Source organism: Thalia democratica, chromosome 2 (genome assembly GCF_965202585.1).
Source record: "Thalia democratica chromosome 2, ktThaDemo2.hap1.1, whole genome shotgun sequence".
In the NCBI taxonomy this organism is placed as follows: Eukaryota; Metazoa; Chordata; class Thaliacea; order Salpida; family Salpidae; genus Thalia; species Thalia democratica.
This window is the reverse complement of record NC_139166.1, coordinates 5,508,203-5,580,291: the sequence shown is the minus strand read 5'-3', so window position 1 is coordinate 5,580,291 and position 72,089 is coordinate 5,508,203. Positions and strand designations below refer to the sequence as shown.

The 72,089-nt window shown below is 26.7% G+C and overlaps 4 protein-coding genes across 5 annotated transcripts; 1 reads left to right on the top strand and 3 right to left on the bottom strand.

Annotated features, from left to right (window-relative positions):
• Positions 1-25,026: 25,026 nt before the first annotated feature.
• LOC145829260 (uncharacterized) lies at positions 25,027-37,927 on the bottom strand. 2 transcript variants are annotated; one of them, XM_082937007.1, is made up of 8 exons: positions 37,809-37,927; positions 36,747-36,851; positions 36,252-36,412; positions 35,017-35,725; positions 32,841-32,894; positions 32,273-32,363; positions 26,083-26,173; positions 25,027-25,728 (listed from the first exon to the last, which is right to left on the bottom strand). In XM_082937007.1, the coding sequence occupies exons 1-8, from the start codon at positions 37,897-37,899 to the stop codon at positions 25,705-25,707; spliced, it is 1,326 nt and encodes a 441-aa protein (XP_082793133.1). In that variant the 5' UTR covers positions 37,900-37,927; the 3' UTR covers positions 25,027-25,704. The 2 variants fall into 2 exon arrangements, with proteins under 2 accessions (XP_082793133.1, XP_082793134.1); XM_082937008.1 differs by having other exon boundaries at positions 35,017-35,722.
• LOC145829261 (uncharacterized) lies at positions 37,925-40,760 on the bottom strand. Its single transcript, XM_082937009.1, has 3 exons — positions 40,262-40,760; positions 39,172-39,273; positions 37,925-38,702 (listed from the first exon to the last, which is right to left on the bottom strand). Exons 1-3 carry the CDS (start codon positions 40,350-40,352, stop codon positions 38,533-38,535), a joined length of 363 nt encoding a protein of 120 aa, XP_082793135.1. The 5' UTR covers positions 40,353-40,760; the 3' UTR covers positions 37,925-38,532.
• Positions 40,754-42,064, bottom strand: LOC145829262 (uncharacterized). Its single transcript, XM_082937010.1, has 3 exons — positions 41,949-42,064; positions 41,420-41,518; positions 40,754-41,090 (listed from the first exon to the last, which is right to left on the bottom strand). The coding sequence occupies exons 1-3, from the start codon at positions 42,037-42,039 to the stop codon at positions 40,933-40,935; spliced, it is 348 nt and encodes a 115-aa protein (XP_082793136.1). The 5' UTR covers positions 42,040-42,064; the 3' UTR covers positions 40,754-40,932.
• An 18,217-nt stretch (positions 42,065-60,281) lies between these two features.
• LOC145849584 (pulmonary surfactant-associated protein D-like) lies at positions 60,282-62,864 on the top strand. The gene is made up of 4 exons (XM_082954547.1): positions 60,282-60,411; positions 61,277-61,400; positions 62,133-62,243; positions 62,705-62,864. The coding sequence occupies exons 1-4, from the start codon at positions 60,282-60,284 to the stop codon at positions 62,862-62,864; spliced, it is 525 nt and encodes a 174-aa protein (XP_082810673.1).
• The last annotated feature ends 9,225 nt before the right edge of the window (positions 62,865-72,089 follow it).

Here is a 72,089-nt window from a genome sequence, read left to right as displayed (position 1 = left end):
TTGATATAAAAAAGTGCTGTTGTATTAAGGAGTTAGTTTGTCCCGAATTGCCGATATTTAATATATTAGCTGCCTATTAAAATCATCAGTAAACCACAATATTTAAAATGAGCTATTATCAATTTTGTTTATCAAAATAACTAATTATTATATTACTCCCCAGTGTTATTATAAAAATCTGCTTGAAGAACTTAAGTATAGGTTAGTTGACTAAGGTGACATGGCAGTTCTAAAAAAAAATTAAAGGGCCAAAACAAAAAAAGTATTATATATTTAAAACAATATATATGTTGGTATTTTTAATATCTAGGAGCTATTTTTTTCTTTTTGTAAAATAATAATAATTTTCTATACAAATTTTAATAAATTACTTTAAGATTAAAAATAATTATTTAAAAAATAAAAATTTAAACCATCTGCATTTAAAAACAGACATTTCGGCATAATATATTTGTTTCGTAAATTAAAAGATTTGAACTATATACTGTCTACATCAGTTTGTGACTAATTTAGAATCTATTAATATCTTCTCATAAAGTCACAAATTCACTATCATAATTTTTTCTATCTCACTTGCAACTTATTAAGATAAGGTATAGATTCACTATATGCAGGAAAGATCTGTTTTAAATACACGTTTATGAACTTATACCTCAAACATTATTGTTATTTTTATGTTTCGAGCAAACTTTTCAACGGTATTCGTTAGAATGTTTACTTAGTATAATATCTTATTCTAAACATCTTAAAAATGTTTTATAAGTATACTTATAACTTTAACGCCATGGTTATAGTTCTCAAAAATAAAAATTGACTAAGTCTAGCTGGTTTTTGTTTGTTTTTTTTTTATCAAAAATTTGTAGCTCAGTGTTCCCCTAAAAAACTTAAAAGACAATTTAAAAGTTAATTCTTTCTGAAAACTATAATAGGAAAAAGTCATACAACAAAAAACACAAGATTGATAAAAATATATATTATGACAACTATGGTTTAAGCAACATAACATGTGTAAACATTTATATTTAACTTATGAATTTAAACAGTATACTTTCTTTAACAAAAACATTGGCGAAAGTCTACAGAAACGAAGCCTGTATTTTATATGCCGTGAGACAAGCTCAAGTTTAGATCATATCAATTCGATCATCAGACCACAAGCTTTCGGTAGACTGAGACCGGTTTCGTCCTGATTAGGACTCTTCAACTAGTCAGTCACAACCAAAAAACTGGCGGTCTTCCATCTGCAAACGGTTTATATAGGCAAGCAACGAAGACGAAATCGGTTTCTGTCTACCGAAAGCTTGTGGTCTGATGATCGAATTGGTATGATCAACCCTAGTATTCTTTTTTTATTACACTTATACATATTTCTGTGTTTTAACGGGTTAACACACTTCAGATTAAGAAACTTTTACACAAGAGGTTAACCTACTTTGAAACTTTTACTAAATTGTTCAATCCACAAGTTGTTACTTTTAAAGTCCATCCACGCCAAAAAATGCATTTTTAAAAGAGAATAGCATAGTTCATTTCAATTTTATTGTTTTTAACTTTTTAATTGTAACCGTTTTTGTTCTAAAATAATAGGGTTTAAGGAATTTTATCTTCACAGTTTCCTAAATTTTAAATGTTTTATAAGCAATTGACTTTGGCTTGTACGGTAGAGTGATTTGTTATCTTCTAAAGCAGTTGTTTCTGAAGTTTTTATAGCTCTATACACGAAAAATCATTAATGGCTGTTGTTTAGTCTACAAAAAATTTCTAGAAAATTTTAGTTACTGTAAACAAACATTGATTTTAATATTTTTGTAAGAAACATATATCTAACTAAATTTCAACTAATTTAAAGACTAATAAGTAGTAATATTACTTGAGCACATAAAATTTATGATTTTTGTGTACTTTAATTTGTTCGCTCGTATGTCTAGAATACAATTTAAGTAACTAAAATAAATGTCTTACTATTCAATGACAAAAAAATATAAAAAATAATAAAAATATAAAATAAATTAAAAAAATTTCAACCCGTAAAAAATGTCTTCGTGCAAAACCCCTCATGCACAATTGACGCCATGCAAAAGTGTCTTTTTGCATATTTGACACCTACTCAAAATATGATATCGTCTTCTCAGTTTAACGATTATTGTTGAAACTTAGTTAGCTTTTAGTTTGAAACTATATTTTTGAAATGCTTCAAAAAAAAAAACAAAGATTCAAGTTTATCTCAAACACTATAACAAACAAACAATTTGATGTAAAAAGCTTTAACTTCAATTTAAAAAGCTGAAAAAGAAAAACTGTAACATAATATTCAATCTTAACAAAAGTATCAGTTTTTTTATTTAATACGGATCTAAAAAAACATTAATGTAACTTCTCTTCATACATATACAGGTACGAATCAAAATTAGTAGCATTTAAGTCTTTTTTTCCTGTTTTATGATACTATGATTTTATAGAAAATATTAAGCAATTTAAAGGTTGAAAATTTTTAAAACTTAGAAATAATTGTATTGTATTTGTCGTAGTTATAATATAATCAAACTATGAAACACATTAAAAAAAGCCCCAAAATTAAAAATATAAATGTAAAATATTGTATAGCTTATTTAAAAATAGGTATAAAAAAATTGCTTTTAGAAGACAAAATAAATTTATTTTTCTATAAGCTTAAGCTAGTTAAAAATAATTTGAAAACAAAGTTTTAAAGAACAAAATAACTAATGAATGCATAAACTAAAAAGTTTATACTTTATAAATTGTAAAAGAAAATAAATTGAATACCAAACAATCTACATGCTCAGTTTAATTTGAAAAAAATTATTTTGAACAATTTAAGTATTTGTAAGTTTAAAAAAACAATATTCAAAAATCTATACGGTTCTAAAAACTATAAACTTCCGGTCTAAAGAGAAAATTGTATCAATTTAGAAAAAAAATACTTCTGTTAGAACTAACATATTACAAAACAAAATTAAAATTACCAAACATTTTTTAGATTTTTATTTAAAAAACTACAAGCTACAATAACAGTATTTTCCGAACTAAAACATTACACCTCCTTATTTATAAAACTATTAATTCTGTAAGAAGTTAACAAATGCTAACTAGTTTTTCAGAATTATAAAAGTAATTAAAGCAAAACTTCTCTTTTATGATTTATTGATTTTTTTCACAGCAAACTATTTATTCTGTGGACTTTTATCTTTATTTGCAATAGTACATTGGAAAACTTTATAAATGTAAACTTAGTCTGTAAACTGAATCTACAACTAAAATTAAGTCTCAAACTTAACAAACATTATGATTCTTTTTGTATAAAAAATGGAAAAAGAAAGATAACATTTTTGTGAAACTTCTACTTTGCTCTTTTTACTCGTCTAAAAATCTGAAAAGCAGAAAACAGAACTTTTTATTTCAAAATTTTACATTTTATTCTGGTATAAAAAGAATATGTGCTAGATAAAAAAACACTTTATTAGAAAAAAAAAGATCACTGTACCAAAAACACAGGTTTTAAGAAAGCAATAAATAGTTGTTTTGAAATAAATCTACAACTAAACTACAACTAAAGTTTAAATCTTGCTATATAGTTTTTAAATAAAAAATCCTTTTTTTTTTGGTTTAAAAAACTAAAACAAATACTTGGTTTTCAAATAGAACTTTTGCAAAAATGTTTTCAATTATTTCCCTTATTCTTATTCTCCATTCGTCGTCTTATCGTATTCTTCTCCTTCCACTGCGGTCTCTTCCACTTGTGTCCTGGTCGTGTACTCCTCCCCTGTCTCTGCAACTTCTTCTTTCTTCGCCTTCTTGTCGTCCTTCCGCCTGGCCAGCTGCTCTTCCAGCTCCAATCCCGCCTTCGCGTCCCTTTCCGCGCCTGAAAGGTTGAAAACAAGTAGACAAAAGTAATACTCTATACCAGGGTTTCTCAAATTGTTTTCAAATGGCTTACTTAAAGAAATTGAAAAAGCTATGCTCCCCTTTAACAAGATTACTCAAAAAACTACCATTAAAAACACATAAGACCTTTTTTGCTCTTAATCTGCTACTCAAGAATATCTAGTGTAAGTTTCTAAACTACCATAAAAAACACTTGAAACCTTTTTTTATTTTTATTTATTTTTTGCTCTTTATCAACAAGTATCCAGTATATTAACAAGTATATCCAGAATATCTAGTGTAAGTTTTAAATTATGACCTCATGGACCCCTGTGGCTCCTTAACTGTTCATGGCCCACTTTGGGAAACACTGCTCTATGAAGTACTTTTTTATAGCACTTAAAACCCTGAAAAGCTATATGAGCCTCTTTTCAAAAAAGCTAAATTGAAATGGATCTTAAAAAAACTAAAGCTTAAGTCTAATCTGTGTACATTAAATAATCAATGCATATATATCATATATACATCTTAATATTTTTTTTAGTTATTATTTGAGCCCGCTATGGAGGCCATAATTCCTAACTCCAAACCTTTATTTATTCAAGACATGCTTAATTATTCTCAGAAAATAAGCTCGTAGCCTTTTATGAATAAATGCTATGAAAAAATTGTTTTCGGGCTACTAAACTTTGATAGTCTGTAAAAAATATCTTTTGAAAAGCAAAGTTTTAATATTTTTTTTCAGCTTTATCAAACTCGAGTTACTCATTTGTGTAAGAATGTTTTGAAAAAATAATCATTAAAAATGTAAAGATGTCCGTAGTTTATGCTTTGCAGGCAGTATTTTGCTGAGCCCTGTCTAAGAAATATACAATAAAATTCAACCTAATAACAAACTTTCAGCAATCTATTACTTATTCAAGTGTGTAAACTACAAATAAAAACATCTATTTCTAAAATTAATAAAACTTACCTTTTTTAATTCTTCTGATCAGTTTGCAGGAAAATGTTATTGACATCACCTAAAAATTATTAATCAAATTTATTTTATTACTTACATGAAAAATTTAAGGGCATAGGGAGGTAAAGATTTTACAACAGTCAACATTGGCTCTTTTAATAAAGCTTAAAATATAAACTTTAACTCAGTTTTTATAGAATACAAGAAAAAAGCTTTAGAGATGTAGTCGTTTTTCTAAAAACTTTCCTATAAAAATCTTGGCTCACTTTTTTTTATTGTCATATCAACCAATTTTAAAATTTCTATAATTTTTTTTTAATTTTTCAAGCTAATGAACTCAAATTTTCAGGAAATGTTAGTTGCATCACAAAAGAATCTATTGTAACAATTTAAAAATAAAATTATGACTAAACGAAGAAAAAATATCAATATAGGTAGTTTTTTAAAAAATTCAGGTCGGTAGTGCTCGACAAGTTAAATTGGAGCTAAATATTTATTACATTAAATTGCTGTAAAAACTTAAAAAACAAATGATTTAAAACTGTAGGATGAATTAGTTTTTAATGAAATAATCTTTTTTTGCCTTTAAATCTTGGTTTTCCCCTACATAAACTATAGAGCTCTCCGACTTTGTACCCTCAAATTTCAGAAACTAAATTTAACTAGAAAGTAAAAGACAGCTTCTAGCTAAGTGAAAGATCTTTAAAACAAAACCAAGATTTAAAAAAAGTGATTGTCTCCCTATGCCTTTGATTGGTAAATAAGGTTCAGTAACTATTATTAGGTTTTTAGTTCATTTAGAGTTAAGCGATTAAATTTTCAAAGGGCACACTTTATTATAATGCATTTTATTTCTTTATAAACCTTTTGTAACAATAAATAAATAAAAAAACTGTAAAAATAAAAAATAACGATCTTTTTAAAAATAACAAAACTGTTAGTTTGTAAAAAATTCATTACTAAAGTTCTTTATGCTGTACAGTAAATATATTGGTATATACAAATAAAACTAACAATTTGTAAAAAAATTCGTTGCTAAAGTTTTTTTTGCTGTAGGGTAAATATAGTGTTAGAAATAAAACAAACTTGTAAAAACATCATCACTAGCGTGGTATAAGCAGCAGGATAGATGAATTGGTAGAAATATCTCCTACACCCTTCATATTTGTATACTTTCGAAAATGTCCATGACCTTCCTGAAACAATAAATTCAACTCTCAAGTTCAAATATTTTGTTTGTTATTTCTTGTGTCGGTTAAGAGATTATTTTTGTGTTTTTATTTTGCGTATCTACCTTCGCTTTTATAGTTTTTATTTTATACTTGAACTTTTCACAAAAAGTTTTATCTTATGTATTATTCAGTTTTTTATTTTAAATTATTTCTATATATATCTAATATCTGACGGTTCGCATAAGGATTAATCCAAGTGTTTTTTTTATTTTGATTTTATTTGTTATGTTTTTTACCTAAAGGTTCGCAAAAGGCTTTTAACAAAATTTTATTTCTTTTTTATTTATAACATTTTTCAATTCGCGAAGCATCGCAATAAGTTTTTTCAATTTTTTACTTTTATATTACATTTTCCAATGCCTGTAGATCTGCAAAAATTTTCATCCAATGTATTATTCAGTTTTAAACTTATATTTTTTATTTTTACTACCTGAAGCTTTGCAAAAAGTTTCATCCGATGTATTATTCAGTTTTTAATTTATTTTTTAATTTATTTTTACTACCTGAAGATTTGCAAAAAATTTCATCCAATTTTTTATTTGTTTTTAATTTATATATATATTTTTTAACTTTACTACCTCAAGCTTTGCAATAACTTTTATCCGATGTATTATTCAGTTTTTAATTTATTTTTTTATTTATTTTTACTACCTGAAGATTTGCAAAAAATTTCATCCAATTTTTTATTTGTTTTTAATTTATATATATATTTTTTAACTTTACTACCTCAAGCTTTGCAATAACTTTTATCCGATGTATTATTCAGTTTTTAATTTATTTTTTTATTTATTTTTACTACCTGAATGTTGGCAAAAAGTTTCATCCAATTTTTTATTTGTTTGTCTCTCCCAATCTTTGGGTTCGTCCCAGCCACAGCATTTGTGCTAAAAAATAAAAAAAATCAACTAATAAAAAGAAATCAATTAGTGACATAAGTAAACACTTTAACTGTTAGGAAAAATAATATGTAGTGTAAAAAAGTAGTAAAAATATTCGATGTAAACTTCGATGCCAAAAAGACATTTTATTAGATTAAACAATATAAACTCTGAAAATAGATACTTTTTCAATAAAATGAACTACAGTAAATAAAAAACAATACAAATAATGGCATCAGTAAACGTTTAAATTGTTAGAAAAACCGTATGTAGTATAAAATAATTGTAAAAATATTCAATTTGATTTTGGATGCTAAAAAATGTTTTTTCAAATAAAACAACATAAACTATAAAAAAGGATTTTTTTTAAATAAAAGAAAATACAGTAAATTAAATAAATAAGTTTAACAATGACATTATAAAACAATTTTAAGCTTGTAATAAAAAAAACTGTAAAAAAATAGTAAAGTATTCAATGCCACTTTTTAGCTCTGGAAATACTTAATCATGTAAATATAAAACTCTATTTTCAGCTCTCGACTTAAGTAATTCCGTTTTATTGATAAAATATCGTTTTCAGTTAGATCGTATATTCACAGTGGACTAAAACTAATAATATTTAGTAAAAAAAGTTTTCAAACTGAGTTGTATAAAGTTTAGTTAAATTTGTTTTTATAAAGTAAAATTTACAACGACTTCTTGTTACTTATCTGATGAATTTTATTAATTTAAAAACAAATTAAAAAATACTAGATAAAATTGAGGTAGACACTGCCATAGAGATTAGCAAACCTTATTTAATTTGTTATTAATATTTAACAGACAATTTTCTTATCATTTTTATTTATATATTTATTTACTAGTCAAACTGCTTATAATAATGCGTAGAGTTACTATAAAAATTGATCTATTAAAATAAATTTGCTAAGTTCATTATTCTCAAACAAATAGGTTTGAAGGAACTTTTTTTTCTTAAATAGAAAAAAAACAAAACAACTTAAAACAACAGCAAGTATAAACTTATTCTTTCAAGAAATTATTTTACAAACTAAGTTTCGGTCAAAGACCTCGTCAGTGCTTAAAAAAACCTTAAACAACTTATTTGTAAAAAAAATTCTTAAAAGAATAAATTCACTATTTCTCCACCATCAGTTGAGATCTCCTTATTTGTTTTCTTAAAACAAAATAACTTATAATAACAGCAAGTATCTATTTAGCTAAGTTTATTATTCTCAACCAAATAGGTTTGAAATCCTTTTTTTTTTTAAATAGAAAAAAAAACATATAATAACAGCAAGCATCTAACATCGTCCTGGTATTTTTGCCAGGCTTTGGTGAGCTGATAGGACTGGGATTTTTCGTTTCTGTCCGCGTTGTTGTAGAACTTCATCGTACCGAGCACTAGTTCGTCGAACGAGGGTTGGTTTATGAAGAATAGCATGGCACCACCGGTTTCAATGCAGAACACAACTATTACCAAGGCAACGTACTGGAAATATAAGTAAAACTTTTACTAATGTTACAAGAAAATATCATTAGTTTCAATGCAAAAAACTACTAATACCGAGGCAAAATACTGGTAAAAATAATTTTAACTTAAAAAGTTTTTTTTTTTTGAAGAAGTATTATAACTTGATTTCAAATAAATACTAAATTGTTTTATTAAAATAAATACTATTTAGTTTAAAAGTTTTAATACACTGTTGTTTTATGAAGAACTACATTGTTCTATACAGAACACTGCTAATACCAAGGTTATACACTGTATATATTAAAAAATAAAAATATTAGTTTTATATGAAAGTATTATTAGCTTCAATGCATAATACCACTAATAAGAGTGCAACATACTGAAAATATAAATAAAACTTTTGATAAATATTGTTTTTATATGACAGTATTACTAGTTTCTATGCATAGTAATATTTATTCGACTGCAACATACTTTAGATTAATATTAATGAGTTTGTTGTGTAATGTAACTTGTATTTGTATTGTTTACTTAAATTTAACATATATTTCTGCTGTACTTACTATTAGTATTACTAATTTCAATGCATAATACTACTAATACGAGGGCTACGACTGGAAGGTATCATATAAATTTATTACATACTGCTGCTAAAATTGAAGTTTGTACTGCTATGTAGAATTGCTTAAATCTTTAATTTACAAGAAAACCATGCTGAACTATGAAAGAAAACTGTACAAACTAACAACGCTTTTATTGATACATCATAATGTTCAACTAACAGAATAACATCTCCATTTATATTTTAAATTTTATTACATTAATAAAAATTAACATAAAACTTAGTATAAAAGAGTTCTCTTTTTTGTTTCTCCAACGCTCTCTAGCACCGATATGAACCCAGTATATGCAGTTACGTTTAATTATTTTGGATTAGCCCCATAACCTTTGACCCATAACTCCAAAAACTTACAATTCTTAACATCAACATTTAAATCTACCCGTATTTCAAAATTAGAGCAAACTTAAAAGTCAAGTTACAAAACACTCGAAACTGGTAACTTTGAAATGTACAGAACTTTAATAATTAATAGACACATCTCTAAAAACACTACTTAATATACAAGTAAATTAAATATAACTAACATAATAAAGCTCTCTCTTTTGTTTTTCCAACGCGGCGTAGAAACCAACAACGCTGCCGAGCACCAAACAGAACCCGGCTCCGATGAAGATCTTGAGAGCGTTGCCCAACGTCAGGTCCTTCTCGTCCGGATTTTCGAGGTTCAGCGATAACAGTGTGAAGAAGTTCAATGCGTTTTGAGCACGGAATCCCAAAGCGAGCATGGCAGCTCCTCCGACCTGGTAATTATATGTTTATAAAAAAACATGTGTAAATATGTTTATTTAGTTATTTAATTTTTCAACAACAGTTTAATACAGCCGTTTCGAGGTATATCTATCTCATATATTCATGAGTAAAGATAAATTTTATTAATCATGTTTCACATAAATTTAGAATTTAAAAAGTTTGTAAGTATTATGACGAAGTAAAATGAAGGTTTTTGTGCAGTAAGCTAAGTTTGAAAAACAAAACTGTTGTTTGTTATATACTTAAATAAATATCTAGTGATAGTAATGTGAAAAAGTTGAGCTCGGAATCCCATAACGAGCATGGCAGCTCCTTCGACCTGGTAATTATATATTAATCAATATGTGAAGTAATTTTTATAGCATGAACTTGTTCAAAGAGAAAACGCTTAAAGAGTGACTTTTCTATTAGTGATTAGCATCTGCAAAAATGTAATACTTTTCCAATATATCAGTTAAACCATATTATTCTAATATCATTGTTTTAATGCAAAATAAAATAAAAAATTGAACAACTGCCTTATGGAAAAAGATTTTTCAATTTCTTCAATAAACCCTACGAGAATTTTGGAGAAATGGTAAATTTATCTAATAATAAAAAGATTGTCACAAAAAACTATGAGAAGCTGTTTAACTGGGGGTAAGTGTCAAATATATACGAAGGGATACTATTGCACAAATTGAATTTTTTCTTTTTGTTTTTTTTTCTATCACTGTTACCCTTACCTTTGGTCGGTAACGTTTTTTTCTTGATAGTATATTTTTTGTTTTTATATAGTTCTTCTTATTATCAATCATTTTTTTTACTTTTACTGTTACCCCTAACCCTTACCCTTAGTCGGTAATTTTTTTAAACACTTTTTTACTCTCGTGCTAAAATGATTCTTTGTGCAAAAGTGTGTTCGTGCATATTTAACCCCGTTTAAATGAGTTCAGCCCTAAAGCACTCTTAATAATTAGACTACCAATGGTTTTAAATAACATTTAAAAAATCTATCAAAAAAAAAACAGTATATTACCTGTAAAAAAGTATAAAACGTTATATAAAAATAGATTTTAAAAATATAAATAAAAGTACTTAAAATTTGATTAACAACTTACTTTTCAATAATTTTTTTTACCACTTTAAATTTTTACAAAGTAACTGAACTAAACAGACTTTTAGAAAATTTTGAAAACAACTGTATACTAACTAACTCATACAAAAACATTTACAACTCGATATTCTACTTTTACAGTAGATAAGTATTTAATTCATCTAAACTTTTCATAACTATTATACATGATCAAACTCTAAACTCACAAAAAATGTAAAGCAAAATAGCTGGAGTAGATATTTGGTAATCTTTACACCCATACTTCAGTTTTCGTTCAAATCAATACCACTTATTTGAAAAGATTAACTTTCTAAAAGTTTACTACAACAAATTACAAATCTGCTTTCATAGAAAATCAAGCCAAATATCACTACTAAAATTCACTCATTAAACTGTGAATGAAAAATTTTATTCTAACTTTTCTCTAGTAATGTAAAAACTACGAACCATAGATATATGATTATAAATAAACTGGAAAAAGTCAATAAAATTAAGTAGTTAACAAAAACACTTTTATATCTAAAATTGTACAAATAAATTGAAAAAAAAACAGTAAAAAATTTTAAATTCTTAAAAGATTGGATTCTGATAACTATCACTTATATGAATAGATATAATAGTTAAAAGTTTACTTAGGTAAATTACAAAAATTATATTCTAGAAAACCAAGCTAAAAAAATTACTTAAATATATTTAAATACAACTAAATAAAAGTTTTAAAGATTTTTTTAAAGATGTATTTAATCAAGTAAATACTTATAGCAACATGTTTACAAATAAAAATTGAAAAAAAAATAAAAATCTGAATTTAAAGCAAAAGCTGTCTAATCTTTAATGATTGTCTAAATAAAGACCTAAATACCACTGTTAAAGTCTTAGAATAAACAAATAAAAATAAAATAAATTCTCTGAACTAATTTCTAATGCTGTATATTCATTTTTATAATTCATGAAAAAATACTTGTTTTTTTTTTTTTGACTTAAATAATTTAACAAAGAATAGTACTATTTAAAAAAAAAAATAAAAAAAAACAAGTTGACTTCAATCAAATAACGACTTCTTTGTGGTTTAAAAAGATAAAACAGGCAAGCTAAATAACTCAATTACTATGTTTTGTTTTTTACTACCATAGTGATTCCAACATTATTAGTTCAAACGCGGTGGTTTAATCTAATGTATCTTAACCCACCAAACCAAGTTTATACACTTGCAATATATTCAGCTACAGAAAGCCTTAAGATCTATCATAAAGTGTATATTTCAAGTATCTTCTTCGTTAGTAGTGTAATTTTTAGTGGTAGTTTCTTCACTTTTAGTGGTTGTTGTGTTTTTATTTATTGTTGTTTTATTAGTTTCTTGAGTAGGTGCTTCTTCCTTGGATGCGTGTGAAAACTGTACTTCTTCTAAATCTCCTTGTGCTAGAAATAAATAAAATATTGTTTGACCTGTTTATATTTTAGTCTACAAAGTAGCTAAAGTTATTATAGGAGTTTTTGTGAAAACTCTACTTATTCTAAATTTCCTTGTGCTAGAAATTAAAAAAAATTATACGTGTACATTTGTTTTACTTATAAACTTAAGTTTTTATAAGTATTCATTATTGGGTGAAAACTCAACTTCTTCTAAACCTCCTTGCGTTATTATAGAATAAGACTCTTTTTAGATGCTCAATAAAAGTGTCTTATAATTTTGCTTGAAATAGCTTGACGGTAAAGTATAGAAGATGTAGATTATTTAAATATAAACAACTGTTAGTAATGATTAGATTGTTCTTTTAATACCAGTTAAATGTACTAACTTCAGTCAACAAAAGTTCAGCATAGAAAAGTTATAAAAAGCGCATAAGTTTATAAATCATCAGTAGCAAAACTCTAAAGAAATTTTATTTAAAAAAAAGGTATTGAAACTTTTAGTATGATTGTGACTAGAAAATAATTTTAAAGCTATAAAATTTAAACATTTGTATTCAGAGTTAAAACGGCTACATAAAAAAAAACAAATTTATCTTTTTGCAAGTGGTAGAGGTTATGTTTTACTGTAATCTAGCAGTAAATTTATGTCACATAAATACATCAAAATAACCGAATTTTCGTATGTAAACCTAAGCAATTAATATACAATTACAAACTAACTTCTTGTTAGTCTCCTTATGACTTGACAGGCAAAAGTAAGTGATGTAACCTAGAAAAAATGTTAAATTATCAAAAGTATTTAGAACAACACACTTTTTATGTTTGCATTTCTTGATGTAAGTTTTCTTAAATTTCCAGGTTTTTTTTTCAAAAAACAAGAAACTCCACCGTAAAACTTTCTTTAAATCGTTTTAAATTATTCACAATGTGTTTGTGTAATAATTGGCCATATGTTAAATAAAGTTCAGCTAAAAATTATAAGGTTGCATTTTTTGCATTCCATACATTTTGCTTTCAGGTGGTTTCAGAAAATCAGTTGGTGCCATAGTGAAAGTTTCTTTAAATCATCTAAAAATTTGCATAGAGTGCTTTCATGATATTTTTAAAACAATAAAAAAACTTCAGCCAGAAACTCAAAAGTAGTTGTAAAAATAAGAACTGTAATACACATATATATATCACATATAAAAATAATAAAAATAACTCTAAATTTAACAACAGTAATACAATGACAACATGGGATATCCATATGTGTTTTTAATACATATCAAATATAGATTTTTTTATAAAACTAAATATCTATATATATATCATACAAAGAATAACAAAATACCTCCAAAGCAAGGACTAGTAATACCACGACAACACTTGGATACCCGTATGTGTTTTTAATAGAAATCAAACACCCATCATATTCATATTTCTTCCAAACAAGTTTAACAAGAGGCGTGGTTGTGGTCGTCTCACAGTAATTGTCGATTGATTTTTTTGTGATGTCCAGCCATTCTTGTGGTTCGTTCACTCCACAGCAGTAATTCTGTTTTATTGTTGTTGTGTTTAAAAAAGGCTATAATTTTTTTTTTACTTCATGTCAAATGTTATAGTTGTACCAATATTTTTTTGCATCAATTCACCATTGTTTTTTAAGGTAATTTTATATTAAATATCTTAAAGAGCACAAAAATTAAAAATCATACATTCAATGCAATAGTTATACTTTTAACATATGTTTATATGTAACTAAATAAAATCAAAGATGTAGCATAGCAATTGAAAAAACAAAAATTCTATAAAATATCAAACCTCTTTCTGAAGTACGTTCCATGCAATAGTGATTCTTTGAACATCTTCATTAGCATTGCCAGCTTCTACCTGTGTGTTACTGTGATAAATCATTGATTGGTACAGGACATCTTCTATATCTGGCCATTTTATGAAAAAGTAAGATATTGACAGCATTTCAACTATGATTGCCACTAGTATCAGTACGTAAAACTGTAAAAAATTAAAACAATTTTAAAAACATTTCAATTTTCCTTAAAAACTTTAAAACAACTTAAAAACTATCTGTAAAAATATTCATGTCACTATACTACCAAAAAGAAGTATAAATAAACAAAAATAAAATCATTGGGATTAATAAACAAACTATAAACCGCAACTAAAAATCAACCAGAAGTCTGAAGAAGAATGTAATACTAAACTTTAAGATCTAAGTTACTGATTGTAGTTAATTAGTGACTAGGATATTGTAATATTTTTTTACAGACAATAAATTACAATAACAAGTTGTAGACAACAACCAAAACTTAAATTTTAAATACCATATTTACAAATGTTTCATGAACATAAATTAAAGGATGAATCATCACTGAAAAAGTTATGCTTTTAAAAATTTTCTAAGAACAAAAATACAATGCTAGCTTTAACTTATCCTTGGTAAAATAATTACTACAAAAATTTCAACTGTTACACTCATGAAAAAACAAACTTTATGTAAATAAAATTATACATACCATAGTAAGCATCCATTGTTTTTTGAACATTGAACCGAGGTAGCCCATCAAACTGAGAAATATCAGGATGGCACCGCTTACAATAAAGTAGTAAGTGAAATTCAGCAAGCCAGGATTTTGCAGAGCCAAAGCTTCAATTTTATCAAACGAGTGGCGAAGTCTGATGCCCAGTGCTAGAATTGAACATCCTGATACCTGAAATGTTTGATTTTTGTTGAGCATGTTTCAAAAGTTAATATAATATAATCATATGACAGTTTTATAATGATAAAACATTATATGAACATGAACAGTTTGAAGACAATCTGATTTGTGTAAAAGTAAAATTTAATAAAACAACTATTTATTGGAAACATTTTAATAAAATAATGATTAATTGAAAAATTATAAATACTAGTATAGGGACTTAATTAAATTTATTTTTTCATTAAAAATCATAAAATTCTTAAATATTTGGTTTTATAACAACCTGGGAATAAGCAAAGTTTATAATGAAAAATTTAACACACAAGAACTCTTTATGTTTTACAAAATCATAAGTATAACCCAGATACCTAAAAATATTTATTGAAAACTATTTAAAAAGCAAAAACATAATATAACAGAATTTACACATTGAAGAAGTCAAAAAAACTTTTAGGTATGTTAATTTAGTTAAAGTTAACAGAAAATATAGACATTTAAACTTAATAATTCAAAGTTTAACATTAAGGCCATAGGGGGGGGGGTAGGCTATGTTTTTTACAAGTTGATCTTATTTTATAGAGTTTTTACTAAGCTTCAAGTTGCTTTTTACCGTTTTTAAAAATTCGAATTAGTTTTTGAGATATGACCGGCCAAAGTCGGGCGGCATATTAGGTTCCTTATGGGGAAGGAAAAACTAAAACGGCGAAAAAAGACTAATGCATTCAAAATCTATCTCCTCCTTCATTTTTTAAGCAATCTTCTTCAAACTTTTACAGTCTATTCTTTATACAATAACAAAAAAACATTATTTGTGACTTTAAAAAAATTCAAGTAAAAATACCTTTCTTTTGAAAAAAAATTTTTTTTTTGATAAAAAATCACTTTTTTTTTTTTTTTTGTCATAAAATTTTTATTTTTTAAAATTATTAAAATTCACAAATAACGTTTTTTTCTCATAATCTAAGGAACATTTCCTGAAAATTTGAAGAAGATTGCTTGAAAAATGAAGGAGAAGATAGATTTTAAAGCCCGTTTTTAAAAACTCGAGAAAAACGGCTTTAAAGTTACCCTTTATATACCCTTTATTAAGACAACCCTTTATATAACCGGTCATAAAAAAAAAAGTTACTTAATATTTTTAAAATCTAAAAAAAGAATCTGAAAGATTATGAAATTTACTATAATATAAGTCTATATGTTGTTTTTGGTCAAAAAATGACTTCTACCCCCCCTCCCCTATGGCCTTAATAAGATAAAATAACAGAACCTCATTTAAATAAAGAAGCAGTAACTTGCTATATACTAATAATTTTACACACTTTAAAAAATACAAATAAATCTATACAGCTCACATCAACAATTATAAAGTTCTTAATTTTGGAATACAGTATGAAATACCTAAAAATATATACTTAATTAAGCAATTAGCTTTAGAAAAACTCACAAAGAAAACAAAACAGAACATCATCAGTAGGTTCTTGGTGACCTCTAAATTGCATAATCCAACAGGCATTTTTATTTCTTATATACAAAAAATAAAACCTAGAATTAAATAAATCAACTTATATTCAAGTAACCAACATAAGTTTAAGGCAGGGATAGGTAGAAAATTGATGGTTTTGGGTTAAATTTGGAAAAAAAAAATTGCAATTTTGTTACTACAGTCAGCTTTTATTATCAATTTTTTTCTTAGAAAGTGTAAGTTTCAAATTTTCTTTAATATTACCTTACACTTTTTTACTCTTCACATTAAACCATAGAATATATAATGTAAGTTTCAAAAGTTTTGCTTTGCTAGCCAAACTTACATTCTTCAGGTTATACCTTTAGTTTTGCTGACCCATGGTTAAAAGCATACATTTTTGAAAATTTTATTAAGTACAAATGAGTAAAAGTTATAACAATGATAATCAACTTTCAATTTTTTTAAACTTTTATAACAATTAATTGAACTTGCTTCTACTTCTTTGGTTGTTTTTTTAACTAAAAAACATGAGGCAGACAAAATTTTGCTTAGATGACCATAGTTTTCCAATCCCTGATGATATTTGTTTTATAAAACTAGTTTTGACAACTAACTGGATTGTTATGAATGTGTTGATAAAAATTATAAAACAAGTTACAAGTTGATGCAGATTTGATATTAACCCAAATAGATTTACATTTTTCTGATTTTTCCATTTGCATAACATAAGTTTTTCAAAAATGTTAATTTGTTACTCAAAACCCAGGCAAGATTTAGCCTGAAATCATCTAAGCATTTAGGCTCTTTATTTATCCAGTGTCTTAGAGAATCCTAAAAACTTAGAAAAATAGATTTAAATGGAAGTGTTAGAAACCTTTACAATGCATAAACTTTTTACTGTATACATGTTATTAAATTTGCTACATGTTGTGCTTAATACATTATTTAAATTAACCTGGTAAAATAATGACTTAGTAAAATGTTTTTATTGCATTTATATAAACATTATACTAAACTAAATTCCTTCTAAAATATGCTAATAATCAGACATCAGGGGTTATTCATTAAAAGGGTTTATGGGTTTTATGTTTTTAGATAATTTAAATTAAGTTTAAAAGTACAAATTAAAAGTATAGTTTATGCAAGTTGTTAGATTCACTTTTATAAAAAAAACTACCAATGAATAAAGAAAAGTAAGTACATATATATCTATCTTAAAAAGGATAGATTATCTCATTAAACTTCTAGTGAATTAATTCTTCATTTTATTTGTACCTTTTGTTAATAGATAGTTTTTGAATTAATTAATAAATTTTTATGAATATCAAGGGAATGATTTTAAAAAGATTCTGTACAAGCCTGCATTCACAGTACCATGGTAATGTATTTGTAAGATGTTTTCAAAACATAAACAAAAATAATTAGAAACAGTATACAACAAAAAGCTTACTAACACCAATATAAAGTATAAACGTATGGACGGACGTCTTAAAATAGCTGCTTTTGACAACTCCTTAAAAAACTTTACTTCATAAAAATGTCAGGAAAATATAATTAAATAAATAATTTAATTTAAAGAAAGAAACATAGTGATTATAAAATAAGTAAATAACTTTTATAACTAATAAAATATTTTAGTATACAAAGGTTTTTATTTTGTTACTAAGTTTGTATTATTACTTATACTTAAAAGTATTCATCAATTATCTAGAAACTAAACCTAAAAACAGTAAAACAAATACTTAAATTTATGTTTTTAGTATTTTTTATAATAAGAATCGTTTTAACAAAAACTAAAAATGTGAATACTAAAAACAAAAATTTTTAAATAAAAAAAGATTAATATTTTTTTTTGTGTATAAATTTTTGAATAATAAAGTTTCGTAACATAACTTAACAACTTATAGATAAATTTGGAAAATAAGTTCACAACAAGTTTAAATCTTTTAACCATATGAAAATGACGATCTTTATTATAAACTAGTAGTTCATCGACTCTCGTCTGACTATTGTTAATAATGTAACATAACGTTGTAGCTTTGAACTTGGATTAAATGTACTGCTTAAATTGTTTATATTGCAGTTTACTTCTATATGAACCTCAAATTTTTTAGTGAGCCTTGTATTTTTATTTGTATATTAATTTAAACTTTGTAAACCTTGCGAAAGTCAAACTTTATTAAACAAACATTTTCTGAACTTTAACGATGATTAAGGTGTTCTTAAAATTAGGTCAGATTAAGAAAATTAAGTACGATAGGTATTTAAAAGCTGTTATTTATAACATTAGTATAGTTCGATTCGAGACTGTACAGAACACGAATTTATTTTTGATAAGACCTAAACCAACCACACTAACGATTCGATTAAAAAAAATAACTGTCTTGTTTCAAAGTAAAACCAAAAAAATATATCTAGTTCATTGACAAAATCAGTAAAACTGTTACAACCTTGAAAAATTGTTAATTAAATCAATATAAATAAAATTTTAAGCCCACTATCAAACATTCTTAAGGATAAATGCTAATTTTTTTTTATTCAATTACTTTTTTAAACTTTTGATTTTTACATAAAAAGTAACGTTGTTGTGTAAAACTGCCAATATCTAAAAACAAAGAACGAAAGTTTAATTCAGCTTGTTGTTTTTATCAAAATTTTCTGTACCTAGTTAAGCAAGTTGTATTGTTGTTATTATTCACGGTTACACTTTTTTAAACTTACTGTTTTAATACTAGACGTTATCTTTGCTAATTTTTAGCTTGCGTAAAACTGTATTTGCACCCTAAAGTATAGTTTGAAATGTTTAAAAGGTAAACATTTTTTAGACTGAAGCGAAAAGTTAATTAGTAAAATCTTTAAATTTACAATGAAAATGTAAAAAGGCATGACAACATGCTAATATCACGAAGAGTTTATGTTTACTTTTAATTAACAATGAAAATGAGCTTAATATTGAAATACGTCGTACACTTTACAACATAAAAATAAACAACACAAAGGTTAACAATAATATATATGGTCATTAGACGTAAGCTACGTGTAAAACGGAACACATCGGTCATCAAGCTTTGTATTATATAGCAAAGAATTATTTTCTAAGTAAAAAAAAAAACGAATTAAATTAATTAATTTAAAAACTATACTTCATTTTTTAGAAATAAAGAACTATTTGAAATTTCAGTATAGCTTGTTTTAACTAATTTCGTCACACATGATTAGTCTTTCTTTGTAGATTACTGCTTAATTTTTATTATTGACTTTTTAGAACTGCTTTGATAGAGATATGGTTATCCGTTTCACCATTTAATTGCCCTTGACAAGACGATGAAAGGTATCAGTGGTGTCTGAAAGGTTCTTTTTGCACCAGATCCTAGGGCCAAATATTTTTAGCGTCTTTTTTTTTGTTCAATAAACTATAGTAATTATAGCAAACACGTATTGAATGTATACTAAAAGATAAAAATTTATGGAAGTTAATTGCTTTTAAGTATGTATGATCAGAAAACGACTACCAAGTACGAGTTACTGTTAAGAATGTGAAACAAAAAGAAGTTTACGAGAATTAAGAAAAGTCAATGTAAAAAGTAAAACATTAAGTTTTGAGTTTTACAAATACACCTTTAAGACTATTGAAAAGTTTTAAAAAAATTTAAAAAGGAACTGCAGAATAATTTTGAATTACCAGTTTTTGTGTTACAGAAAGTAAACGACGCTTTACTCGATGTTTAAAAAGATTTTTACCAAAAACAAAACATAAGTAAGGTGTTTATTTTAACTATACTGAGTTGTTAAAAATATTTTCAAACTAAAAGAGTTCATATTCTAATTGATGCAATTAAAAAATAAAATTTGTTATGAATTTTAGTTTTGTAGTAAACTATTAAAAGATAAAGTTAAACTATAAGCTAAAAGCTTAGCTTTACTAACAACATTAATTAAAAATATTTAAAAGGGAAATAATATTTTATAGTATACTAAAACTGTTTTAATCTATTTTGGTAGCTTATATTTTAAAAGGAAGTTATATTAGCAATAAACGTAGAAAAAGAAGTAATCTAAATATAGAATATAAATAACCACAAATAGTTCTAAAAATACACTATTTGTAGAGTAAAACTTTTTAAAGTTAAATAGACTAAAATTACAAAATTATTTAAAAACAGTTAGTGCGAAGAGTTTTTTATGAGTGCAAAGTTATCTAAAATCTATTAAGCAAACATAACTAGTTTTGAATCTAACATTTTAGCTATACTTTTAAGCGGGATTAAAAACTAAAAAGCATAGTATTCAGAAACTCTTTATAACATAAACGAAGATTAAAAAGAAACTTTTTTAAAAGTATACGGAATTTTAAAAAGTTTCATGTACTAAAATAAAAAAATAGTTTACATAAAATACTTGAAATGCAGCCTACAATTCATTAAGCTTAATTACCAAAAAATAATAATGAAAACACTGAGAAAAAACAGAGTATGTTTGAAACTAGTTTTAGGAACATATATACATATATACAAAATACAGACATATATACATGTTCCTAAAATTACGAATACTTAATAACGTGTTTATACAAACTAAACTACCTTCTATAGAGCTAACTTGAAGGGTTTTTAGGTATTTTGTCGAGAAAATTCGAATTTAGATAAAACAGAACATATGTTCTTTAAAAACAACTAAATAAATAAAAAACTCTTTTTAATCATCAGCTGTAGGTCACATAATTACGTCACAATGTTTTTGTTTTTTCTATAAGTTTTTTATTAAAGTTTAGCAATATGCGATTCGTTTCAAACGCACATCTAATGATTAAAAACTTTTTTTTTATAAAAAAATATGTTCTGTTCTTTTAAACTCGAATTTTCTCTATAAAATATATATACGTACATAAAGAAAATAAAGTTTAAAAAGCGGATTTCATTTACTGAAAATTTGTAAAATTTTTTGTATTTTGAATAACTTTTGCATCTTCGTTTACCAAAGTGCTTTTTATTTTAAGTTGAACCAGCTGAATATTAAAAACATTTTTTTTTTGTTTATGAAACATTTGTCTAAAACTTTAAAACTCGCATTTTCCTAACAAAAGCAATTAGAATTATTGTAGTTAACTATTATTAATCAAACCAGTCCGTATTATAAGAAATACATTAAGCTTATTTATTTACTAAATATTTATGTGATTTAAGGCAAATTTAAAGCATTATGAATTTTTTAATGAAGCAAAACTTATCACGTACAGCTTAAGTTTAGATAAGTTTATCATGATTTATCAAAAAGTAAAAAAGGGCGTAGGATATATTTTGACGGGTATTTTCAATACTGTCTTTAGCTATTATATGTGAGCAAGCATATATTTGGAAAAAAAAATACTTGTATATCGTTTCAAAATGTCAGTTTTAATGAACTTCTAACAAAAGTTTTAATTAAGCCTAACATAACTTTGCTTAAAACGCAGAATACTTCTGATTTTTTTTTGGAATTGGAAAGTATTTAAATTTTTTTACTTTTTGGTCTAATTTACCAGGACTAGAAGCAGTTGTTAAAGCAAAATCAAATACTTACAAGACTTTTGATACTTTAGTGTTTGAAAAAACTAAATTGTTGCAAATAAAATATTTTTCAAATTTTAGTCAAAGTTTTTAATAGTATTTTTAGTCTGAATTTAGCATTTAAAAGCTGTAACCTTTATACAGAACTTTGTATAAGTTAAAGTATTTCTAAGATGAATTAATGTTTAAACTTTTTAAGCTTTACAAAAATATTTCAACAAAAATACAAACAAGTGGAAATAGTTTAAATCTAGCAATTATATTTATAATTTTTAAATATTCAGCAGGTTATTTCATTTTTGTGCTCTACTACATTTTAATGCAAAGCAAAAGTAAAAACTAATTTTATAAAAACTACTTTTTAAACTTGAATTAGAACAAAATTACAAACTAGTAGATAAACTTACCAATAATTTTTAGAGAAAATTCAAAAAATCTGTCTTGAGAGTTTAATCGTATTAATATATATATATATATATATATATATATTAATCAAAGATGATAAAACTTGAACTTTTTCAAATTGTCAACACTGTCAGTCCGTGTTCAAGACAAACAGTTAATTTTATACTCAGTTAAAAAATGGTTAGTTCATTTTAAACAGCTGCTCTTAACTATTGTACGACACATCAGAGTAAATTTTAAGTAAGAAAAATCCAATTTGCAATATGAAGCTAGCTTTAAGCAAATAAAGTCTCTGTTTTTTTTAAATTTTCAATAAAAAACAGAGAGTTTGTTGATCTGCTGTGAATTCTGCAAAGCTGTGTAAGAAAGGAACAATATATTTCAAAAAGCCTTTTTAAAACTTAATTTAGACTAAAATCAAAATAATTTCTTTTAACCACCGTACAGCAGTTCAGAGTTTATGTAGAAAATATGCACCTTTAAATAAAAAGGATTTTATATTTACTAATGTGAAGATAGATTTAGCCAAAATTAGTCACTGGTTTTTTAAAGTTGGTAAAAAAGAGCGGGATTTATTTGAAATTTCTGAGAATAAAGTCGTGTGAGGGCGTTTCAATTACAGGAAGTCAAATTGTCACGTTTGAAAAAAAAAGCGGCAAAATACAAATTTCCTTTGCATTGAAATTCAGCCGGTGTTTTAGAATTGATGATTTCATACTTTAAAACTTCAAGGTTTAAGAAATACATAACAGTTACTTTTTAGATTTTAACTTTGTACGCAGTGGAAACAAACGCAAAATACAAATTTCCTTTGCATTCAGCCGGTGTTTGAAATTGTAATTTTAGTTAGTTGATGATTTTATATTGAAAACTTTAATGCTTAAAAGAATACAAATGTTGTTTCTCAGATTTCAACTCTGTACGCAGCATCATTTCAAGCTTCTTTTGCATAGAAATTAAGCCGGTGGTTGACTCAGACTGGATATTTATTGTTTTATGTATTAAAATTTCAACGGTAAAAAATACAATTGCTGATGCTTGACTTCAACTTTGCGTGAAGTGAACTGATGAATTTCAAATACGTTAACAATAAAGTGTTTCAGCTTGAGTTTGCTGAAATTACTGCATTTCTAATTTGCAAGTTTAAATACTAAAAAGAATAAAAATAAAACATATTTTAATGAACTTTTAACATTTTTTGATATAAATGTACGTTTTTACTCTACTCGTTAAAACTTAACAAGCAAAACCGGTCAAGATAAATTTTTAACCATTAACTCAACAAAACCTTAAATAACTAATTAACAAACAATTAAAAAAAACTCCTACTAGCTTAAGTACACTCTAAAAATTACTCGACAGTTTATACCGGGCAGAATTAGTATAAACTGTTTAAAATTTAAAGCGTCAATATTTTAGTAGCTTAGGTGCTGATATTGTCAGTTTTTAACAAATTAAACTTATGGACTGGACACTTTTGACGTGTAAAGTTATCACGACCCAATATTGTTTAAAAAAGTTTTGACAAGAATTATTTTTTATTTGAAATGTCTCTTAGTAATGAATATTTTATTTACATTGTTATAAAATCAAGTTTACTTATACTAATAAACACAAAATAACAATTTTTAGAACACATAACTTACTTTGAGTTTACCTTATATACAATTAATGCCAAACATTTCAATATTTAAATGTTCCAGAAACTTATCTTAAATAAGAAAGTAAAAGACTATGTTTAAGTGTTCAACACTAAGTTACATATTTAAAACTAACTTCTTTCTTTGTTATGATAGTTAAGTTTTTTTAGAATTCAAGTTTTCCACAAACTAGGAAATAAAAAACGAGGTTATAGTCATAGACTAGGTATTAGTTGCACTGAATTATGTTCTTAAAATTTACTTCCTTTTAAAGTATGAAAGAAAGTTCATTTAACATTTAAGTTTACTTTGAAAAAGGAAAGTAATAACTAGGTTAAAGTTTTAGCTTTTAGCAGCAAATGACTAACTTGATACACAAAGTTTGTGATATAAAAGATGGAAGTTTCAACATTTAAGTTTTTTAGAAAAGCTGAATACACCAGTGTGACTTCCTTAACTTTAGTTGCAACTTCATGATAAATAAAATTTAAACAACCAGCTAACTTTGTGAAATAAAATCACGTTTATTGAAATAAAGTTATTTCATACTGCACGAATTTTACAATACGTTATTAAACAAGAAATTTTTAAACTTCAATAGTTTTTTTCAAGTTGGATATTTTTTCTTCTACTTTTTATATTGTCTGTGAAGTAGATCATGTTTTAAATACGAAAAAGTAGTAAGCTACTAGGTAAGTTAAATATATACATTGGAGTATTTTCTTAAATGTTTTAAATTAAACAAAACTTTTTATTAACAGTTTTGAGTATTATTTTCATCAATAGTATTAAAAATGTTTATAGATTATTTTCTCAATCTAGTAGTAGCTATGCAGAAACTTACTTTACTTTAACAAACTGAAATATGTGCATCATATTTTTTAAAAGTTTTATTTTATCTAAATACCATTCACAATGAACTAAAACCTTTAAGTTATAAAAAAAGAAGCTTTTTAAGCTCGACATAAATTGAAAAATTAGACAGAAAAACGAAATTATTTAAATATTTTTAAACATAAACTGTATTGGTTAACATACATTAAAAAAGAGAAAACTAAAAAGTTTGTGTAATCTGTTTATGTAAATAAAAAATAGTCTTGTTAGAGATTTGAAGTTTATCAACAAAAACACAAAGTCTTGGTGCATATTTACTTTTGATTATAGTTAGTTGTAACCAGTTCATTATTAAGTTAGTTTTAAATACTTTAATTATAAAAATTAACATAAACAAACTATGTAGATTTTAACTTATATACGACATTATGGAAGGTGTTTACTTATGAGATAGGCAATTGTTTAAGAAGTTGACTAAAGTAAATTTTATTTTTATATTTTTACAAACAAATTACCAAAAACTTAAAACGGATTATGCTAATGAGAAACGTTTTAAAGCTCAACAAGGAAGCTTCACAGAAAGGAACAAAAACAAAAACATATAATCAGCAAAACGGTTAGAAGGGTAGAAGCCTAATCAGGGGAGTTGTAAAAGCATCTCTTAATAGCAGCGCGGGTATAAATTATTAAAAGTTCAAACGTTGTTACGACGTCGCACCGGTTTATGACGTCAGAAATACTTGTTCGGAATGCTACGGTGTTTTGGTGGCGGTGACGTCATCGTCTCACGGCCGTTTTGTGACGTCATTATGCCACGTTGTCCACTGAAGTCTGTTGAAAAAAAGATCATTATGCATACAAAATAATCAAAAAATCAAAACAAAGTAGAAAGTGTAACAGCAGAACTTTCGGTACAAAAATGTCACTTCAACTTTAGAATTAAGGTTGTAACTTTTAGAGTTTAATTTAGGACACAACCTCAAGTTTGAAAGTTGCTGTTTGATAACTGCTTTTGTCTCAAATTTATAACTTTACCTAACTTTACAGAATAAATAGTTGTTTTTGGGTGGAAAACTTATCTACAGTGTTTTTTAAATATTTATTGAATGTTTCTAAAAAACTAAAATTTTTCATAAATTTTTCTTCTACATATACAACACTCATTAAATGTTTTTATTTACTTACAATTTTTTCATGGCTGTTCGCTTTGACGCCGTCCAAATCAATTTTCAGACCTTTTTCTTCCCTGCCGGCCAAATACTCGTCACGGTGAAGTCTGTAAGGTGTAATAAAAACATAAATAAAAACATACTTTATTATATGTGCTAATTATGTTAGCAATACAGTTAGAAGTGGTTATGAAATGCCTGCCAAATATTCATTGTAGTGAAGTCTGTTAAGTTTATAATATTTACAAATTGAAGATATGTTCTTAATCATAACTGCTTTTTACTTTAGCAGTAAAGCCAAAAAGACTTGTGTATGTTTTTTTACAGCTGTATTAGGTTTTAATAGTAGTAAAACTGATAAATAGTAAAACTGATTTTTATTATTTGTGATAAAAAGTTTTATTAAAAAGTAACAATCACACTTTAAATAAGTAAATTGAAATGTTAAGTCTAGTGTAACAAAACAATAACTGTAACATTTATTTTTGTAATGGTGTGTTTTGTTGAACAACATTTGAAGATTAATGTGCTTCACAGAGCATATTTGAAATTTTTAGCTGATAGGTTTTATAAATCCTTTGTTATCTACAAAATAAATAACTAAGTTGTTAAGTTATAATTTATGCATTAAATTGATTTTTAAACAAAAAGTTATAGCAACAGAAAACAGCTTTTTGTAGAAACAGAGGATTTATAAAAATCTATCAGCTAAAAATTTTAAATATGCTCTGTTCAAATGATAAACTTTAGTCACAAAACTTTTATATGTCTTTGCTTTAGTTTTTTATATTTTATTCAATTTTTTGTCTATGGTTTTTATATTTAACTTTATAAGTTATCAATCGAAAAAATATTACTAAAACTTGAATAAAGTGCTTAAATAAAGCTTTTACTTTGAAAATATACAATTTCTAAAAATAAACTTAACTAGCAAATAACAATAACAAAGTTGTTCAAACTCATATTAAGCAATATATTGTTTAACAACAATATCAGTTTAAACATTTTTCACAATCAATGTTAATTCAATTTTATTATTCCTTTGAAAATATTTTCATTTTAATCTGAATTTTGCAACAATGAGGAATTAGATCAAAGCTTTATTGTTTAAATTCTAAATCAGTCTATTTTTAACTGTACTAATGCACAAAATAGTATTAGATACTAGTCGTTTAATTTATAACTTGCTTAATTTATTAACTGTTTATACATTAAATAAATAAACTTAAAATTTAATTTAAACTGTTTTATAAATGCTGAAAGTAGTTAAGTTTAAAAAAAAAGTGTTTTTTAAAAACAAAAAGTTTATGTTTTGGTAATTTAAAACTACTTATAATACAAAACCAAAATATGTGCATATATATGTTTTAATAAATAACAGAAAAAGAATTGGCTAGAAACTGTTAAGTGCAAATTGTTGAGACTTTTTTATCAATTTTTTATTTTATTTTTCTTAACATAGTCAAATTGTTAATAAGTAACATAATGTGTTATTTAATTTGAATTTATTTTTTTAACTTTTAACTGTTACACTTTAATCAAAATAGCGTTTGACCTCAGCAGCTACAACTTTTTATCTATTTTTGTGCGGAATTTTTTAAACATATTTAGATAAAACATATGTAAACTGTATATTTTGTTCTTGAAAACAAACGTACGATAATTCAACTTAAATTATTCAAGCCATATGGAAAATTTAGCTTTAACATCGGTAATGCGTTTTAAGCTGATGAGAATTGTCTAAAATATAATTAAAAATAGTATGTTTATTGCTTAAAATTACTAGTTTTAGATAGCATGTACTAATTTTTTATTTGTCACGTCTCATTTGTCTGAAATTTTCATAAATTGTTCTAAACTAAGTAATTTTTTGAGAAAAATTAAAGTTTTTGGAAATTTTCATTAAGTTCAATTAGTTGAAATCCGGCAACTAATATTTCGTTGTTAAGTTTTTTATCTATTTTTACTAAACTGATAAAATATAATATAAACTACAAAGATTGAAAACTTTATCTGCTTTTTTAACGTACAGTCGGTTGTTAACAGCCTATTTTGATTATCATTAACAAAAAAACAGAAACAAAGCTCATAAAAACTATAGTTATCAAAAGATATATTATATATACAATTTTATATAAATTTTGTATAGTTTTTTATTGACTTTTTAAAAACTTCTTAAAGTATAAATAAACAAACATTTTTTGATAATTGCAAAGTTTACAGAAAATCTTTGTCGATATTGTGTAAGAATAAAATCAAACTAAAAAAACTCTTTTTAAACAAAACAATAAAATCATTTGTTCAAAAATTTCTTTATGCAGGAGAAATACAAAGTTATCAAACAGATTTTTAAAAAGATTTATGTAATTGTTTTTAATCTTTTTTTTTTAATTATAATAAAATGAAACATTATAAATTTTAACAGTTGCAAAATTTACAGGAAACTTTGTTGGAAGCTTTTTTGATATTGTTTATTTGAAAAAAAACTCTTACATAAGAAAATGATTTAAGTCATTTGTTTGAAAATTTCGTTATACTAGGAACCAGGAAATATTACTAATCCAAAAGATATAATAAATATTACTATTTCAAAAGATATACGTTTGCGGTTGAAACAAAGAAATATTTCGCAATATGAGTAATATTTTGAAATTTGTGGTTATTGTTATTTGAAACTTTTGTAATTTTTTTTCTAACTTTGTAGTCATGTATAATTCTTAACGTGTTTGTTTTTTTACGTGTTATTGTTTTATGTTGTATGATTCTAATATGTGAACTCTTTTTATTTAATCTTCTCTGTAGATGATGAATATTAGTTTTATTTTTAAAATGAAAACTATAATAAAAACACAGTTGTTTTGTTTATAAAACTTTTAAACTGCTTTCTCCTATAAACTTTTAAAATGTAATTTGTAAGCTAATGAAGTAAAACTTTTTTTTTTCTATAAATTTTACAAGACTGTTCCAAAATAATTTAAAACTTTATTTGATAATCCGTTGATCAAAATAAATTACGAGATTGTACATTTTTCGTTTAAAACATCTATGATCTTTTTAAATCACACTAAATTTTATTCATGACATAAAAATCCTCATGTTGACAGTATTATTGCATTTGAAAATAAAACCTAGATGAAAAACTGATCCCAGAGCATACTAGTAATAATTTCATAATAGTTACAAAATATTTTATTCAACCATGTTGTGTTTAATTTTTCCAACGTTTTTTAAGCCAAATATAATCACTGAAACCTTGTATGCGAAAAACAATTCCTATTACAAGATATGACGTCAAATAGTTTTAGTGAGAAAACTTTTTAAAATTAGTTCATAATAAAAATTTAACTTAAACGAAGTCTATTGTCACGAAAAATGACGTAGAAGCCTCTCCTTAAAACATCACAAACTCCTCACAAATGTATTCAGACTACCAACACCAGGGGCGTCGCGTGGGGTGTTGCACTGCCGCAACTGCACCACCTTGAAATTTTGTAAAAAAAAAAGTATCTGTAGCGTTTTCGTTATTTTTTAGAACGAAATCTCTTTAAAAACTTCAATTTTGAAAACGACCATTTTGCCCACTTCACTGCCGCAAACTCTTAGCTGACTGCCGCAAATGAACTCAAAAAAGCAAAATTTCTTCAAGAATTACCGCAAAATCAATATCTTGCGGTAAGTAAACTAAATTTAAAATTCCCTAAAACAGGACATGCTTAAGTATCATCTACAAGCTATTGTAAACATGAAATAAAAACAAAGCTAAGCTACTGCAAAGGATTAAACTTGAGTTTATGTACCCACATGATTTTTTAAATTTAACAGATCACTTCTATTAAAACTGGACAATAAAAGAACAAAACTTGTCATGAATGAAATATTTAAAGAAAAAAAAGATAAGAACCTTAAATCACTAAAGTCTAAGAAATTCGACTTTTTATTTTAATTTGCATACATAAACTTAATTATAACTGATTATTGTTATCATAAAATTAATAAAATATTTAATTAAATTATTTTTAAATGTAAAATTTAAGTTCTGAAAAAAAAAAAGTTTAATATAAACTTCTAGTTCACTCTTACAGAAAAATAATTTAGATTTATATTAAATGAAAATTAGTATTATTGAAACAGTCACATATTTAAATAAAGTAAATAGCCTTAACTTAGAAACTTAGAGTAGTTTAACATTTTAGGAAAATTTAGTCTACTTTATATGACTTTTGGTTTAATTTTTTCATAAACAAAGCAAAAGTTTTAGATAAAATTGTTGAAACATGGTTGCCTTGCCTCATAATCAGGATACCTTAGAAATGTTAAAAACTCAAGATGACCCAAGATAAATTAAAACAGACCAAATTATAAAAATATGAAGGCTGACTAAAGCAGTTTTAGTTTTTACTCTGAAAATAACAAGCTTATTTAAAATTAAAAAATAAGTGTTTTACCCCTATGGCCACATGAAAACTAACTAACCAATTTTTTACTGCTATAAGGGTTACTTGTTTAAAAATTATCTTTAAAATTCTTTAAAAATTCAAAAGCCTCACCAACTAAACTTTAAAAGTTGAGCTCCTGAGAAAAATACTGTCATCAAAATGAAAAACATATTAAAATTAAATAAAGAAAAGATACCTTTAAAAACTTTTGAATTTTAAACCTCCAAAAAAAGACATTAAAATTAGAAAAAAAGTTAATAAAAATCTTAATGTTTGTAAAAAAAAAGTGCAAAATAGTGAGGGGTAAGGGGGGGGGAAGGTTTATAGGCACTTTCTTACATGTTGTTGTTATTTTAACTTTTTCAAAAAGCTAATAGTTACTCTTTAATAAACTTGAAATTTCCAATTAAACTTTTAGTTACAACCGGTCAAAGCCAGAGAGTACAATGATTTATTATACAAGGAGCAAATCAAAACAGCAAAAGAATACAATTTTACTAAAAACCTATATTCTCCATCATTCTTAAAGCAATTTTTATCAAACTTTTTCATCCTAAGTTTTATAAAATTTGTTTACTTTTGTTAAAAAGAAATTTAAATTTTTAAGTATCAATATATATTTTTATATATACAAAAAAAAACTTTTTTTTCTTAGTGTTTCAAATATCTATTTCAGCAATTTGTTTTTTTTATAAAAGAAACATCTAAAGATTTTGAGACAAACTTATAAAAAAAAAATATGGTTTTAGTGATTTGATTTATTTGTTGTTTGAGTTTATATTATATTAATAAGGATTCTTTTGTACCTCTGACTGTGAGTTACCATATCTCAAAAGTTAATATGAATTTTTTATATTTTTTTAAAAGATGAGTTGTAGTAAAATTAAAACTTTATAAAATAATTTCTAACAAATAATTCTAAAGTAGATGTTAAGGGCATAAAAGAGGGGGGGGTAAAACACTTTTTTTAAGCGCTGATTTAGTTTGTGCCTCCCATAAGGAACCTTTTATTGCCTTTGACCAGCTATATCTAAAAAAGTATATTGAATTTTTAAAATCTGTAAAAAGCATCTTGTAGCTTTGTAAAAACTACATAAAATAAGATCAAATTGTGAAGAAAGTGTTTCTTTTTTTGTAGTGAAGAAATTTTTTTTTGTTTGTAGACTTTTTAATTTCCTTGCCAAGTCTGATAAGACATTTATTTTTTTGTTAAGTTAAATATTAATGAAATAACCATTCTTAGTATGATGTTTAATCAAATATTTTTTAAATAAAGTTGAGGCAAAATAAAAAAAAACTATTAAAGTTGCTGTATTTTCATTATAATAACAATTTGTTTTGTCTAAATTCTTTCTACTGTTAGTTTTAACTTTAAAGCCTTCTTAAAAATCAATACTCATAAGTAAGCTAAAATTTTTTGAGTCTTTTAAATTAATTAATTTATTTTTAATATTCTTATATTTGCTTTAATTTTCAAAGTATTTACTTTTTTTTTAAGTTGTTTTCTTAAATAATTTTTTTTTTGAAGAAATAAATGTTTTATTTTTTAACAAAATTTCCCAAGTTACATTAGCAATTTAATGTAATTGTTCTAGAAAAAAGTCTTTATTTAAGATAAAAAAAGAGTTTTAAAGTTAGGGATTTTTTTTTAAATTCTGCACCACCTAAAAAAATACCACGCGACGCCACTGACCAACACTATGGTTTCTTACTTAAAAGAAATCTTAACTGTTATATGACATAACAAATAAAGTATGACGTCACAATTACCTCTTTTTGACGATGATTCCGGTGATGACGACTCCAGTCAGCAGGAAGACGACGCAAATAATGATGGTTATTTTGAACACGTTGCTGACACCTAAAAATGAAATAGCTTTATTTAATATATAATATAAAATATAAGCAAACAATGATGGTTATCTTAAACACATTGCTGACACTTTGAAAAATAATTTAAAGTTTATGTTATAAGACATAAAACATAGGTAATCGTTTAGAAATTGCTTATTCCTTGAAAAAGTAACATATATTTAAACATGTTTATTAAACTTAATATAAGATAAAAACGAGCATCAATGATTATTTTAAGCACTTTGATTACTCCTTGAAAAATAAAAGTGTTATAATAAAAGATGTTGCACAAAACAATGATGATAACTTTGAATACGTTGCTAAAACCTTGAAAAATAGTAATAAAAATGACTAAAGTTGTATGTTTTAAAATTAACAAATAATTCTATAACCTAATATTAAATAAAAATTAAAATATTTTAAGTAATTTTAATAAACAATACATTAAATTACTAACTTCACCAAGTAAAAACTTAATACTTACCTTGACCATCCTTTTTGTTTCCTTTATTTTCGCCTTCTACAATTGTTGGATCTTCTGCAAAACAGTAAAAACAACAAATAAAAATAACAGGTTAAACTTTTGTACACAACTATAAGTTTATAGTATACTACAAGTAAAAACTCATGGCAAGGTATTTTAGTAAAAACTCATATTTTGGTAAGAAGGCAAGTTCTTAAATTATCATAGAACATGTGTGTAATTAAACTTAAGCTGTTTAACTGTGGTTTTTGAACTTCAAGTCAAGCTCACAAATATTTTTTAGATTTAACTTGTTTTCACAACAGTACTAATTAAGTTATGCACGAAGTTAGATTAAAAAACAAAAAAGTTTCAATCTAAGCAGTCAGTATAGTTGTTATAAAACTAAGTAAATAGTTCTACTATTTGTGAAATTTGTTTATTTTTATAAAAACATATAAATAGTTTAATAATCTTCGTACTTAAAACTATTTAAAAGCAATCTAAATTTTATACACTCATTAAATATAGGTGTGCTAAATGAATATTTTATTAACGACCCAGTTTCGGTGACATAAAAGCTGCGACCTTTTAAGTAGAATAAAATATTAAACTGCCTTGAAAAGGTCGCAATTTTTTTGTCACCGAAACCGGGTCGTAAATAAAATATTTAATTAGCACACCTCTATTTAAATAAGCTCTTTACATTTTAGTATACTTAGCAATATTTTTTAATTAAGACAAATAACTATATATTAATTACATAAATAGTAACTAGTAATGGAAAAGCTCTGTTTGAGCAATAGCTACTTTAAAACGCATTAACAAGACGTTAAACTGTGTCCATGTGGTGTACGACTCGATAACCGACAAAGGTTTATCGTACACCAGTTCCTTAAAGCAATATTTTTTAACGCTTTTTATGCGGTTTAATCTATATTGCTAAAGTATAACATAAGTTTAATTAATTTTTTTTTTGAGTACACGTTGTTTGATTCAAGACAAAAGATAAAACAGAACAACTAAAATATTAAAATTTAAAAAGCATACTGTTTGGTTACTAAACTAAAACTAATTAAAACTAAAATATGTATAAGGTTTATTTAAACTACAAAGTTCGACATCTGCCTACTCAGTTTTTTTTCAATACAAAAAAGCTGACTCACTCAAAAGAACAAAGAAGCAAAAGGAAATTACTGTCATGAAGGTTTAAGTCATGCAGAAAAGTTGCAGATAGATAAATCGAAGTATTGCTAAAAGTGTCTTTTAGTTATAATGTTCTGTCCATAATTTCAATACTTGTTCGTTTATTGTTTATAACCTATTTTAAACTTTTGAATCGTTTGAAGTTTGTTTGATAAGTTGCTGTCATGAAGCTCTGAGTCTTGAAAAAAGTTGCATGTAGATAAATTAAAGTTTTACAGAAAGTTTTTTGAGATTTATTAGAAAATATTCTGCCTTCTGTTAATGGATGCTCTTAACTCATCAGATTTGTAAAACATAAAAAAATAAGTGCTTAAACTGGCTCATGGTATTAAAGACATGTTTTAAATTTAAACATGTTAACAAAGCTGTCTCAAAGTTACAAGTATTGTAAAATCTTGTAGTAGCTAGATGAACAAAAGTCTTGCAAAAAGTATTTAGCCTTTTAAAAATTGGTGCATTTTTACAGATTTTAAATATCTAAATAAATAAGTACATCAATTGGCACAGAGTGTTGAGATTATAAACTTTTAAAACCTTAAAAAATTCCAGAAAAATGTTTAAAAGAAAGTTGCTTGTCGTGATGCAAAAAGTTGCAACAGATAACTATTTTATGCATAAACTAAATACTTGTTTGTTTATTGTTGTATCTTGTTTAACTTTTTTTTTCCATTTTGTATCTTTTTAAAAACTTATATTTTGTTTTTATTTGTTTAAAATGTAAGTGTCACTAAGTTTAAAAAACATTAACTTTAAGTTGCTATAGTGATTGCTGCTTTTGTATAAGGCTAAATTGTTGTTTATGTTTTTTTTAGTTTATTTTCTCTTTTGTGTCTTGTCAAATACTTTTTAGTTATTGCTACTTAAGCTGTATTAAAGCTCGAAGTAAAACAAATAAACATATAGTAAATGTTTCAGCATCAGCATAGTACAATAAACAAAGTTAAATTAAATCAAATAAAAAAATCAAGTTTAAAAATTGATAAAAACAAACCTTCTTCAACTTCAACTACTTCCTTTCCTTCATCCGCCTTATCATCGTTGGTGTTGTCCGTCACTTTTGTCTCTTTGGTCGCCTCTTCTTCAGTTACACCTTCTTCAGTTGCAACCACCGGCGTGTCTGTTGTTGCCCTTTCTGTCTCCTCCGGTTGTCCTGCTCCGCTCGCGGTTACCTCCACGCAGTCGTCCTCGTCGTCGCAGTCGCTGGTCGCCGTGGTGACAGGAGGGTTTTGGGGGGCTTTTTTGGGTTCAGTTGTAGCTTCTCCAGGGGTTTGAGCGGTGACTTCTGGTTCTTCCGGGGTCTCAACTTTTGTTTCCTTTGCCGGGGTCTCGACGATACCAGGGTCTTGTTTTGTTTCTTTTTTGGTTTTATCTTTTTCTGTTGCTGATTGTTTAGCAGGCTCAGTAGTTTCAATTTTGGGGTTTTCCGCCGTTTTTGCTTCCTTATTTTCAATGGTTGCTTTCGGTTGTTCGGTTGCAGCTTCTGCGGTTGCCACTTCTGTGGTTTTGTCGTTTCCAGCTTCTTCGCTGACCTTGTCTTCATTTTCTGCTACGTCTTCTGGTTTATCGTCGTGAGCCGGCTCCACGCTGTTTGCAACTTCATCCGGTTTGTCTTCGGTTGTCTCTGAGATCTCGTCAGTTTTTTCAGTTGTTGTTGCAGCCGGGATCGGTTCAGTTGCGGTGTTTTTAGGGAGTGTGTCCTGCTAAATTTTTAAGTTGTTTACAGTTACAAACATAAGTGAACATCGATTAAAGCTTAAGGTACAGTTTTGTATACTTGCAAACGTCTTAATACTTGTAACAGATCAACTGAAACTTTTTTTTTAATCTAGCGTTAAAAGTACAAATAAAAGAAGCTTAAAATGCAATAAACATTATAGGTCAAGCTTTCTTGAACTCATTGTCATAGCCTCCCTCCAAGCAAAAACTAAAAGTAGTCGGTCCAAACCAGTTTATTAACGTTTTACTTTTTCGCTTACTTTAGCTATTAATCACCCACTTTGATAAAACCTGAACTATGTTGAATCCCTAAAAAGCTCTACACGAAGAATCTTTAGTTGCAAAACACTAGATGTGGTATACACGTGTAAAAACTTATTAATCCAATAGTTTTTTAAAATGTAAGCTTAAAAAGGTTTGTGCAAATAGATTTATAAAATGAATTAATTTAAAGAAAACAGCAAAAAATAACTTCCAAAACCAAAAAAAAATTAGTTTTATTAAAAAAACCTCCGTAGTTTCAGTCTCCTTTTCATCAGCCCCCTCATTGTCCTTGGCAACCTCAGTACTTTCTTTGGCAACCGGGGTCGTCGCGTTTTCCTTGGCAAGGTCATCCAAACAGGGCCCGCAGTAATTCCAAGATCTTCCAGTACTGCACCACAGGTATTCACCTGAATTTATTGATGATAATACAAAACTATGAAAACAATAAAACTGAATCTTCGCCGTATTAATTGTTTCAGTTATGTTTAAATCATAAAAATCTGGAAAAATAAAAACGTTAAATGGCACAAAATATTGGATATTTATATATATTTTTTTTATTGAATACATTCTAGCTCTGAAGGATTTGCATTAAACAGTTGTAGGTAATTCGAAGAGTAGTTGGGTTTTTATGAAATAAATATTGCAGGTTGTACATAAAGCTTTGTCATTTTTCAATAAAAAAAAAAAAACAGTTCCTAATAATAAGTAAATATACACAAGTATTTACAAGTTATTTACCTTTATAATTATCGCATCCATCGTTGTATTCTTCACCAGCATACTCGAAAGGAGTGCATGGGGTGTTGGTCAGCTCCGTCCTTGCCATGTTGTTGGACACGCAGCCTGAAAAATTATCGGTTTAGGGAAATTCCCTGGAATGAAAGTATTGGAAAAATTTTGTGGACAAGTAAAGATGAGAAGATGATTTAAAACAAAAATATTGATGAGAGCTAGAAAAAGTTTGTTTTCATCGTGAAACACAATGCTATTCTAAGATTATTTTTTTGAATAGAGTTAGTCTAATAAAGGCTTAAGTAATTTGTCTGAACAAAAAAAAATTATTGATATTTTTGGTCTTAGTTGAGGTTTTCTATTTTTGACAAGTAGAATTCTTTAAATAAGTTTGATATTTAGTTTAGGTCACCGCTTCCCAAATTAATCCACGAAATCATCCCCTTGGCATAAGTTTAAAAAATAATTGTTTCCATTATTAGATTGCATTTAAACTTTCACCCCTTACTGGCATCCTCCATTTTATAAAACCCCGGTTTAGGTAACTACCCTTAAATAGGTTGTACTAGAAACTTTTTGTACGTCAATTGTACTTGAAAATGTAACTAACTTTAAAAATTTAAATTATTCAGCTTTTTTATTAACATTCAGGTAAATTATATAAATTGAATACGTCAGTAAGTTATACTTTCTGTGTTTACTGTTTCTTAAAGCTAACTGATTTATTCTTTGCTTTGTTGCCGTTTAAGATTTTCATGACGTCATAAAGATTTTTCAAAGGAACTAGTCTTTATTGTGGTAGTTTAATCACAAAATGTTTTTATAACAAAAGTTGCTTGTCACATTTAGTTTTAGTCACTATGGATGCTAAAACATTATCTGACAAAAAACTACCAAATAAGTTTAGTTTTTTTCAGTAAAACTTCACAAAAAAGAATCTTTTAATTCTCAACAAATAAAAAGCATTACTAATATAAACTTATATAAGTAAAAAACAAATACAACGACTAAATATAATACAGTATATGCTTGTATTTAAAATGTAAGTTTCAAAACAACAAAACTAACCTCTTTTTATTTTGGGCAAATCAGACGAACTGGCAACTGATAATGTGGCAACCAACAAAATGAAAAATAAAAACAAACTTCCAAAATTCATATTTCTAATTTAAAAGTTCTGAAAAAACATATTTCAAGGTTGTGGTGATATGATTGTGTGTTTTGAAATGATTTTGTTGAAATACAATCAAGTATGATTTTTTACGAAAAAAACTATAATCTGTTGTTGAAGTTTTAAATTAAAACCTTATTTTTTGCAGTTGGATTACTTACATTACAGTCTCAGACTTTAGAAAATAAAAAATTATTACAAACAAGGCAAGGTTCATAAAAAAACTTTTTCAACTTTAGCTAAATCAGTGTGGCATGTGAAAAGAATAAAATTGACATTGTCTTTAGTAAAGTATCCAAAGCATCGTTACAATTTCTATCAGAGTCTAGTCTTATTTCTCAAACTTTATATTTTACGATATTTTAACTTTGACAAATTTTGTTTCCGAAAAAACTTTGTATTAAGTACAAAAAAATCTCAAAAGTATAAATTTAAAAAGTTTTCAAAAGTTTGAAAAAAAGAGACCTACACAAAATCAAACAAATGAAAAGTGACATTAAATTGACTAAAAAAATGTTTAGATTAAGTCTAAAGGCTGTAAAAATGAATAATGAAACACAAAATCATGATTTTTATAAGTGTTAATAAGAAACAGAAGAAATGTTTTTCAGCAACAGCAGTTCAGTGTTGATAATCGAACTCAGAGTCGAAATCTGCTTCAACTTCAGGTCGATCAGTGACGTCATCATTCGTTCCCTTGGTAACAGGGTCACTAGTTTCCTTAGCAACGTCATCCAAACAGGGGCCGCAGTAAGTCCAAGAACTTCCGGTACTGCACCACAGGAAGTTACCTGAATTTATTATTGTTAATCAGTACATATATATATATATATAGAAAATAAGGTGATTTTTTAAGCTTAATCACTTTCTACAGAGCCTACTTGAAGGGTTTTTAAATAATTTATTAGGAAAATGCGATTTTAAAAATTCCAGAACATATGTTTCATAGAGACAACAAAGATTGCCTTTAATTTTCAGCTGGTTCAATTTAAAATAAAAAGCGGTTTGGTAAACAGAGATGCAAAATTTATACAAAAAAACAAAAAAAAAGACGTAAAATTGAATATATATATGTAGTTAATATTATAAATAAGTACCGTAATAAGTGTTTTAATTATTTCAAAAATATTTAGCCTTCTTCCAATCGATGCCATCCCTTTCCCGGGTCTTAAAAATAAGCATTAATTGGTACAGGATAATAAAATAAATAAAACCTATTTATACTAGTTAATATATACTTACAAGCAGTCGTTTACTTACCATCATAATCATCGCATCCGTCGTTGTATTCTACACCAGCGTACTTGAAAGGCGTGCACGGGGTGTTGCTCAGCTCCGTTCTTGCCCTGTTGGACGTGCAGCCTGAAAAATGTATTGGTTTAGGGGAATCCCAGCAGTATTTTTTCTTCAATTTTTATAATCTAAAGGTCAGGCGCTTTGTTAGTTGATCAACAGCTCATAAACTTCCTGTGAATGTACGACCTGCAGTTATCAAAAGAGCATAGTTTTTCGGAATGTCTAATTCGTTTTTGTGGTATGAAGGGACCTGTTAAAACATCTCTGTATAGGGAAATACCCAGATTTCAAACTTGTGACTGGGTAACGGAGATCGATCTCGGCTGGTCTAAAGTTGTCTTAAAATAGTTGGTATTAAAACTTGTCAATTCTGAGAATTAGTTTGGGTCAGGGTTTCTAATAAATAGCGGTATGGCCCACCGAGGGCTATATTTGGCTGTTAAGGAGCAAATACTTGTAAGTGAGCGAAAATTTAAATAAATAATTAAGTTGTAAAAGGACGTTTACTTAAAAAAGTTATTTTTAGTTTGCAATTATAAAATGAGCTAGATTTACATACATCGTTGAATTGGGGACATCATTTCATGATTATAAAAATGTAACCTAAACTTAAGTATTAGGTTTACATTAATACTTTTTCGTAAAAACAATGTTTTAAATTTTTTGCCATTGAATCAAAAACATATTCAAGTAGTTGTTATTTTTCAGTTTTTATACTTTTAATATTTCTTCTTTATACTAACCCTTAACTCAATAGGTTTGTCACTAAATTTTAAGTTTGTGTAGATTTAGTTTACTGCTGAAACTATTTTATTTATTTTACTTATGATGTCATAAATAGTTTTAAAAGAAGTTAAATTTTCTGTGGTTCTTGAACCAAAAAAACTTAAAATCAAAGTAAATTTAGTAATTATGTGGTGTATTATTAATTTTTGTAAAACAATAACTGAAAATAAGCGAAGTAAAGTATTTATAAATTGTAGAAAGTTATAAATTAACAATAAATATCAAATGGAAACATAAATTAAATAGGTGTAAAGACAGTTTAACAAACCTCTTTTTATCTTAGGCAAATCAGAAGAACTAGCAACTGATACTGTGGCAACCAACAAGACGAAAAATAAAAACAAACTTCCAAAATTCATGTTTATAATTTAAAAGTTCTGAAAAACATATTTGAAGGTTGTCGTGATATGATTGGAACATATACAATGATTTAAAAAAATGTTATGAAGTATGAATACATAAATGAGGGTATATGAAATAAGTACATCAGCGCTTGCTTAAATTTTAAGTTAAAGCTTTTATTATTTTCAGTTTAGTTATACTACAGTCTCAAAAGTTTCTGGAAGTTACTAACAAAGTAAGCTTATATAAGAGACTTATTTAAAGCTCATCTAAAGTTCAGCGTGAAATGACAAAAAAAATTAAATGACATTTACTTTAGTAAAATTTTATTTTAACTTTTTTTGTTTATTACAAAAGATTGTTTTAATTTCGATTATTTTAGATGACTTTAGTTAACTTTAATTGACTTGTTATACTAAATAAATAAAGATCTAAATTAAACTTATTTTTTAAACATATTTTGAACTCGAGAAATTTCCAGACATTTACACATAAAAATCACAACAAGAAGGAAAAAATGTATAAAATTTATAATGATGGATGGTCAAACATAAAATCATGACTTTTTGAGTGTTTAAAAAATTTTCCAGCCTCAGTTCAGTTATGGTAATCAAATTCCGCGTCAAATTCAGGTTGCTTGGCAACGTCGTCACTCGCTTCCTTGGCAACGGGCTCAGCAGTGATGACGTCATCCAAACAGGGCCCGCAGTACGACCAGGCGGTCCTCCCTTCCACCACGCACCAAAGATAACTTCCTGATTAGTTATGACGTCAACTAATGAACGAGATATATTAATAAAACTAGCTGAGGGTTAAATAAATCAAAAGTTTTGTAATAAAAGGGTTCTATTCATACATATGAAAGTTTAAAAAGCCTAAGAAAACCAAAACATGCATTGGGACAGGATTTATATATATATATAAAGCTGTATAAAACTGTTGTTTATTATGTAATTAAATAAATGTTTAGCTCTAATTTAGCCTGCCGAGCACTATTCACCAAAAATTAAAAAAAAATATTAGTGTATATATATTTATTTAATTATTAATCTTTTAGCTAATAAAAAAATAATTGTAAATTCACCATATTCCGCACACCCGTCTTTGTATTCTGTTCCTCTATAAACGAAAGGAGTGCATGGAGTGTTTGTCAGCTTTGTCCTGTCATAATTCGTTGTGCACCCTGAAAATTAATTTTAGTAACTATAAATGTTTTTGAGTTTAAAAAGATCAGGTTTGATATAGTAAGCCAGGCATGGAAAAATCCCTATTGGACTACTGCTTTGATTCGACCCACTACTACAGATTCTTTAATTCTTCGCACAGTTGTTTACAAAAGTTGAAGTATAAATTTTTGCGATGTGCGGCATAAAAAAAAGACTTAATAGGGGAATTCCCTAAGAAGTATGCTTGTAACAAGCTTTTAACAAAAATAAAACTTGAAAAAATGTGATGGTTTATAAAGTTTAAATGAAATGTAAACTAACTAAAGCGTTTGAAAAATGCATTTTTTCAAAACTAACAAAAATATTTTGTGAAGAACTAATAAAAAGTGTACAAAAATATATGTAGTTTTGAAAACAAGCGTAAATTTTTCCAAATACAAAACCAACCTCTTTTTATCTTGGGCAGTTCAGACGAATTCGCAAGTGATGATGTGGCAATAACCAAGACGAAAAATAGAAACAAATTTCCAAAATTCATGCTTCTTATTTAATAGTTCTGAAACTAATTCAATTTGTGGTGGTATTATTGGCTTTTTTGTTAATAATTATGTTGACATATACTTTGGTGTATATCTGCAGTTGTTTTATATTTATCTAAAAAACTTATAATCTTTTAACTACTTATAATTTTATAGAATTCTAAGCTACTAAATAAATAGTGAGTATAGCTAGCTTATGAAACGAAATCTAAAAACTATTTAAATTTTATTAAAGAACATACAAAAATTTTTAATAAAGTTTTTTAATTTTAAATTAACTCAATGTTGTTTTTGTTACATTCAATCAACCGAAGTCAAATTAAATTTATTCACATCTTTATAAAGTCAATAAAAAAGCTATTCACATTTAGCATGGCACAGAAAACTGCATATTGAAGTAACTAAACTGAGCGAAACCAAATAAAAAAACTAAAACTAATCTACAAAAAAAAACTTTGCCTACTTTCATGATTTTGACTTAACTGAATATCTTTAATATCAAAATATATAGCATTACAAAGTTTAAACAAACTAAAATTTTCAAAACAAGCTTCACTAGCAGTAAGCTATATAAACTAATTTTGAAACTAATTTCAACTAATGTCTGCATCAAATAAAAAAAGCTTTTTATTGAAACAATGAGTGAAACAAATCTAACTAAAATTTGTGGAACAAATTTTTTATTAAACTTTTGACACAAATTAACATTAACTGTTTACATAATGAACAAAGTGTAACGTTATGTGCGTTGTATATTTTTCAACCAACTATTCTATGGATTATATGAAAGTGAATAGTGTTTGTTATATTTTCAACAAACTAATCTTTTTGCATTATATAAAAGTGACTTGTGTTTCTTATATTTTCAAGAAACTAATCTTATGTCATTGTATGAAAGTGAATAACGTTAGTTATATTTTTCAAGCAACTAATCTGTCTACATTATATAAAATTGAACAGTGTTTGTTATATTTTTCAACCAACTAGACTGCTTGCATTATATAAAAATGATTAGTGTTAGTTATATTTTAAATCAAATAATCTGCTCAAAGAATATAAAAAGTATGACTAGTGTTAGTTATATCGCATTGTAAAAAGGAAGTTATGTAACTTAAAATATCCGGTTACAAGGTATATGCTACTTTATAAAGTTTATTGAAACTAAACAAAAAGTTTTGGCTTTTGTTTAAGTTGAGTATAAAAGCTAAAATCGGTTTATACAAAACTAAATACTAAACAAAAAGAAAATTCTCATTTTTTAAAGCTTTTGAAAGTATAATAGATTAAATAAAACAAAGCTTCTATCCAGATTAAAAAAATAGTAAAATTTACAATAAACGAATTACCTTTTTGTAAAAATACAACTTAGACAAATTTTACATTTGTAGTTTATTTAAATCTCAACAAAAAAGCTGAAAAAATACATAAAGTATTTTTATTTGGCAAACTACAATGCTAATAGGCTATTAAAATCCCCAATACAGCTTCAAACAACAAAAACATTTTGTTTTTCAGTATTTATGAGCTAAAACAAAACGAAGCTTTTACAGAAAAAAATATTGTTGTAGACTTTTGCTGTTTGTATAATTTATGTTTTTTTTAAACTAATTAATCAAACTCTTCTATTAACCATAATTTCTGCTTAATTATTTTTATTAATAATAGCTTCATAGCTTGACATAAAAAAACTAGCAAAGCTGTTTAAACACAACCACAAGTTAATCTTTATTTCTTTAAATTTAGCAAAAAACTGTTGAATGCAAAACAAAAGTTTTGCATGTAAACATAAAAGTTACAGTATTTTGGAGGAAGCAATTGACCTTTTGAGCGGCTATATAAAAAATTTTTGAACTTAATTTTTTGTTATCTTATTTATAGCTCCTAAAAAACAAGCAAGGGAAATTTAAGCTGACCACAAAAAAATGATTAAAGTTTACCAATTTCAGCTACAGGCAAAAAAAGTATTTTTTACATATAACCAGAAGAAAACGACACTTATCAAAGTTGGCAATTAACCTTTTCAACAAGCAGAAAATAATTCCAGCTGTAATATTTTATTCTTCTTAAAACTTTTGTACCTAAAACAAACAATGAAAATTAACTGCATAAATTTCAACAACTTTATCTCTGTGAACTTTTTAATAACTTCATTTAAAGTGTAATGCAATTTTAAAAGTTCACACGATGGAATGAAAATTCAGCTATAACAATTGAGATTATTTGTTTTTTGCTTTAAGTATAGCGCAGAACTTTATAAAGTATCAAAAATTTTTAGTCCAATATAAAAGCTAGTTTTATATTTATAAGAAGTTTAAAACTTTAAAAATAATCTTATTCTAATGCTACAAATAAAAAACTTAGACAATTTGAAATACATAAAATGAGACTTGTATATTGCAAACGATTAATCTGACACGTAAACAACTTATTTGATATTTAAAACACTAGAAATTAAAATAATTAACTTAAAACATCTGAGTGTAATTTAAAAAAACAGTTTTAAATCTAACAATAAAAGGTTTACAAAAACTTAATATTAAGATTGTGAACACTTTGTCAAATATTTAAACTATTTTATCAACTTGCAAAAATGCTGACTGCAGCTGTTAATATTTTTAGCTTAGTTTGCACATTTTTTTTATCTTACTAAAACCTGACAGCTTTGACTAATTGTAAACAATGAAATTCTACAAGTCCTCTAATGTCTGTTTGCTCAATACTCGATATTTATACTGATAAAGTAAAAATTTAAATAATGCTTCAACAAGCTTGGCAAATATGTGTTTGGCAAACATTTAAACTTTATAAGTTTGTTTTGATTAGTTAGCACAAAAGTATTAAACAAAATAAACTGGTCTACGTTTATTGACAGATAAGTGCTTTAATAAACTTTAACATACAAAAATAATTTTAACTTTTTTCACATTGTTTTTCGTTGCTACATAACTTAAACTTTTTATGCTACTTTATTAAATTTTTATGTACGTAAATAGTTTGAAACTTTTCCAAAACAACTTTAAAAGTTACATCATCTTAACAACATTTTTTGGCATACACTGTTTTGCTTTTATTACTGAATATTTTTTTACTAGTTATTTCTTAAACTTTCTAATTTATAAACACTTAATTAATTATTGAAATAGATTAAACTTTATGAATATGAAAAAGTTGTAAAAATAAATCACAACAGTTATGTAAAGTTATTAAATGGTAGTCGTAGATAAATAATAAACACTTTTAAAGCTTTAAAAACAATACTTTTTATAACAATTAAGCATTACTTAAACTATCTCAACTATCAAAATTAAATAAATAAACCACTTATCGCTCGAGAAAAAATTTAAAACAAGCTTTAATTAAAATAAAGAAACAACTCAACCAAAAATGATTGAAAACACAAATAAGCTTCTATGAAACAACTTTAAATTTTTTTCTCTCATGTAAACAAGCCCTTTTGAAAAATCCATGACAAAAATGCAATATTCATAAAGTTGCTTGTTGCTACGTGGAAGGTCAACTCGTTGCTAAGCATCAATTTTTTCGCTCAATTTATTTTAGCTCGGCTTCAAACTCGAATTACCTTTTTTCTAAAAAGTTATGCTAATTTGTTTGTTTAAGGATAATTTGTTTGGTTTACCAAAAAGTACACTGGTTGATTTATTGTTTACAAAGCTAGTTGTTTACAACTTGTTATGTGGTTTGATAATTTTGTATTGTTCATTTTCACATGATTTTAAGGGTAATTAGGCCAATTGGTTTTTGAAAAAAAAAAAAATATTTATCATAGTTTTATTGGTCACAAGAAACCGTTTTTGATTTGTTTTGAAATTAGTCAAAATTTCGAAAACAAAATAATTATTGTCGTTTTTTGGAGTAATTGACTTTTAATCGTATGACCTTAACAATAAAGTTGTTTTTATTTTTTCTTTGGTGGAAGTTATTTAAAAGTTTTGAACGTTTAAAATTTTTAATACTAAATGAAAACGTTTTGAGTACTTTAAATTTTTTCCCAAAAGATTAGTTACAGTATTAATAAGACAACTCGGTTGTGTTGTATTGTAACTCATGTTTAAAAAAAAGTAAAGTGTTTAAATAGTTTGTTGTTATTGATGAAAACTAAAATAACTTAATAAGTTAAACAGCAGAAGTCTAAATACACGTAAAAAATATAGTGTTATAAATTGTTTAGAATCTATAACAATATAAAAGTTATGCTATTAAACATTTTAATTAATGTTTAAAAAAAATGCATTAGTACAAAATACTTAAAACACTTTTTTTCAAACTTTTAAACCTTAATTAAATTACAACAATTATCACAAAAAAACAAATTTATAAAAAAACAAGTCAGCAAAAACTCAAGTAGAAAATAATAAATACAGCTTGTGTATTACAAACGATTTAATTTGAAGACTTCCTTTCAAACAAATAAATCTCACAAAACACCGAAAACAATCGATGTAAATTTAATTACATGATAAATCGAACAAACTTGAAACTACTACACAATTTTTTCACATGGTTTTCTTTATTTTGTTGTTATAAATTCAATATTATGTAGGTTTGAAAATATTAAACTGTATGTCTTGTGATATTGTTTTCAAAAAATGCAAAAAAAAAACTAAATATTTTTTTTAGACCTGTACCCTAAGGACCTATGGTTTTCCGTGTATTTCCAAATAAATTAAATGATGTTTTGTTCATATTTTTAAAATATATCCTCATGACTTTATTTTTTTATTCGTTAAATTAAATAAAAAATTTTACAAGGTTACCCTAAGGAAAAAATAAGATTTAATAAAAGTTTTTGTAAGAAACCGTATTAAAGAACAATCATATGGTAATCTATCAAATAGATTATTATTATTTTTATATACTTTTTAAAGCTACAAATAAAATATGTTAAAAGTTTCAAAAAAGAATTCTTTTTACACTAGTTGAAAACGTTGTTGCAAGTAAAGCTAAATAAAAAATGTGGCGATAACGTAATTTTTACGACAAATTATTTAGCCTTTCACGATAGTAAAATTCAACTAACATCCTAAAGTGATTACTCTTAAATGTTTTGTAATTGCCTAATCGTTATATTTGTAAAATTTATGTACAAATATAGAAAAAAAATTCATTAAGCCTCTTTAAAGTGGGCTTAATTACCAAACTTAAATTTACCAAATTATATAAACTTAGCTTTATTAACATTTAAAAACGATACTTACCTCATATGGATGTTTTAGTAGTTTTGGTAGAATTACGTTGGTTTATATTTTATATTTAGTATAACTAAAAAAACTTAGTTTTTCTTAGTGTGTCTATTAAGTTTAACTGCATATTAAAAAAAAATCTGTTCTAAGCTATTAAATTAAAACTAAACATAACAACAAAATGAATAAAGAAAACTGTACAGTCTGAGCGAAAATTTGGAACATATTTTTCCGATTAAGCAAGTAAAAAATTAGTTCAAAACTAAATCTTACTTTCTCCATCTTCAAACTTTTTTATAAAAGTACTTTACTTAATGTCAACAAGCATATTAGTGTTGCGTTGTAATTGCAATGAAAATAAAGTAATATTTCTAAAAACCTAGTTGGAAAATATGTTGAAGGTCAACTTATTATGCGTAGATTATACAAACATATAAGAAAAGTTCCTTTTGTTCAAGCTAAGCATTAAAAGCAAAGGAAACTTCAAACAAATCAAAAAAAAGGATAACAAAATTTTTTTTTAAAACACTCAACTAATCTACTTATCTTGATTTTCTCAAAACACAATTTAAAATTATAAGATAAAAAAGTAAAAGTTTCACTTTTGTTTCAGCTAAGCTTTTAAGAGAAAAAAACTATCTAAACTAAGAACAAACAACAGCACTTTTTTGTTTTTTAACAATAAACTATAGTCTACTTAAACTTATTTTTACCAAACACAATGTAAATTAAACATACGAAACTTAAAAACTTTTCTGCAAAGTTAAACTCAATCAACTTCAACAAGCAATTTACAAAAAGCCCACCTAAGAACTCCGCTGTAACAAGCAGAAAAAACCATCACCAAAATACGAGAGAGGAAGCTCTCTCGAATTTGCAGTGACGTAATTTACAATCACGTGACGCCGCTTGGCAACCGCGCTTGATTAAAAATTGAAGATTTTTTTGTGTTTTATAACTGTGTTGTTTATTTGCTTGTATTTTGAGCATTTTTTAATCAAAATTGTTTTAATCATAAATAAACACACGTATATAATATAAGTTGTAGTTTGAGATTTTATGAAGTTGTGTACTTTTAAATGATCGTTTTCTCCTGTTAGCTTAAATTTTATATACCCAAATTAGTTTTTAATTTTTTAAATAAAAAGGTTTTTTCCAATGTTTTAGTTTTAGAAACATTATTAATCAAAAGCTATTTTTAGCCAAAACTAAAATTCCTAAAGTTTTATATTAAAGAAAAAAATTTTACAAGGAGTTCTTTTTTAATGTTTTTGTTTTTAAATTGCTTTTTAATTAAAAGTTATTTACAGCTAAAACTAAATTTTCTTAAATTTTGAATAAAAAAGTAAAATAATATTTTTAAAATCCGAAATTTGAAAAAAACTTAGTTAACTTCTACTTTGTATGTTAATTATGTATTGACTTGGTTGGTTGTGCTATTTTTATCAAATTAAGTGAAAATCACTAATGTAAAAAGTTTTAACCTTTTTAAACAGGTGTTTAATATTGAGAACAAGGTTGTGTAAGTACGCTATTTAAATGGTTAACTTTTAAATTTATTGCTCTTACTTGCTTTCGTGAATTTGAATTAAAAATTTAAAGTCAATTACCCCTGGAAACTCATATTTGCTCAACTCTACTTAAAAAGCGCTTTGTATTGAAAACAAACATTAAACAACGATGTGAAAATTAAATATTTTGTTTACAACCAGGTTTCAGTGACAAAGAATTGCGACCTCTTCATGTAAAATAAAATAGTAAACTGAAAACAACAGTTTTGCTTATCTATAATGTTATTTAAAACTTATTCATGCTTGAAAATCTTAACAAAATACTAAATGTTACATATTCGAAAATTTAAGCTTATGTGTGTATAAATAGTTAAAATTAGTATTAATTTTAAAACGAATTGAATTTGATTAATATAATAAGTCGAAAAAAATAATTAACTGAATTAAGAGCTTTAAAAAAAAAATATAGAAATATTTTTACCTTGAAATTTATCTAAAAGGAATTAAAAACTATCTAAAATCAGAATTTTTAAGCCAAGTAACAAAACTCAACGTCACTGAAAATTTCAAAATTTGTTTTGTATTAAATTAATGTAACAGTCAAAATTTAAACAGATTTAAGAACTATCTAAAAAAACTCTAAAACTTAATTTAAAATAAAATTAAGAACTATCTAAAAATTTAAATTTAAACCAAATATCAAATACCATAAACAAATATTTTAGAAGAATAAAAAAAGTCAGTTAAAATATAAATCAGCTAGTATAATTAACAAAACTTTGTTTTAAACATAAAACAAACTTTTTAAGTATAACTTTGGAAACGATCGCTAAAAGAATGTGGTTTAAATAAGCAAACAATAAAGTTAAATGATTAAACCTTGTCAATAACACATTATAAAAAAAACTTACTTTTTGTATTCTAAATTTTATTTTTATCTTTATAGTTATATTTAGTTAATTTAAAACATTAGTACTTAGTTTTAACAGATACAAACTATAGTTTTCAGCAGTTAAACTTAAAAAACTTCCTAAAACATGCAAATATGAATAATCCTACTCAAATAGTAAGGTTATTAAATTAAGAACGAAATATTATTTTCATATAGAGAAAATCAAATTTTAAAGTTTAATAACAGCGACTTTAGCTGAGCTGATAAGAAAATAATAGGCATTTTATTAATGAGAACTATCTTCGACTAAAGCTTTTAAACTTCCAGTCTTATCTAAAAAATGCAGTTATCTATTATAGAAATCTTTCAACAAATAATAAACTTAATTAAAAACCACAACAACTTTCAAAATGTGTTTTTGACAATAAATTAAGTAAATTTAATAAACATCCTGTTGAATTTATCAAAAACAAAAAAATGTGTGTCACAGATAAAATTTTCTTAAAGTTACGAGTTTGTTTGCCATATTTTTGATGCTATTTTATTAAAAAAACTAATAAAACATAGCTCATGATTTACTATTTTGAGAAAAATAGTTTTCCAAGCATCTATGTACAAAAACCGATAAAAAACAAAAATAAGTTTATTACAATCACTAAACTACTATTTTGATTCATTCTGTGCATAAAAATAGATTTTAAAATAAAACTCAACATCAATTTAACGTAAATTTTTATAGTTTAGCTTTCAACTATAATATTTTTGTAGAGTATAATCAAAAACTAACAATTTCAAAAAAAAATGTTAACTCTTCTGTAAAACACACAAAAATGAATAAGTTACATTAAAGCTAAGCGCTTAATCTTTAATGACGTTTTTTCTGTGTAAATTATCAGTGAAGCTTTATTATTGTAGAAGTCATAAAATTTGAACTTTTAAACTTTTTAATCGTCAAACTGCTACATAATAATAATATCAAGTCTACTTCCTTAAAAGTTTTGAGAAAAAGTAAAACAGTTTGAAAAAATAAAAAACAAAAAGAATGCATCTGTTAAATAAATAAAATTAAAAAAAACTGTTAGCTTACTCTATTTTGTAAAAAACTGTTTTTTTACTTTTTGAAAATAAAAAATCTTTGTAAATCAACTATATATCAATATATATAACTTAGGTTAGTGCACATATTGTTGAAGTATCAACTTTTTTGAAAATTACGCTTTGTTACTTGAAAAGTTGAAAAAAATAATTCCATTTTATTCTCAATTATGTACTGAAAATGTTAAACTATACTGTTACTAAGGGCTTAATATCTATTAACAAATCACATTCTAAAATTATCAACAAGTCTTTTTGTATTGAAGTAATAAATTTTAAACTTTTAAACTTTGTAGTAAATAAACCTGTAATGTAAATAACTTCTAAGGTGTTTGTTTTGAGAAACACATTTTTGAATTAATAATTCAAACTCTTTCCGATAACTGTTTTGACTAGTGTAAACTTAATAAATTTTACCTGGAATTATGTATGTATTTCATGGGAAAAAAAAGCAATTTTAGGAGCTTTGGTTTTTGTTTCTTTCATAAAGCTGTTTGATTCGGTAAGTTAAAAGACAACTATTTTTATATTTTTTTATGCAATATGTTTGAAAGCAAGTTTGTTTAGTGTCTATGGCTGTTTTTTTGAAAAGATAAATAAAGTAATTTTACTAGTTAACTCACAAAAAATTGTTATGTTTGTATACCAAAGACCATAGTTGCCAAAATTAATAAAAAAATCAAAAATCCCTAAAAGTTAACCAAAAATATTCAAGGACGAAAAACCGAACATTATGAAAACTAGGCTTTCAAAACACTTGTTTTGCAACGCTGCATTTCAATTTAGTTTTAACTGTAAGTTTGTATTTTTACATTTTTTTCATAGAAGCTTAAGCTTTGAAAAACACTGTAAACTCTTCATAATATGCAACAAAATATACTAATTAAAAAAAAAATAAACTGCTTCAGTTTAACAACTTAACCAAAACAATAAAATTAAACAAGCTATATTTACATTGAATAAAAACTTTTTTTGACAATCTTTTGTCAAAACAATAAAAAAACTTTGAGTTTTTGAAACTGAGACGTGATTTCTTATCCGCAAAAAAATACAGCTACAAGTTGCTAATTGCATAGAGAGTCGATTTACAGACTTGAAAATGTAGTTTTTCAAAACTGTAACTTGAGTGTAACTTGATACTGCAGTGAGAACTTATGCAATCAAGTTTTCACACAAAACTTGCAGAAACATTAATTAAAATCTAGAAAAAACTTTTGAGCAAAAGGTTTGATGAGTTTAAAATTTTTAATTTAGTTTTAAGTTTTCCTTTAAAAATAAAAATGTTAATGAGTAACAATGATAATTTAAGTAATATCGTACAATTATACAAATAAAAATTGTACTAAAACTTTTAAATAATGTTTTGAAACCCAAGTATAACTCTTACACTACAGAACTTATTATAATTTTTAAGTAACTGTAAAAAAAAACATTTAATGTATTAATGTTTTATGCTTGTTTAATATAAATCATTTTTAGTAAATATGTGCTAAAAACTAGCAATTGACTTCAGCTAACATATATTTTTTTTTATAAAAAGCTACAATTGAGAGAATTTAGCCTAATAATATTTATACAAATTATAATAATAAATAGTTTTTCAAAGAATATTCCAAATTATTAAAAAATATTAAGGTTAAAAATTTTAGGTTGTTTTTTGTAAATACTACTTCCCCGTTTACTTTAGTAGTTAATTAATATTCTAGCATATGTTTTGTTAATCGTCTACGTTTCTAAATTGTAATAGCTGATTCAGAAAAATATTTTTAAAAGTAAATTTTATAAAATGTCACACTTCACTTTTTCGTTTGAATCTTAAATACTAAATTATTTGTTTAATGATATTAAAAAATTGCTTCGATTTTCTGTGAAAAGTTGAAGTTTGCCATAGCGTTTTGACACAAAAATTGCACAAAAATTTAGTTAAAATCTAGAAAAAATTTTTGACAAAAAGTTTAAAACTTAAAAAGTAGTTTTTAACTTTTCTTTGATAATCTCGACATTCGATAATCAAAAACGTAAACTTGGAAAAATATTAGAAACTCGAAAATAATTATTGCTGACTTGATTGATTTATCAAAATAAATTGTTATAAAATGTCACACGTCATTTTTTTAAAATAAATAAATTAATTACTAAATTAATTAAAAAATTGCTTCGATTTTCTGTGAAAAGTTGAAGTATGCCATAGCGTTTTGACACCAAAATTGCACAAAAAATTAGTTAAAATTTAGAAAAAAAATTTTGACAAAAGTTTAAAACTTAAAAAGTAGTTTTTAACTTTTCTTTTTTTATCTCACCACTCGATAATCAAAAATGTATACTTGAAAAAATATTAGAAAATTAAAATAACTTTTGCTGACTTAATTTATCAAAATAAATTGTTATAAAAAAGCTACAAAAAAAAATTGAAGACTTTATAAAACCCTAAATTTTAATCACTTTTGTTATGGTTTTCTGAGTGTTTGTCCAATAAAAGAAAATATACCTACTATTAAAAGATTGATCCTAACTTTCTTAATGTCTAAATTAACTAAATAAATAATTAAAAGTTTGTGCAGTTGTAATATACTATAGCTATAACCAAGAAAAAAAAAAAACTTAAACCATTTTATATTTTATATATATAAATCAATTTCAGTGGTAAGTTGCACTAAAAACCATTTGCGTTTCATAGCAAGCAACAACTAGAATATTAAATTGTTCAAACTATTTTGGAGACCTTTTATTAATAAAGATTTAAATAAATAAAAAGGGTAACAGTCTGTTTTCTATAAATATTAGTCCTTTAAACACTTTTAATCAAAAAATAGAATTTTAAGCTTACTTTCTAGTTCATTGACGTATCTGCTATTTAAACAGCTCATGTTTCTAGAAATGTTTTAAAAACTAAATGTTATAAAATGTTATATATTCTTTATATAAATATCTTAAATACTAATTTTTTGTTTATGATACTCAAGCACTGTGTTAGCTTTTTTGTAAGAAATTATTGTAACTATCAACTAAATATATTTAAATAGAAAACTTAATAAACCGAAAATTTCTAAAGTAACTTGAACATTTTTAGGCAGTGAGTTGAAAAAATGTTAGAGATAAATTTTTATTTATAAACATTTGGAACAATTTTTTTGATCAAAATTCTAATTTGAGTAAACAAGTTGCTTAAAAATCCTCTTACTTTGCAAAAGTTTTGTTTTTAAAAGGTTTACTTTTAGCTTATGTGATGTACAAACATATAAACCCAAACAAAGGTTTTAATATTATTTTGTTTTGTTACTTGCTAGTAAAACAGCATTTTTCAACATATTGTTACTTATTCTATCTATTTCATATTAAAACTTTATAGTTATTATTACTATAAGTTTGATTGTTGAAAAACAGTTAAATGTCTCTATTTAATAGAAGGAATACAAGTATAAATTTCTTTTTACATAATTGATTAAGTAAACTGAGTTTTGCTGGCAGGCAGTACTTAAAACTAAAATCTATCAAAAAAAAATATATATAGAAGTCATGGGTAGTGAATTGTTAATAGAAAAAATAATTAAAATATAGCGCAAAAATAGATCAAGAGAAAAAACCAGAACTAGTTAGCATCTTAAGATAATAAATAAGTTGGTAACTAATTAAGGAAACCAATTAAGAAAATAATAACTATAAATTAATAGTTATAAAACTATAAAAAGAATATTTCTTTGTTAAACATGCATACATACAATTTTCACATTTCATTAAAATTCGTTTACTTTAAGACTTAAACTAGGTAACTAAAAAAAAAGTATTAAGTAAATTCTAATAAATTAGTTTTTTTCTCTTGCTTTGTGAACTAAGTTTTAGATAAATTATTATTGAGATGTGAGTAGATAAAAACCGTGAAAAAATAATTCAAATAAAATAAAATAAAACCTAGCAAATTTTTATTTTTCTACTTTAGATTGTGATAGTCATTGAAATAAAACACCAATGTACTGTACACTTTAATGCTAGAAAGAGATAATCTTAAAAACTATCATAGTACGATCTTTTTTTATATTGACTTTACTTTTGAAATATTAAAAATAACTCAAGCTGCATACTGACTTCACTGACTGACAGTAACGCAGGTTGAAGTAAATTGAGTTTGATTTTTGTGCTGGTTTCTTTTTGTTATATGTAATTTGATAATTTAGTATTCAAATTTATGTTTGTAATTATAGTAGTTATATTCTTATACCTGGATATTGAGTCTTGAATAATTTTTTTTTTTTGAAAGTCTGTTAAACCTTTTTTCGATATAAACTCCCCAAAGTTCAGCGTTTTTAAAGTTTATTTACTTTCGTTTTTACCATTAATTTCTCATTTTATAATAACAGCACTCGATTTAACGTGTTGAGAAAGTCATAATACTTTAAAAAGAATAGGTTTTGCACACTATACTGACACATACTTTACTAGATTGTAAAAACCTTCAACTGGTTTTGTTTATTTTCTCAAACAGTGTGCAGTTAACTTGTTATTCAACTTCTGTCTGAATTATTGTATTTACACTTTAAACAGTATCGTTTGATAGTTTGAAAAATTAGACAACAAATATACTAAAGTTAAAATCGATATATCTAAACAATTTTTTATATATTTTTTTTATTACTTCATTATATCGGTTTCAAAGGCGTAAAGTAACATAATGTACAATGTTTAAATATAAACAAGTAATAAAATTATTTTAAGAAGTCTATTTTACTTAGATTAAAATGTATTTACTTCTAAAGTTTTTATTATACTAACCGAAGTTTATACTTTTTAAGAATAATTGTTTTTGGATTCAAGTTAAGCTTATATATACATTAATATTAAAAGGAAAAAAAAAAAAAGTACTCTAAAAGCACAACGAAGTTTCAAAATTTAATCAATTAGTTTAAACACACTTTAACTTAGATACAATCACGAAAAAAAAGAACATTTTACAATTTTTATCTTTATGTTGCAGTTAGTTTATATCAATAAATAACCTCAATTGTTAACAAATTTTGAAACTGATTAAGTTTTTAAATTATTATTTAATTAAACACAAAAGTAGAAACTTAGTTGTCTATATCGTTTTAAGTAAACTTTTTTTAATTTTTTTTATCGCTTTATTGCAATATTTACATTATAAAAAAATAAAAGTAAAACTATTTTGGATTTTGTATGAGTTTATAATTTTACTTAGATGTCATTTCAAATTGTAAAAAATTCGTAATTTTTGTTAAATTTACTTATGAGAAATTTATAGTTTTTAACTAAATTTTTGCTTTAAAAGAAATTCGTTAATGCAATTATTTTGTTTTATTTTATATATATTACTTTGCGTTGTCATTGAAGTTGTTGTTTGCCTACAGCAGGGGTCGGCAAACTGCGGCCCGCGGGCCAATTGCGGCCCGCGAAGGGTAAATCTGCGGCCCGCGAGCACGTTATTTTTTTGAATGGAATGCGGCCCGCGAAAGAAAATTTTGTGGCCCGCTAGCATGTAAATGTGGCCCGCTGAGCAAAAATATGTTTTAAGTTAATTTTTTTTCGGTAAATCGATTTATTTTGATTAGTTTGGTTTTAAGTCTCTGTATAACATTTAAAAATAATTAGAAGAAATAACTGCTTTAGTTTAAAAATGTGAAAAAGACAAATTAGCATTCTAACCGGATATTTTTCTAAGTTTCATAATAACTTCTTTTTACAACAGCAAGTAATTATCGGAAAAAAGAGTGTAAAGAGTCCTTGAATTAAATAAGTTAGTTATATAATATCTATTTATTAAATAAACTAAATGCAAGTGTTTTCCATTTTGTACAAAAGTAATTCACAGTAACTAACTAAAGTGTCATTTCTTTATAGCTTAGATATTCTTTTTCACTGTTTTTTATACCAAAGTTTATTTCATAGATTTTTTAATTTGTAAATATTAAATTTTGTGTAAAAACATTTAAAATAACATAGTAATAAGATAATAGGTTTTTTAAATTTTTGTTTTGACCTATTTTAATTTTTTAAAAGTTTTCTTTGCACTTAAATTAATTTATATGCACACCAACTTAAAAAGATGCTCATACTTTAAACCGACTTTTATTTAATACTTTAGTTAGTTTAAGTTTAGTTTATGCATAATTATCTAACATTGTTGTTTCTACATGTAATATCTAAATTTGTACAGACACATTTAAAACAGTATACATGATATAAATTAATATAGTTTTTGTTAGGTATACATTTTCATTTTTCAAAGATTGTTTTTGTAAAACTAAGTTAACTTTTATGCCTTGCATATCAATACACACATTTGCTGATTTTTGGAGCTACCTAATTAATATAAACTAGACTTAGGGATGGTAAATTTATCAAGTTTGTACACTGTTAATCAAATTAGTTCAAATTCAAGCAAATAAACAACTAAACATTGACACACACTCAGACTATCACTATTTGAAGACTTCAAATCTCAGGCCAACTAAGTCATTTTATAAGTTTTTGGCTAGAATTGTTTTTTGTATACAAAAATATCAGATATATTTTTGTTGACTCAGGCTGGCTTTTTTGCTTGAAAGAGTGGCAAATCAAACTTATGATGTATGTTTTGCTCAATCCACAGTATTAAATTGAGTTATAATATATGTTAAATTTTAAGTCTTGCAGCTGATATAATTCAATATGTTATTTATATTATTGTGTACATTTAAGTGTGAACAATCAGTGTAGCCTAAAAAACTTGAATCCCGGTAAAGCTTTGAATTTGAAAATTTATGCTTTTAAGTTCTGGAAAAAACTTGAATTTGAGAGTTTTTGAATAAACCTGGAATTTCAAACAATTTTTCGTTGTAAAGTAATGAAATTTCGATTTGAAACAAAAAATTTAGCAAATAAACATTTCTTTATTTAAAAATATACTAAAGTAGCTTAACAATGTTTTTAAATATTGATATATTTTTTAAGACACATATTAAACTTTAATTAAACTTTATACTAAAATAAAAAGAAGGAATTGTACTTCTAAAACCTTTGTATTGGTGCATTGCAGCTTTACTTGTAAAATTTCACCGATTGTTGTGCTTCGTGTTGGAACTAAACCAATAAATTCTACTAAAATGTCAAAGCTAGTAAAAACACCTCTAATAAAAATTCTCAGATGAGCAATAGTTTTTCTTTCAGTGTTCTCTTGTTAACATATTGATTAAAGTCTTAATTTGATTTATGCGACTTTATAATTTAAAGCATTTCCTAAATACGACCTTTCGTTTTCATTGAAGAAATAAACAAAAGTTTTTCATTTCTACCAACATAAATTCTTTAAAAAAGTTTTCAATTATAAACGGTATCTCATTTTAAATAATAAATTTTGCTACTTTATAACTTACCTTAACAACTTTTTTCTGATAATTCTGTAGTTACTAAAGATAATCATGTGCTTTGTTGGAACTGATTTTGGTTATTTGTTTTTTTATCGTTTCTCGCAATAACTCCTAACTATTTTTTTATTTATTTTTGTAGCTCGTCTTTTATTTTACAATTAATATTTTTAAATGCAATATTCTTACTGCAAATAAAGAATTGCTATAATCCTTAACAAAAAACAAGTTTTTCTATTTCGCTAATTGTTAAAACAAGACTTATAATTTGTTTTGGCATGTAATTTATTTACTGTTAATAACTTTCGTTATTTCTCTATGCTGTGAACTTTGTTTTAACTGGGTTGCTACACAGGTTAACAGGCTATTTTAAAAGCCTAAAAACTTAGGTTTGTGTGTAACTTTTATTTCAAACACTTTAAAGAAATCTTTTAATTCCCAGAACAGTTTTTATGATTGTAGTGTAGTTTATTAATTGTAGTTTTTTCTTGTTTTCTTACACTTTGTGTACTTTTTGATGATGATGATATTTTTACCAAGTATTTAAGCTTAATTAACAACGATTTATTAGTTTTTCAACTTTTAATAAACTTAGGCTGGTTCGATACAACTCAGACATTTTTACTTTTTAAGTGGCAACTATGTAAAAGACTAGTTACTAATAAGATATTTTATTTAAGTATTCGAGAATTAATTATGTTAAAGAATGCTTTCTTGAATACAAACAGGTATTAATTATATTAAGTTAACTAATTACTAAATTTTTTAATCAATGTAAACTATTTAACACGCAAAAACTCTTTTTTGAAGTAAATATTCTTATAAATATGAAAAAAGGGGTTAATAGTATAACAAATATATAAAAGTAACACATAAATTTTCTTTCAAATTTGTTTTTTCAGAAGAGTTAGGTTGTTAGTTAAGTTACAAAAGTATTAAGTTTAACTTATCAATGCTTATGAAAGTACATAGTTATCAACACTTAACTATATTAGTCAATGTAAACTTTATTTTAATAAGTATTTATTTAAATAAGCATTCTATGTACAGCTAAAAGTCATTTTAAATGATAAGGTGAATAAAAGTTAAACTTTTCTCCCGTGTGACTAAAACTAAAACCAAAAGATTATTCAAATGTCACTAAAACTGAAACTGCGGCCCGCGAGGACTTCGTAAACTTGAAATTTGGCCCGCGACCACCAACTGCCTGCCGACCCCTGGCCTACAGCTTAGTGTAACAGACGTTTAATTCTCACAAAAAATAAAAAACACTTATAAAATAATAAAAATAATACCTAAGTAAGTTAGTATGTGCACATAATTAAAAACGGCTTTGATAGGTATTTTATTAAAGTTTGATTTATTTTGTTTTTATAATTAAAGTATACGGACACAATTTCTAATTTGAAAATTTATTTTATTATTTTCTGGTTAAATTTAGTTTTTAAATCTAAATGTTTCTTTTTGTTGTTATTTGTATAAGTTTGCTGCACAATATACATTATTAGCATATATACATCATTACTAGTTAGCTGTACATTTTGTTTGATTTAATTAATTTTATTAAAACAAACTATCATTTTAATAAACGTTGAAATGCTATAACTCAAATTAAGTAAAGAAACGATTTTTTTGAAGCTCTTAACTAATATAGTATGGTAAAAAAAAATTATATTACCAACGAGTTACGTTTATCACAAATAAAACATTACACAACATTGTAGTTAAGCAATTGATAAATTAAAACTATTTTTATTTACGGTAATATTTAAGCAAGAAACAAAGATTAAAAAAAAACAATGAATTATTAATTTAATTTAGCTTCGTGCAGTTAATTAAATTATAATATTTAGTTAAATTCAAAAAGTTTAAATTACACTATAAAACATGTTCTCAAACACTTATAGTGGTCGCATAGTATTTTTTACTGAACTTTAAGTATTTAATTTTATAAAACTTTTTATTACTGTAACAAGTTTATTATACTTTGTTTATCACACAAAAAACTAACATGCACCAAAGTTACTTCAAAATACCTTCCAGTGGTACTTCAAAACTTTAATTTTTAGTTGGTTTACAATTAAAATTTTAATATATTGTCTGTACTACTTGATCTGTGTAAGAACTAACATTTAAATATTTGATAGCAGATTAACTTATTAATTAAAAATATCAATTTGTATAAACATGAAATCTTTCGTGTTTGTATTGTTGGGATTACTTTGGGCTGGGCATGCAAATAAAGTCAATCCTTTGAAACAAACTACTTGCAGTGCGTTGAACACTGAAGTTGCTAACCTGGAATCCAAATACGGAAGTTTGAGTTGTTTTACTATTTTAATAATGAACAATAAATCAACTAGCTAGTTGTACTGCTTTTTAACAAAAGTTAAGTATTAAAAATGTAAATCAACAGAAAAAATTTACCAGCAGGACTTAGATTCTTTAAACTATGTTATTTGAAAGGTTTAAGTTATTTTTCTTAAATTTCTTGGCAGGTTCATTTAAGGTGAATACTGCAAGAATTTCTAAGCAAATTGTTTATTAAATACTAAAGGTAAGTTGAGTTTTTGACAAACTTTTATACAAGAAATTTATAGTAGATGCAAAGAATTATAGTAACTTCCAATAAAATTATATTTGATTAAATATATAAGTTAAACAACACAAAACTTTTGAAAAATACAGTTTAAAAAAACTAATTTTTCTTGGCAGCAAAAAGTTGTCTACCAAATGCATTGTATTATCTAAGAAATAATATTTTTTTCAGTGTATGTCCACTACAAAACACCTTAATAGTTATGACGTAACATCAATCTTAAACTTTTACGACAATTCAGCTACTTAAAACAAGCTAATGTTGTCGTTACTTAATACTTTATTTGGTTTGTACTCACTAAAAGTGTCATTGCATCACACAAACAAAAATTTACGAACTAAAACTTTTTTTTTGTTTTGTTTATGCTTAAACGCATAATACTCTGTTTCATGTTTGCTAAACAGTTTAAGTTTTTACGCTCCTAATAACGGTCTGCTCAACGATTTCACCGCGTGAATTATGGCATCACAAATAGTTTTTAATCAACTACAAAAATTTTGTTTTCATACGTTCATCCTAAAAATTGTTCGTAGAAAAAATTCTATGAAAACCTAACAACTTAACTATTTATGACATCCCACAGAAAGGTACAGCTTCTTCATCACGCCATCTAGTGGAAGTTGGGACAACGCGCAGGTGCAGTGTCAGCAAGCTGGAGGGCAACTTCTGAGCGACAACCTCGGACCTGAGGGATACCAGTACCATGGGCTAGTTTAAAAATCTAAAAATGAAAAATAAAGTAAACAAGTTTAGAATAATTCTTGTTTCAATGCTTAGTAGCTATTATTTTGTGGTTTTAGTTTAACTGTTAAGCGATAACCTTGGACTAGATGGGTACATATCATGGATTGGTTGAAAAAAAAAAACAATTGTTTTTTTTTTTTGTAAAAAGAATTATAAGGCTTGATTGAGATTAGCATCATATTTTATAATAGTTATTTTTAAAATTATATTTATTTGTTGGAGGGCAACTTCTGAGCGACAACCTCGGACCTGAGGGGTACCAATACCATGGGTTGGTGATTGAAAAGTTAGCATAAAATAAAAGTTTACAACTTAAGAACTGCTTTTTACTGTACTTAAAATATTTTTTTAGCTTGAAAAAGTAATAGTTCTTAAACTGCATTTTTATATGAAGCCACTTGGTGTTTTTATAAAAAGTTACCTTGTTTGAAAAAATAAGTAAGCTTAACCAATTTATTTTGCCACAAGTGGTTTAAATTAGCATAAACTATGCAATACTTTTGACTATTTTTTTCAGTAATATAAGACAATTAGCAGTTTATAGAGTTGCATGCTTTGATATTAATCAATATTGTATTTATTTCCATGTAAGCAGTGTGACATTTTGTCTAATAACTAAGTGAAATAAGACAGTTGTTTTTTCTTTCATAGGCTTGTAGATTTGCGTTTAAATTAATTTTTCTTTCACTTTCTAGTGAAATACGTCAACTAGTGGACAGTTTTTACAGCCGAATGTGGGTCGGTTTAGGAGACAGAGGTGTCGAGGGACAATTCAGACTGACTGATGGGACTTCATATGATCCAAGGTAAGACTTTGTCCTTTAATCAGTCTTAAACTCTAAATTCTACACTTTGCAACAATAAGTATTTTTTGATTAGCAGCGATTGTGTTATAGGCATTAGTCACAGTGTAAGACTCAAGTTTGTTGGCTTTATTAGATGGTTTTCAGTCTTTTAATCAACTTAAATTTGCATCAACACAGATTAAACACACTCAAATTTAAAAAGCTGTTACTCCTCTAGATCATTTGGAACTTATATACCAAATACTTAACTTATACTTTCAGACACTCTTTAAAAACCTAAAACTCATTTTACAACGAATTTACGAACTTTACTGTTACTTCTTGAATTTCTTTTAAATCCTTATAAATCGCAAAAGCTTGGAAATATTTATTTACTAAAACTTATATAAAAAAATTATTTATTTAACAATATTATTTACACCTACATTTCAAATAAAAAATACATAATTTTTTTTTTCCAGATATTCTTCAAACAACTTGTACTCTTTCATACAAGGAGAGCCTCACGACAGTTCGGGAGTGGAGGATTGTGTGGAGATCTACTTCGGGGTTGGATTTAATGATGCGTATTGTGAGGAAAGCTTTTATGGGTTATGCGAAGTCGTGAACTATAGTTGCTAAAATGTTTTATATATTAATTATAAAAAAAAATCACTTCATGCTTAATCAAAATTCCCATTGTAAATTGTTGTTATTTTAATCTTTTTAGTAACTAGTTGATGTACTTTTATTATGTAATAACTATATGGTGCCATAAAGGAAGATTTTAGTCTACTTTTAGCGAATAATTAATATGCAGCTTGTTTTAATTTAAGAATGTTACTACCAATTAAATGTACCACAGAGTACAATTTTATACAACTTGTTATTGAGAATATTTTTGTAAGCTTTGTGAACTTGTGAAATTTTGTAATTTCTGTAGTTTCGGTTTAGTTAAATAGACATTATTAATTTATCAATAAAAAACCTCATAAATTCTTGACGTCTTCAAAACTAAAATAAATTTACTTTAAAAAGATTTTTTAGATTTCGAACGAAATATTTGTTTAAATGTAGTTGGAATAATAAAAACTACTGTCAAGCTTAAAGTTTTACTTATTGTGTATATTGGAATATATAAAAAATTTTAAGGTCTCTGTTGTGAAATAAATAGAAACAGTTTTATAATTTCTCAAAAGTAATTAAGTGCAGCTGTTGAGCAAACAATTGTTCTGGTGGTTTTAAAACTTTATTTAGCTAAGTTTAAATGAGTTTTTAAAAATGTTTTGGTTTTCCATATTATTTGCTAAAAATGATCTTTTTGGATTATATGATGTTTAAAAATTAGTGTTGCATATTAACTCTGCTAAGTTTTGGCCTTTGTGTGAAAAATGAAGTTTGTTTCAATTTAAATATAGTTTAAGTTTAACTTGTTTAATTTATAACAAATTAAAAAAAACTCAACAACCAATAACTACGCAATTCTTGATTTTTATGGTTTACAAACAAATAGATATTTTGTCATGTAATAATAATCAAATCTAAACTTAGTTTTAATAACATTTTTCAATTCATGTAGTAAAACTTTTTTTTCGACTTTAAAAAATATAAAAGTTAAACTGTTTAAGCCAAGTACTTTGATTTATGTAGAGCATATGAGCTTGTTATTTTAAAGCGTAGGTATCACTTATCTATAAAAAAATAAATTTTTGCTGGGAAAGTAGCATTTTGTTGTATGGATTAATAAATTTACTATGTATTCAATTATCCAACCTAAATACAATAATCGTCGTTATTTGTTTTTGTACTTTTAACTTCGTAAAACGGTTCGCATTAAGTGTTTAACTTAAAATAAAATTAACACTATGTTTGCTTGTACGATCATGTTGTAAAATTTTGAGCTGAATGCAAACAAAATCTATTAAAGTTCACAAGCATCACAATTATTAAATAAACATTATTAAAGTAAACACCGAACTTTAAAAAATAAATATGTTGTTTTACTTTGTTGACAATAACATGTAGAATGAGGGTCTGACTTTTTTCAAGTTCGAAAAGAAATTATTCTAAATCTTATTAAGTGTTATCTTTTACAAAACTTACTTAAAGCATATTTTGTCATGATTAGACTTTAGTTATTGACCTACTTTTAGGTCAATCTACCAATGAACAAGATAAAACATTAAAAACTATTAATAAAAAAATTGTAAAAAATACGTCATCGTTAGAATGTTTAGCAAAAACATTTTTTATATAAGATAAGAATATTGAGCGCTATCATCTAATAAAAATTTTTAGTTTATAAGTATCCAGTTTATATGATATTAAATGAGCATGATTTTTTATAGTAGCAACCAAGTTAACAAATTCAGTGACTTTTGTTAAACTCTAAGAAAAAACAATAAAGAACTATCGAAAGTTTCAGCTTTAAAATGATTAACTAACTATCGGAAGATAAAAAAAAACCTTAAGTAACTTTAAATTAAACAAACATGGTTAAGAAATTTGAACTGAAAAGTTTGTGTATATAACAACTTTTTGGTCAAGTGTTAGAAATTCGAGTTGTAACTTTTGGCTAAATGCGTAGACAAAAGTTTGATATAAACAAAACATACATTTTCACAACAAAAAAATGTCAAAAACTTTCCAGTTGTGTTTTAATAAATTGTTATTGGTTATCTGTGTTATTTTTACAACCTAAACATAAAAAACAACAATTTATTATTTTTTGCCATCATTTGGCCTTATCACCCTAAAAGTAGTGAAAAGTTAAAAAAACATTGCTACATTTAATATATTATATACAAGTATTTGCTAATCATATAAACCATTAAATTTTTTATTTTTTTTTCACAAATATTTATTATTTTTTGCCGTCTTTCGGCCTTATCACTCTGAACGTGGTCGGCTTCGATCCGTACTGCTTCTCCTGAAACCTGCTCTCGAAAGTCTTCTCCCGGAACAGCTCCAGCAGCTTCTTTTTCTTCTGCTTCTGCACCTTCCTCCCATCGAACGTGTGATCCTTGACGATTTTCTTCAGGAACGACTCCGATTTCGACTTCTTCAGTTCCCGGGGAACCACTTTTTCATCGGCGACGTCTTCAACAGTCTTGACTTTTTTATCGTTGTTGATATCCGTCACCTTCAAATTTCCCGCCATTTTTTCCACTTTCTTCTCAGGGACGTACCTGGGGTCAACGTTCGTGTTCACATTATGGTACAGATCATCGTTGCCTCCGCTGACCGGCCTCGAGGCGTGGCTGGACATCGGGTCGTACACCTTGGGTTTCTTTTTCAAAAAAGTCTTTTTTATCGCCGATTTTGGTATTTTCTTTAAAACGCTCTCCCGGTTCAATTTGTCACCAGTCTTGACCTCTCGGTTAGTTTTTTCAACCTTCTCTGCTTGGGGTATTTTCTCAACGACATTGTGATACATGTCGTCATTGCCTCCGCTGATTGGCTTAGACGCTTTGCTGGCCATCGGGTCGTAAACCTCCTTGACCTTTTTCTTCTTCAAAAAATTCCCCGATTTAGACTTTTTCGGCTTTTGACCCTCGTTTGCTTTCTCAACTTTTCCCGCCACCGGATCGCTCACGACGTCGTTTCCCGCCGTTTTCGGCATCAGGGACTCCCCCTTGTAAGTGACCGAGCGCATCTTCAGCTCCGACTTGGAGATCCTGATCTTGTCCAGCTTCTTCTTTATCAGCCCCATCGTCTCCACGTCCGAAGGGGTCAGATCGCTCTTGGTGGTTCCCCTGAGTTCGTCAAATACCTTCCTGACTTTCAACTTCGCCCCCTGAAATCAAACAGTAAGTTTTTTTTAGCTCACTTATCACTAAAACTTAAAAAGTTCAGATTCCTTATCATAAAATATGTTAACAAACTATTATACTTTTAATCACCTGGAATCCGTCGAAAACCGAATCTTTCAACTTGACCTTGTCCTTGTTGTTGACTTCTACGATTTCGGGGTTCTTGTCGGGAGTCACCACGTCTGATTTCGGGTCTAATATTTCTAAAGTTTCTCCCTTCTCGCTTGCCAGCAACACCAGAGGATCCAGCTCAGGACTTTGGTTTTTCTTGTACATGGAAGCACTTTCCTTGCTGAAAGCTTTGAAGTTGTCCGTGTTTGAAATCAGCTTTATGTCAATTTCAGGATTAGGAATCAAATTTTCTTCACTTGTTAACAATGCTGCTTTTCTCCTTGCTTCGAACTCCTTCTTGCTGGTGAAGGTCGGTTCGTTGGGGTCGCTTCTCATCCTCGATTTGCTGTATGACGTCATATCGTTCTTCTTCACTTCCGCCCTCTTCCTCAAATAATCGTTTCTCCTCCTCATCTGCTCCATGACCCTCTCTTTCTCCTTCCTCGCTTCCTCCATTTGCTTCATCATCCTCTCGTGCGCCTCCTCGGCTCTCCTCCTCTCCTCCGCTCGGACCATCTTCCTCTGCTGAAAGTCCGTGTCGTCTCTGCGCATCCTGAACAACTCGCCCAACGACCTCTTTTTGAAAACGTGACCTTTTTCCTGCTGGGGGTTTTCAATGACTTCACCCTGTTGACTTTCTTTCAGTTCCCTGCTCAGCTGATCGATTCCGCTTTCCACTTCCGCCACTTCTTTGACCACCAAGCCCTTCTTTTCGGTCTTGTTCACGTTGAACAGCACGTTCTTCCTGTCCACCGACGATCTTATCGTCCTGACGGTGAACTTCCTCTCTTCCGGGCCGCCGAACGAAATCGTCTTTTCAACCGGCCGGTAGTCGAAGACCTCGACCTTTTCAACTTTCTCCGGTGCACCGACTTCTTCTTGTTCTAGTTTGTTTTTGTTGAGAGCTTTCAAAAGCTGGTCCACCGCCGGAGTTTCGTCCTTTATGGTTTCTTCAACAACCAGAGGCTTCGGTTTCTCGTATATCCGAAGGCTGTCCAGAATCACAGTTGCCTCCTTCTTTTTCTCAGGCGCTTTCAACTTTGCCTTTTCCATGGCCTTGTCCTTTGCTTGAGTGATTTTGTCGAACAAGCTTGTCTTTTCTTTTGTGACGTCATTCATGAACTCGTTGTATAGTATGGCGTCATTGGCGATCTCCTGCGGGCTTTTCTCCTCAACAGGAGTTTCCTTTCTTTTCACTGTGATGTAGGGAATTTCGGAGACGATTTTATTGTCAATTATAAAAGGTTTGGAATTCTCTTCAGGAACTTCTTTTGCCGCTTTGATAGACTTTAGGTTCTTCCTCGCTTCAGTTTTGGACAGGTAGGGGTTCACTTTGTACCTTTTCGTGTCGGGCAGAGCTTTCTTCGGCATCTTCGGAGGCTCTTTGACAATTTTGCTCTCGTCCTTCAAAAATTCTTTGACGTCTCCCACCGGTATCAGTTCAGTTTGTGGTTTTTCGTTTATGGTGTGGAATCCGATCGGGCTGGATTCTTTCTCGACTTTCACCTCATTCTGCTTCCCAACTGTCGGTTGGACCGGTATCTTTGCCACCGGCTGAGGTTTCACTTCCGTCATCTGTGTCACTTTCTCCACGACCGGCTGAAACAGTTTTTCGATCAGCGACTTCTCCGATTCTGCTTCTTCCTCTTTCTCCATTCTCTCCCTCTCCTTTTCCGCCTTCTTCTTCGCCTTCTTGTCGTACTCCTCCCCCTCGTGCGTTGTGTAACTTTCCTGCTTCCTCGGAGTGAACACCTCCTTTAGCTCTGCGTCGTCATCTTTCGTGAACTTGAACTCCTGAGGTTCAGAAGGTTTTGGTTTTTCTTGCAGCTTCGAGTTTGCTTCTTTTATGGAATGCAAGTGCTCTCTTGCTTCTTCTGCAACAAATATATAAAATAACTATTCCACTAAAAACTTGTTTAATTTAGTATTTAATTTGTTAACTTTGATTTATTTTTTTGAAGGAATAAAATATATAACAGTTCTTTTGAGTAGAAATTTATTCTTTTTTCTATGACTATGTTTTCTTTTTCAGGAGCAAACTAAAAAAACGTTTTCAAAAAAAAAAAAGTTAAGTAATTTTGTTAGTAATACTATATCTACTTGCTAAGTAATCTACCTGCTGATATATAAGGATTGACTCTGTACCCTTTCGGCTCCGGAAGAGCCTTCACCCTCGTCCTCTCCGCTTCCAAGCTCTTCTTGCTCGGCTTCTTCACCGGCTGCTTCCTCATCGGCTTGGGCTTCTCCGGCTTCGATTCGTCTACTTTCTTGAAAACAAAAGAAGACATCGCCTGCTTGTCGGCTTCTTTTACTTTGTTTTGATACTCTTCGCCCTTGTGAGTCGTGTAACTTTCGTGCTTTCTGGGTGTGAAAACCTGCTGCAAATTTTCGTCTTCGGGGCTTTTTTCCACCGGTTTCGGTTCTTCTTTGGGTGCTTTTTCCGCTTCTTTTTTATCTCTGTTCAAGCCTTTCATTAAAGCACTAGAAAGTTCGTCGATTCTGCTCTGAAATGTTTTCATGCCTTTGAAAGTTTTGCTGATGGGAGTTTCGCTTTGAGACTTTTGTTGCAGCATTTTCGCTCTTTCGTTGAACAGACAGTCGCTTGCTGATTTGTTTTCTGTAGTAGCTAAACTTGTCTCAGTTTTAGCTTCTTTAGCAGGGTAGCTGACTTCTTTCGGTTTGGTGCTTTCGCGAGGCTTAGCTTTTTTAGGCGGGGCGCGCTTCGTGATCGAGTCTAACTTGACCTGGGTCGTTGTGCCGATACCAAACGGATCTATATGTTCCTCTTTAGTTGCTCTTTTAGGTCCTACTATGGAGCTCTTGACTTCTTTAACTGCCGTATCTTTTTGGCCAGCGTGGTTTTTGTTTAGGAAGGTTAAAAGCTTGTTTTTGTCTAGCTTGAAGTCGTCTGCGTACACTGGCTTCTCAGACTTGTTCTCCTTCACCGCAATATCAGGAAACTTTTTGTTACTGTCCTCTACGCTCCTCCTCAGACCCTCCAAGGCGTTCTTGTGCGTCGTGTAGTGCTCGTGCATCCTCGGCTTGAACACCTCCTCCAAAATCACCTCCTCCTTCTTCGGTTCCTCCGCCTTCTCCTTCCGCTTGCTCCTCCTTTTGGCCTCCATCTTTTCCACGGCCGCCCCCACCAGCGGGTCCCTTCTCAGCTTCTCCATCGCCTCGGCCGCCTTAAGGTGCATCTTCGACTTCTTCTGCTGCCCCTCTTCGGCCTTCCTCTTGTCCTCGATTATTTTCGAGCCCCTGCTGTGCCTCCCCTCTCCGCTGTACTTGACGTTTGTCAGGATTATTTTGGAGTACGGGAGCTCGTCCATGTAGAAATTCGGGTGGAAGTTTTGTTCCGGTGGTTTTTCTGGTTCGATTTCTAAGGTTTCTGTGGTAATATTTGTTGTTTGTATGTTCATCTTTAAAATCTTTTAAAACATACTTTGATACTTAAAAGCTTATTGTATTTAAATCTTAGAAATACTTTATACAAAGTAATTTTTGTGATAAATAGTAGACTGTTTTATACAATTATATGTAGTAAAACCAAGTAACTATTATAAGTCACTATTAGATTTAATTTAGCTTTGTAATAATAATTTTAAAAAGCAAATGTAGTAACAACTTTTTTAATTTGTTTAAGTCTTTTTTATAATGTTTATGTACAAAACTACTTGCGCTTATAAAAAAGTTTAGATAATTTTGTACTTTTGTAATTGAACTTAGCTTAATCTTTTATTATTTTCTCAAACTTAATTTATACTTAGCCGAAAAAAAATGATTTTTTTTTACTATTTACTTTAAAAGCATCATAATCGGTTTCATACTTAAAGCAGAACCATATTCAATAAACACATCCAGCTAAGAATAAGAATTATTCTATTCTTTTTCTATGTTAGTTTTTGTTTAGTTTATTATTGTGCTAAATAGAGTTTTAACTTCCTTGATCAAGGTTGATCTTTAGTAATAAACATATAAACATATTGCAACTTTCTGTGTATCAATAGACCTTAGAACTGATAAAAAATATATAAAGGCATAACTCAGCATGAATTTTTGCTAAAATAAGTTATTGAAAGGTAAAAATCACAGATCTTGAACTAATCTTAATAAAAAAGATCTTCAGTCCGCTAACAAAAACTAGTTTAAAGCATAGCTTTTCTTAAAGTTATTCAGCAGACATATATACTATATTCAAATTCATCACTAACTATATCCAATGAAAATTACGAAAGTTTAGCTCAAAGTTGTTTATCTTCCAAGGTTATTTATAAGTTTTAAGTTTAAAGAATAAAAATCTAAACCATGAACTACGTTACCCTTTAAGTTTTTGTCTACAAAAAAAAAAGAACTCTTTTGTAAAGCGATTTAATAAATTTTTACTCTGTGTTCCCTATAGCTACGTAATTAAAACATTAATGTTTTTTTAGCTAAACATGCACATTTGTTTTTTGAAATATGCTCAAAAGTTGTTTAATTTCTTTAAGAAACTTCTATCTAAAAATTAGGCAGTCATTTTTCACCTTAAGTTGGAAGCATATGCAAATAGGTAAAAGTTTTTGACTTATATGTTAAATAGTGCTAGCATATATAAAAAATAAAAAGAAATTGTTTACTTTTAGAAGTATCATCGAACACTGAGTGTTCATCTCTTCCTTTTCCGTTATTATTTTCATCTCCTTCATTTCCATTATTCGGAGGTTTTCCACTACCAGTACTCGAAGAAAACTTTTCTACTCTCTGTATAAAAACGCGGCCCTTGAAGAGCCTATTTGTAAAAGCGAACCTTAGAATTGACATTTGGCCATATACTTGTTATATCTAAATTGTACTTAACACAAAAAACACAAACAACAATAATGAAAACTTGAAAACTCAACGCACTTTTTATTTTGTTTAAGTTGTTTCATTTTTCAAACAAAAAAAATATCGACGTCATAAATAAAAGTATCATGAATTTTTTTTTTTAATTTAGGCAATAATTTTTTGTTATGATTTGTGTAAAATAAATCAACTTTATATAAATTTTTATTTCAAAAGAGGCTTACTTTAAATTTTGATATTGCTTAAGTTTAGAAACTAAGGTAAAAGTATGTCCGTAAAATCTTTTTATAAGTATGATTTTTGGCTCTTACATAGTTTTTGGTATGTAAATGCCAGAATACAAAATAAGTGCTTAAGATTAAGTTTTTTTGCAACCGAATAACGTGACTTGTATTTAAAAAAACGATTTTGTTTGATTTTAAGTTATGTTAGTCACGTATAAGTTAAGTTTACAATCTTTTTAGAACAAAATTTAGCAAAGTTACAGGGCTTTGAAGCATTTTTTAAATTTAATTACAACTTTTATTGAACAAAGTTTTCAAAGTAGATTAAAACAACAGAACTTGTAAGTTCCAAAAAAAGTTTATAACGGTCTGCCTAATTTTATTCAAACTTTGTTTGTTTATTTTTAGATCATCATAGAATCATTTTGTTTTTATTATATGTACAAGCTTTGAGCTGGGATTAAAATTTAAAATAAAAAAGTTTAGACCTAAAAGAAACTAGATGCACAAATTGCTTGCTTGATCAAAAATTTAAAATTGAAAAAATAAAATCAAACCAATGAGCAAAAATTAACTTTAAAATAACTGTGCTAGAGATTATTAACACTAGTTTTTAAACACTCTTAACTTTATTTATGTTCAGTAAATGTCAAAAAAAAAAAAATTTAGCCTAAAATTAATAATTAGGCCAAGTAAAAAATCAAATGCAGAAAGCTGAATTAAAAATTATATTAAGCTCGATAAACGAGCAAAAGTATCGATTTTTTTTATTTGTAAAAACTAATGTAGTGTTTTGACTTTTCTTGACAAATTAAGATGAATAGTGTAAGTCAAAGAGAGATAGATTTTGATATTTAAGTGAAAACACCAAAGTAAGTAGTTAAAATAACATTAGT

Coding starts and splice junctions, on each gene's coding strand:
- LOC145849584 (XM_082954547.1), top strand. CDS start 60,282: ATGAAATCTTTCGTGTTTGTATTGTTGGGATTACTTTGGGCTGGGCAT. Junction 60,412..61,276: donor CCTGGAATCCAAATACGGAA/GTTTGAGTTGTT, acceptor GACATCCCACAG/AAAGGTACAGCTTCTTCATC. Junction 62,244..62,704: donor GGGACTTCATATGATCCAAG/GTAAGACTTTGT, acceptor TTTTTTTTCCAG/ATATTCTTCAAACAACTTGT.
- LOC145829260 (XM_082937007.1), bottom strand. CDS start 37,899: ATGAATTTTGGAAGTTTGTTTTTATTTTTCATTTTGTTGGTTGCCACA. Junction 32,895..35,016: donor AGTAGTTGAAGTTGAAGAAG/GTTTGTTTTTAT, acceptor ACTGTTTTGCAG/AAGATCCAACAATTGTAGAA. Junction 32,364..32,840: donor AAACAAAAAGGATGGTCAAG/GTAAGTATTAAG, acceptor TTTCATTTTTAG/GTGTCAGCAACGTGTTCAAA.
- LOC145829262 (XM_082937010.1), bottom strand. CDS start 42,039: ATGAATTTTGGAAATTTGTTTCTATTTTTCGTCTTGGTTATTGCCACA. Junction 41,519..41,948: donor ACTGCCCAAGATAAAAAGAG/GTTGGTTTTGTA, acceptor ATTAATTTTCAG/GGTGCACAACGAATTATGAC. Junction 41,091..41,419: donor AGACGGGTGTGCGGAATATG/GTGAATTTACAA, acceptor ATAACTAATCAG/GAAGTTATCTTTGGTGCGTG.
- LOC145829261 (XM_082937009.1), bottom strand. CDS start 40,352: ATGAATTTTGGAAGTTTGTTTTTATTTTTCGTCTTGTTGGTTGCCACA. Junction 39,274..40,261: donor TTTGCCTAAGATAAAAAGAG/GTTTGTTAAACT, acceptor TACATTTTTCAG/GCTGCACGTCCAACAGGGCA. Junction 38,703..39,171: donor CGGATGCGATGATTATGATG/GTAAGTAAACGA, acceptor TAATAAATTCAG/GTAACTTCCTGTGGTGCAGT.